This window comes from Vigna unguiculata, chromosome 3, assembly GCF_004118075.2.
Source record: "Vigna unguiculata cultivar IT97K-499-35 chromosome 3, ASM411807v1, whole genome shotgun sequence".
Lineage (NCBI taxonomy): Eukaryota > Viridiplantae > Streptophyta > Magnoliopsida > Fabales > Fabaceae > Vigna > Vigna unguiculata.
In genome coordinates this window covers 15,118,097-15,190,185 of record NC_040281.1, presented here as the reverse complement: position 1 = coordinate 15,190,185, position 72,089 = coordinate 15,118,097, and the positions used below count along the sequence as shown (strand labels likewise).

The following is a 72,089-nucleotide window of genomic DNA, read 5'->3' as shown; positions in this document are numbered from 1 at the left end:
AGGAGTCATTATCTTAACATTGATTTCAATAAGAGAGGGAAAACTCATAACTACCTCTTATTTTGATAGTCTCATTATTTGCATTGGGTAGAAATAAGTTATTTCCATGGGATTGATTTGAACATGAAGAAAATATATGAGTACTTCCAATACTTCCACTTGCATCAATAGGGTTAAGTCCTTGCACTTGTTTTGTAGGAAAAGAAGATGAAATAGATTTACCACTACCATCAACAAAAAAACTATATCCATGACAAAGATATTTGTGAGGGTAAACAATATCAAACAAATCTTCCCTACGTTCACCATATGGAAAAAAATTGAAGTTTTTCCCTTCGTCTATGGGACTAAAAGAAATATCAGGAAGAATACTTTCAGTTGCAACACTTCCATAAGCTTCATTATTGGCACCAAAGACAACATCAGATATGTTATTTCCTCTTGTGTAATTAGGGTAGAAATTGAATCCATTCACTTGATTTGGGGGAGCTAAAACAACAACAACACCAAAATGTTATCACATTCCACTTAAGATTAGTTTGAAAAACATGATGAAATCATTAATCAAAGCAAACAATAAGTAAGATTCATAATAATAATAATAGTAAAATCACTTACCATGAGAAGACTTATCTTTCTCCCCACGCTCGATAGAAAGTTCATTTTCCAATTTTTGTTTGAGTTCGATCAAAGAAGCCCTCATTTCTTTGGCTTGTTCATGAGTAAGATCTTTAGCCTCCCACCAACCATGGGCATTTCTTGTCTTCAAAATCTCTGTAAGTTCTTTCTCACGTTCTTCCTCATAGTGCATTTGATCTATAAGTCTCTTATTTTTTGCACAAAGTTCATCTATCTCTAATTTTGTTTGATCCTCCACAAGAAGATTAATAACATCTTTAGAAGGGTTTTGTTTATCACAAGAAGTTGTCATCACTAGGTGAGAAGGTTCTCCGTAGCTAAACCAGTTTCCAAATGAAGTATGCATAACTATATCAACTTTTGCTCCACAAAGAGTTGATAACTCACTAGCTTTCTTGTGAATGTCACGTTTTCTTTTGGTGAAAGTAATGAGAAGATCCCTATTATTCTTAATTTTCTTAATCTCTAGTTTTTGTTTTTGTTTGATAAGTTTTCCTTCCATTATGATTGATAGAACAAAGGAAGGAAGATATGTAGTGATGAACCTTTTTGTATCTGGCTTGGAGTTGTGATGTTAATAGAGAGAAACAAAATGTATGTAATTAATGCAATATTTATAATATAATTAAATATTACGTATTTCATACATTTCATTTGTTTTCCCAATTTTGGTATGCTTGTAAAGTTTTCTAATAATAGAGATTCATAATTTATTTATACTTATATATACATAAAATGTCACTTTAATAAAATTCTTAATGTTTCAAGAAAAGTTATGTGTATGCATGCATGGCAATGATTTTATTTATGAATTTAAAAAAATGTAAGGATTTGATCGGCCAATAATTAATGATAATAAAATGTATATTGACATACAAGGTAAATAAAACATATAGTTTATGTCTTTTAAGGATTTTAAATGTATAAATAAATAAAACACTAATATATTACCTTTATTGTTTGTATTTGTTAATTAAAAGTTATTTTTATTATTTCTTTATCTAATAATAGAATATATTTGTTACGTATAATTAAGGTAAAACAATAAATATATAGTGTAATTCTTCATTTTCAATAAATTTCCTGCATCATTATGCTCGATATTATATCGATTACACGAAAAAATATTTTTTAAATTAAATCATTAATCTCTTAAGTGATAAAATAAAATTCATTAATTTAATCAGATACTAATTTAAATTTAATTTTTACTATGTAACTAAAATATTAGTGGCTAATGTTAAAGACTAATTTAAATATTGATTTACAAGGTACCATAATATAAAAATAATATAAGAATAATCTATTGATAAATTATATACAAATCAATTTAATGATCATGTTATGTAAAAAACAATCACTAATCATATTATATAGAAATCAATTCAATGATCAAAGTATATAGAACCTAGCTAGTATAAATTTGAATAGATCCATAAATTTTGATTTCTGCAAACACACATTTCTTTATCATCGTGAGGAGAAATAGAATATAATGCATCATGTGTACTTGCATTATCTTGTATCGCGATACTCGCTACATTACATTTATAATGAGCAAATTTAATGTATCAAAAAGTGCAAACTAATACACTAGATCTATCCATTTATTATTTTGTGCAAAGAATATTTTCTAAAGATGTTTTAAGTTTTTAAGTCAATAGTTGTTCTTGCTACAACTACATTGTTTTAAGTTTTAAGTTTTAAGGCTCTATCAAAAGGTTCATCTTTAGCATAAAGGAGATTTGTTGTACTTGCTACAACTACATTGTTGTACAACAACTTGATAATGTCTAGCCTTCGTGTAAAATCACTCTATCTAAGACACTCTATGTAAGTTGAGTAAATAACATGGGCTATAATATAAAGTCTTCAAAAGGTGAAAATCCTTTAATGCCTTTATTATTGCATGTGGAGCATTAAATGTCACAATAATGATCTAATCATATGATGGAAGAAAGAAGAAGTATAAAAGCTTGTCCAAGAAGTCTTTAAAAACTATCGTAAACACAACAAGTGGCTTTTAAAAAAACTTGTATATAAGGAATAAATATCATAATCTATAAAGAATGTACATGAGGACAAATACATCAATGCGATTCTCAAGCTATTTAATTTCAGGCAAATTTTATTTTATATACAATTTGTGCATAAGCTTTGAGAAACCTATGTAAATCTTATCATTCTTTCATATCCTTGAGAGATTATACAAACCTAGAGTGAGTACATTATTAGATTTTTCTTTGAGATATAAGACTACTCTAGTTTGTTTAGTACAAGACATGCGTGTTTAGAATTCTATAATCTCTTTTGTTGTGTAAGCCAAGGATGACCATTTATGAAAGAATGTTTACTCCATACAAGTTTAAGAAAACTATAAAAAAAAAAATACAAGAATTGATATGAACTTGGAAAAGTTGTGAAAGAATATATGTAATTAGAAACAATAAAACTTTTATTGTTTAGTCGATGGTTACCAATATTTGTCAAGGATTGGGAGTATCATGTTAAGACAAACCAACATAAACATTTGTGTTTGTTTCTCTATATTCCTCATATATGCACAATCTTCTATAAATCTCTTTGAGATATAAGACTACTTTAGTTTGTTTAGTATAAGACATGCGTGTTTAAAATTTTATTATCTCTTTTGTTGTGTAAGCCAAGGATGGTCATTTATGAAATAATGTTTACTCCATACAAGTTTAAGAAAACTATAAAAGAAAAAAAAAATACAAGAATTGATATGAGCTTGGGAAAGTTGTGAAAGAATATATGTAATTAGAAATGTTAGAAGTGAACTTTAAGCCTAACTCAACCCCACAAAACCGGCTTGTAAGGTGAGGATTGTTCCCACTTATATATTGTGAATTAGCCTTATCTCTAGTCGATGTGGAACTTCCAACACACTCCCTCACGCCGAGGTATATTCATCTCGTGCGTGGGAAAAGAAATTAGTGGGTGGTCCGTTAGCGGCCCGATATCGGGTGGAACAGAATGTCCAAGAAAGCTCGCTAGGATAGGCTCTAACTTGGCTTTGATACCATGTTAGAAGTGAACTTTAAGCCTAACTCAACCCCACAAAACTGACTTATAAGGTGAGGATTACTCCCACTTATATATTGTGAATTAGCCTTATCTCTAGTCGATGTGGGACTTCCAACAAGAAACAATAAAACTTTTGTTGTTTAGTCAATGGTTAACAATATTTGTCAAGGATTGGTTGTATCATGTTGAGATGAACCAACATAAACATTTGTGTTTGTTTCTCTATATTCCTCCTATATGCATACTTTATATATTTATGTTTGATGTTCAATAAGTGTCTTAATCTTTTAAAAATTGTTGATAAAACATAATTCTATGTATGGTTTTTATGAAATTAATATATCATTTGTTAAATGATAAGTTTTAATACATTTTTCATCTCTTTCAAACAATATAGATGGTAAATTGGTCATTCTTTTTTTTTCTGGGTTATAGTTTGTTATTAGAGCTAAGTTTTAAGGGGTTAAGCACCTAGCATGTGTAGAGAGAAGGTGGATGGGATAGAAGAACAACTCATTGTTGAAGGAGCATTTCTAACAACTAACATTTCTTGAAAGAAGATTATTTCTATTTATGGTATATAATGAAAATGTTTATCAAACCACTCAATATCTATTTCACGACTAAATGTGATATTATCATCCTAATACTTGAAGAATAATGTACTTAAGAAGATTTTAACATCATGAAAATAAGGTACACCTTCATGTGCATTATATCTAAAAATAAATATAAAAATATATGCAAGTTAAAACAATTGAGATTCCTTAATTATCAACTTTGTCAGCAATAAGAATATTCAACTACAAAAACTTGTTATTGTCACCATACATTATGATATCTTTACGATGAAAGGGAAATAGGGTAGTTGAAAGGAAAACTAGGAGTGCATGAGAAATGGTTAAGGTTATGGGTTAAGGTTATGAAGACTTTCTATTATGTGCAAAACAAAATATACATTAGTCCATTATTGAATCAGACTCTTAATAAATCATGGAGAGGAAAAATACTCATCATAGCTTGTTTTCACTTTTTTAGGTATGAATATTTCATCCTTAATACCAAAGATCAACCATGAATATTTAATTTCACAATAGATAAAGGTATATTTTTGGGTTATATTGATAGATTCAATGCCTATAGAGTTTATTATCTTAAAACATTGGACGTTGAAGAAACAATAAATGTAATTTTGATTATGTTTTACAGATTAATAAGAAGTTCTTATAAAAAATCCTTTATGCCCTAAGCTAGACCATTTAATGTAAGAAAATCTAAACTATTGTCTTGATATCTATTTATAGACCTATAAATAAGTAATTCTCACTCCTTTTTAAGGTAATGACTGTTAGAATTATGGTGCTTGATTTAGTCCCACATCGCTTAGAATAGTGAGATGTGGTTCTCTATTTTACTATATAAGAGACTCTGTGTAAAGCTTTAAGATACACCAAAAATACAAATACTTCCTAGTGTAGTCGTGGACGTAGGCATACACATTGTAGCCGAACCACGTTAAATTCTCTGTGTCTATTTTTCTCTCCTTTATTCTTTCCTTTATTGCCTTGTTCCTAACAATTGGTATCAAGAGCCATTTTTCTTAGTATGCTCTGTGGTTGCAGCATTGTCTGATCTTCCACATCAGAAAAGATTTGGTTTCTATTTTTCTTCTTGGGGATCTCAGTTTAGAGAAGTAGTGGGAGCTTTGGTCAAAGGCAGCAGGAGCCTTGGTCAAAGGCAGCAGGAGCCTTGGTCAAAGGCAGCAGGAGCTTTGGTCAAAAGCCGCAGCAAAAGCTTTCGTCAAAGCAGCAAGAGCAATGGCATTGGAAGAAGGGAAGGTGAGGATTGAGAAGTTTGATGGCAGTGACTTCGGGTTCTGGAAGATGCAGATAGAGGACTACCTGTATCAGAAGAAGTTGTATCTACCCTTAACAGGTCAGAAGCCAACTGACATGGAGCAGGCGGAATGGGATTTGTTAGATCGGCAGACACTCGGTGTGATCCGATTGACATTAGCCAAGAATGTTGCGTTCAACATCATGAACGAGAACACAACCGTAGATTTGATGAAGGCATTGTCAAATATGTATGAGAAGCCATCTGCAGCCAATAAAGTGTATTTGATTCGCAGACTAGTCAACCTAAAAATGGGTGAAGGTAACTCGATTACTAATCATATTAGTGAATTCAATACAATTATTGCGCAGTTGACATTAGTGCAGATAACATTTGATGATGAGGTGAAAGCATTAATTTTATTATCATCTCTTCCGGAAAGTTGGAGTGCAACTGTTACTGCAGTTAGTAATTCTGCAAGTAATAGTAAGTTGAAGCTTGATAACATCCGTGACCTGATCTTAAGCGAAGATGTTCGCAGGAAAAGTTCAGGGGAATCTTCCAGTTCTAGTTCCGGTTCAGCATTGAGTACTGAAACTAGAGGAAGAAGTAGCCAGAAAGGTCGTAATCAAGGCCGAGGCAGATCAAAGTCTAGAGAGAAATCAAAACCAAAATACCGGAATGATATCACTTGTTGGAATTGTCAGAAAAGGGGTCACTTTACAAATCAATGTAGGGCTCCAAGGAAGAACAACAACAAGAGGCAAGATAGTGATCAATCAACAAATGCAGCAACTGATGAAATTGAAGATGCACTATTATGTAGTCTAGATAGTTCTATTGATTCATGGATTATGGACTCAGGTGCGTCATTTCATACTACACCTTCTTTAGAACTATTATCTAACTATGTTCCAGGAAAGTTTGGGAAGGTCTACCTTGCAGATGGAAAATCTCTTGATATTATAGGAAGAGGTGATATCAATATCAGAACCTCTAATGGAAGTGTGTGGACTTTGAAGAATGTCAGACATATTCCAGCCTTAAAGAGAAACTTAATATCTATAGGGCAGTTGGATGATGAGGGGCATTACACCACCTTTGGAGATGGACACTGGAAAGTAATGAAAGGTAATCTTGTTGCTCGTGGAAAGAAGCGAGGATCTCTTTACATGATTGCAGATGAGGATATGATATCAGTTGCAGAAGTTGGCAACAGTTCCTCTTTGTGGCATCAGAGACTTGGGCATATGAGTGAGAAAGGAATGAAGCTCATGGTCTCAAAAGGTAAAATACCTAACTTGAAGCATGTTGACGTTGGACCTTGCGAACATTGTATCTTTGGAAAGCAGAAAAAGGTTAGCTTCTCCAAAACAAGTAAGTCGTCTAAAGTTGAAAGACTAGCACTAGTGCATACAGATGTTTGGAGGCCAGCTCCAGTGAAATCTCTTGGAGGTTCACAGTATTACGTAACCTTCATTGATGACTCTACAAGAAAGGTATGGGTTTATTTTCTTAAAAATAAATCTGATGTGTTTTCTGTGTTTAAAAGGTGGAAACAGGAGGTTGAGACTCAAACAGGTTTAAAGATTAAATGTTTGAAGTCTGATAATGGTGGAGAATATGACAGTAATCAATTCAAGGAGTTTTGTTCAGAGAATGGGATCAGAATGATCAAGACGGTTCCAGGAACACCAAAACAAAACGGTGTGGCAGAAAGAATGAATAGAACCTTGAATGAGAGAGCAAGATGTATGAGAATCCAGTCAGGATTACCCAAGGTATTTTGGGCAGATGCAATAAGCACAGCAGCCTATCTCATAAACAAAGGACCATCAGTTCCTTTAGGCTATCAGTTACCTGAAGAAGTATGGTCTGGAAATGAGGTAAACCTTTCACATCTGAAAGTTTTTGGTTGTGCTTCATATATTTTGTTGAACTCTAATAGTAGAGATAAATTGGACCCTAAGGCAAAGCGATGCTATTTCATTGGCTATGGATCTGACATGTATGGCTACAGGTTTTGGGATGACCAAAACAAGAAAATTATCAGAAGTAGAAATGTTACTTTTAATGAAAACATGTTCTATAAGGACAGGACTGCAGAATTTGCAAATGCAAATAAAAGGCCAGAGCAGGTATCATTAGAAGAAGTTTCAGAAAGTGATGTAGCCAACAGAAGGCAGAATACAGAAGTAGAGCCTGAGTCAGAGCCCGAGTCAGAGTTTGGGTCAGAACCTGAACAGATAGTAGAGTCAGTAACTCCTGAATTACCGACTAGAAGGTCTAGCAGAACCATTGTAGCACCACAAAGGTACTCCCCTTCATTGCATTACTTGTTGTTGACTGATGCTGGTGAGCCAGAGCATTTTGCTGAGGCTATGTAGGGAGGTGAATCTATTAAGTGGGAGCTAGCAATGAAAGATGAGATAAAGTCTCTTCAGAAGAATAAGACATGGTCTTTAACCAAGCTTCCAGAAGGAAAGAAGGTTTTGCAAAACAGGTGGGTCTATCGGTTAAAAGAAGAACCAGATGGCAGCAAACGATATAAGGCCAGACTCGTAGTGAAAGGGTTCCAACAGAGACGAGGAATTGACTTCACAGAAATTTTCTCTCCTGTTGTCAAGATGACTACCATCAGAGTTATCTTGAGTATAGTAGCTGCAGAAAATCTTCATCTGGAGCAGTTAGATGTGAAAACTGCATTCCTACATGGAGATCTTGAGGAAGAAATCTTTATGGCACAACCAAAAGGTTTTGAAGTACAAGGCAAAGAGAATCTTGTATGCAAGCTTCATAAAAGTTTGTATGGGTTGAAACAAGCACCGCGACAATGGTATAAGAAGTTTAATGAGTTTATGAGAAACTCAGGATTTCACAGATGTGAAGAAGATCATTGTTGTTATGTGAAGAAATATGTTGATAGTTATATCATTCTTGCCTTGTATGTTGATGACATGTTGATTGCTGGTGCTAATATGACAAAAATTGACAGGTTGAAGAAACAATTGTCAGAAAATTTTGAAATGAAGGATCTTGGTCCAACCAAGCAAATTCTTGGTATGAGAATTTCCAGGGATAGATCTAAAGGTATTCTAAATTTATCTCAGGAAAAATATATTGAAAAATTGCTTAGCAGGTTCAATGTTGGAAAGGCTAAAACCAGGAATACACCTTTGGGAACTCACTTAAAGTTCTCAAAAAGGCAATCTTCTCAGACAGAGGAAGAAGAAAATCACATGTCTAAAGTGCCATATGCATCTGCAGTAGGGAGCTTGATGTATGTTATGGTTTGCACCAGACCTGATATAGCACATGCAGTGGGAGTTGTGAGCAGGTTTCTATCCAATCCCGGAAAGGAGCATTGGGAAGGCGTGAAGTGGATATTGAGATATTTGAAGGGCACTTCAAAAATGCATTTGTCCTTTAAAAGAAGTAATCTCACTTTACAGAGGTTTTCTGATGCAGATTTGGGAGGTGATTTGGATGGTAGAAAGAGCACAACAGGTTATATTTTTACGTTGGGTGGCACAGCTATCAGTTGGAAGTCCAAACTTCAAGGAAGAGTCTCCCTTTCAACCACTGAAGCTGAATATATAGCTATCTCAGAAACAGCAAAAGAGATGATATGGTTGAAGAATCTTCTAAAAGAATTAGGAAAAGGGCAAGATGAACCTTCATTGTTCAGTGACAGTCAAAGTGCCATTTGTCTTGCTAAAAATCCCATTCTTCACTCCAGATGCAAACACATTGAATTGAAGTATCATTTTATCAGAAACTTGATAAATGATGGAGATTTGATTTTGTTGAAGATTCCAGGTGTAGAGAATCCAGCTGATATGTTGACCAAGACTGTCACAACAACTAAGTTGAGGCTTTGCATTGCCTCAACTGGCCTTCGAGAAAATTGATGATGAAGGCACTACACTAGGTGGTAATGTAAATCAAACCCCAAGTGGGAGAATTGTTAGAATTATGGTGCTTGATTTAGTCCCACATCGCTTAGAATAGTGAGATGTGGTTCTCTATTTTACTATATAAGAGACTCTGTGTAAAGCTTTAAGATACACCAAAAATACAAATACTTCCTAGTGTAGTCGTGGACGTAGGCATACACATTGTAGCCGAACCACGTTAAATTCTCTGTGTCTATTTTTCTCTCCTTTATTCTTTCCTTTATTGCATTGTTCCTAACAATGACATTGTGTATCAAGGCATTGTATGTTCATGGGGTTTGGCCCCAAAGTTACATTTGTGACAAACACTACTATCAAGGGTGTTTTGAGGGTTAGTTACCATTTTGTGCATCCATGAATATCATACCTAAGTGAAGAATTTACTTAGGGCTCATGATATTTGGGTCATGTTTTTGTTGAAATAGATTGAGTCCAAAAGGGGATGAATTGAGCCTTTAAAATATTTCCTCAGTTTTTTCAAAATCTTGAACATTTATCGAATTTTCTTTGAATCAAATCAATCGAAGAAGTAATTCTTGATCAAGGTTTTTCTAAGACATTATATAAATTTCATTATATTCATAACAAAAAGACAATATGTTTTCAAGATTAAGATATGTAAATTGTAAAGAGTAAGAAAAAACACAAGAAATTCATATTAGTTTCCCTTTCCAAACTAGTTGCTTGATCATACTAATCCCGTTAATTCACTAAATTCAAGTTTGTACATGCACTCTACAAGAAAACAAATACTAACACTTGATCTTGAACCCTTGCGAAACCCCTTCCCAAGCAAACCTTGATCACCTTGATTAAGAGAACAACAAAAACAACAACTCACATTATTATCAAAGACATGGTGATTTTCACTAAACAATAATGTTTAACAATGCTTCAATGTTGATCTTGAAAAGGGTTTTTCATAAATAACTTTCAAAAAAGTATATTTAGTTATGAGAATATCGCAAGTTTGTAATTTCGAACGTCTAATTTGTTTTAATGAAACTCATGTATTTAAACACAAGATTTTAAGTTTCAAAAAACAAATATGGTATAATAAACCAATTGAAAAACATTCTAATCAATTGATCCAAAGTGTATTATGACTCAAATAGCAATTCCAACTCATTGAATTGCATTTTAATAAATTTAAATAAATTGAATTAACTTTTTATTAATTTCAATCAATTCATTAGCATTTCAACTAATTGAAACATAGTAAATATGCTTTCTGGTGAAAGTTTCATAAATTTAAAATGTTGAAATCACATTTCAATTAGTTTAAATGTTCAAACATGATATTTTGCACATTATGAACATTTCAAGTGCTTAAAAGTGATTTTAATTGATTAAAATTTCCTGTCTGACATTAAAAGTAAACTAAAACCATTTAAAAACCAATATTCAAAAGCGTGTTTTTATCAAATCAAGCATTATAAGTTTACTCACAACTACATGACATTAAGAATAACATCAATGACCAAATCTTCATCAAGACACTTATTCAAAGGGGTTAGAAACATCAAATCAAATTTTCAAGTCTAACAGATTTATCACATTGGATAAATATCAATTAAGACACCAAATGTGTTATCTAACATCCAAGTTGAAGGGAGATTAATGGCACAAAAATTATATCTTGAAAATGATTTGTATATGTACATACTACAAAAGTAAGCAATATAAAAGCAAATAAATCTAAATTATCATATGATGCACCCTCCATTTCAATATTTGCCTTTAATTTTCCACCATAGATGAAAGATTGAAAATATATTTTATCTCATCCAAAATAAATATCCTTGCAGATCAAATTGGAGGAATTAGAACTAGATAATTTTTCATAGAACAACCATCATATAACTTTTGTGTATAAAATTTTACCAAAGTATGAGGAATAAGAAGCTCCAATAAATGATTATTGGATTGTTTCAAAGTAGAAGAACTAAATCTTTTTGTTATAAAAATGTATGGACATTATTATATCTTTAAAAATGTACAAAGAACCATTGGAACATGATGGGTGTTCAAAAACAAGTTGTGTTGATAACAAAAATAGTAAGAATTAAAGTTAGATTAATAGTTCAAGGTTATAACCAACAAGAATTATTGATTTCAAGAAAACCACACGTATAAGTTATATACTATTTATTTAAAATGGTCAAACACTATTGATTCATGCTTAAAGTTATACACTAATTTAAAACATTTCCATGCAGTTTTCCTGTAAAATAATTTCTAAACTATTATACTTTGATTGATCGAAGCATGGGTTAACTAAGCTGGTTAATCAATAGTTTATTTCAATTATACTCAAACTTGTTAAAATCATTTTAACTTAGACAATGTTTTATCTATATCTAGCATAAGTTAAAGAAAACTTGTTCTTTCTTTATATATATATATATATATATATAAACATATATATCACCTTCATCTCTTCCTTTTCCCCTACGTCTATCATTTCTATCACATGCAGACTCGTTTGCTCATGCCATAAAAGTAACCATTGTAAAAGAAGCAAAAAAAAAAAAAAAACCACCAAACAAAGAAAGGTAAGCTAGAGTTATTAAAATTGTACTAACAATTTGATATCATTACCATAATAAAGGATCACACTTATATACATATAATTGAACATATTAAAACACTTTGGACACAATAACAGACCCATCATATAATGTATTCATAAATTATTTCATTTAACAAACAATGCCTCAATACATCATATAATCTCATATGGCACATTCACATTCTTTCAAAGACATCATACCATAAACAAGATCTCTAGATGACTCAATGTATTGATTAGGCTCTGAGACCATGCACCTGTTATACTCACCCCTACATTTCTAAGGCCCTTCCTCGCCATCCCATGGCCATACCTTAATCCAACAAGTATAACAAGGTAAATCATTCATATGTAGTTTTAGTCATGAAGCCAAAACTACACTTGATGACCTCTTTCAACTCTTAGTCTAAGTAGTTTTCTCTTTGTGAGTCCAATATTTAGTAGAGTCAAGATAGTCTAATATTTAGTAGAGTCCACACATAATTCAGACCTTAGCATCTCCACCTTGGAAATTACTTGTTCTTATTCCAATCCACACAATTCATATCAAACCAAAATAAAAACAACTTCTTAAAAACACATACAACATTCACACTTCGTTCATTCATTACATTCTCACATAAATATTAAATTATCACAACATGTCATTCATATGTTTCCTACTTTCATCCAAACTCATCAATATAATTCAATTCAATTGAATAATTAATAATTAGAGATGACAACAGGTCGGATCAAACACGAATAGTACCTACCCGCTACCCGACCCACAAAAAAAGAAATCTACACACTACCCTGCCCGTTTACTCCCTAAGTACCTGCTTAAAAAATATCCGCAGGTACCCGTGAATACCCGCATACCCACGAATATTTAAAAAAGATATATTTTATAAATTTTTAAATAAAATTGAAATAAAATTATAAAAATAATATAAATTATAATATAAATTTAATTTTAATTTTAATTTTAATTAAATTTAACCTAATAAAATATAAATTAATGTCTAAATTTAATTTAATATAACTTAATAAAATATAAATTAAATTTTAATTTTTTGCAGATAATGGATACCTGCAGGTACGAGTAGTATGATACCCGCATCCGATCCGTTTATAAACGATATTAAGATACTCGCCACCCATGGGTACAAACTATATGTCTCATGAATTTTATCAGCGGATACCCATGTGCACATGTATTTTTGCCATCCTTATTAATAATACACCATTCATTGTATATTACGTTAGGTTAAAATTTAATTACCATGTTTCCATTAAATACATCAAAACAGTGAAAATCATTTATGTAACCATAGACTTCAAATTCATTTTTTTTTAATTTTAGACAAAAATATATCAAAATTTCGGATGAATTTTTTTATTTTTATTTCATCTCAAAGTTTAGGAACTAAAAACATACTTTACTATTATAATAAAACATATTATTATAAAGAAAATAAACACATGCTCGTAGCACGTGTATTCTCACTAATATTTAATAAAAATAATTATTGTTTATGTCACTTGACCTAACGTTAAAATTAAACTATAAGGAGTTAATAAAAAAAATTGAAGATTTTAGATATTTAATAAATATAAATTTCTAAGAAAGATTCAATTAAAAATATTTAAATGAAAAACTAAAAATTTAATTATAATTTATTTATTCTTCATATAAATACATATAATCATGACAATATAAAATAACAGTTACATCATTCCATTATAAAACTCAAATAAGATAAAATGCTTGAACACTTAATACAACAAAATATTTAATAAAAAATCAATTAAAAATAGTGAACTTTAGTAGAACTTCAAACTTAACTAAGTTTTATTTTTATTTTAAGAAAATGTCAAGTAACAAAACAAATTGATCAGTTTAATCTTACAATTTTCTTTGCGTGTACTTAATTTAAATTTTGCGTGGTACAAAGGAAACCTACCAGTATGTTGGTGTCTTGAACCTTTGACCATCTTTGATTGATTTTTCTAATGCAGAAAAGTATTTATTCAAGTTGTTACTTTTCTTTGTTTCCTCGTCACTCTGTAATACAATGTCTTTGTTGTTGGAAATGTACCTTTTCTTTGACCAGTTTTCTCGATATATTCCTCACTTTTGAGGTCCTTTTTCATTGACTAAGTCTTCAGCTAAAATCCATGAAAATTGGAAAAACTATCTAAATTAAATATACAAATATTATTCTTCTTTCGCGAATGGACTTGCAAAATATATATATTTTTATTTTTCTATTTTAATTTTCTGATAGAAAAAATATTCAAGTAAACTTCTAATTGTCATTGATGTGTAGTGAAAAGTCTAGATCTCGTGATAATGTGAAATGAAACATTTTCTTTGAACCATTATCTAAGAAAATTATATGGTTTAAATATATTTTTCGTCATCATTGCGCAATATTTGTTGCAGATGGTCCTCATTTTGACAGAATGTTTAAAATGGTCGTCATTTGTATCGAATGTTTAAAATAGTCCTCATTCTCGCAATTTGTGTTTTATTTGGTCATTTCCTGTGACGCCGTTTAAATCAGTAACGGAGCACTGTACAGGTACACGTAACACACTCAATGCAACGTAATACAAACAGTACCACTTGTACAATGCTTCGTTACTGATTTAAACGACATCACATAAAATGACCAAATAAAACACGAATTGCGAAAATGATGACCATTTTAAACCTTCGGTAAAAATGAGGATCATTTTAAACATTATGTCAAAATGAGGATCATCTGCAACAAACACTACGAAAATGAGGACGAAAAAGGTATTTAAGCCAAATTATATTTATCTTTTCAGTATTATGATAAATAATTTTCATGTTCTTTAGTTATTTTCGTTATCTTGTTAATAAGATAGACATTCATCAATTATATTTCTAAGAAATTTATTGTCATCTCCCATATTCTGTTTATGACTTTTCTTTTAACTTTTACTCATAAAAATTTTTTAATTTTTATACATTAAAATTTTCATTTTCAACTTTTTATTTGGCTTTATTTAAAATAAAGTAAGAAAAATAAAATGAGTGACACTTCTTAAATATTAAAAAGATGAATTTGTATTTAAAAAATATAAAAACAATATGTTGTAATTTTGTTAGAAAATACAATATATATATATATATATATATATATATATATATATATATATATATATATATATATATATATATATTCTTGAATTAAGAATATTTGCTAATATCATTTATCATATTAGGGATGAGCAACGGTTTGGTTAGGCCGAATTCAGGCCCAACACGACTAATGAGAACAATCTAAAATTTAACGTTTCAAACTCATATTTGACCGTTGAATCATTTAGGTTAGTCGGATAGATTTAGAGAGTAAAATTGGTGGATTTGGAGATAAGTTATGTGAAAGTGAAAAATTTAATTGATGTGATAGATAAAATTAATTGTTAAAATAAATATATTTATTAAATTACCATAATACCCTTGTGTAAAAAGAGATGAATTTTTTGAATTGATGTTGTTAAAATAATTTATAAATTAATTAATTTTAATCATAAAAATAATTAAAATTAATTCAAAAATAAAAAATAAAATATTTGAACTTTTATTAATGTCAAAAAAGTACTACAATAAAGTACTACAAAATTGTGTTTTCACTGTTAAAAAAAGGAAGAAGAAGACAAAAGTTCTTGTGCTGCTTCAGGTCATGAAGACTCAGGGTCAAACCGGAGCAAGAATGGTGAACCGGTGGTGGTGAATCCTGCGCCAAAAGAAGGTGGAAAAGGAAGAAAATCTTCATCGGGTCAGTTGCAGAATAGTAGTAATAGTAATAATCCTCACGGGAAGAGAAAAGTGAAGGTAGCTAGATAGCTTGTTTGTACTTTGAACTTATCTGCTAATTTATTTTTCTTTCTCTTCTACGATTGGTTTCAGTGAAGGTAGCTAGTGTCATGAGACACGAGTCATGTGCAACTGTATCAGCTATGGAGGTTCACAACTCTGGCATCCGGCAACTCGCGACCTGTAACTCCCCGCAACGCCTTCACCTGCAAAAAAACCAAACAGCGTAAAAAATAACTCATTCCGGCGAACAAACCACCAGGTCTGGCCGTCCAACTTCCCCAGTAGTGCAGACACAGCTCCTAGGGCAACTCTGACAACTTCAACCAACTCCTCCACCTGCAAAAACACAAAACTAAACGTAAAAAATAAAATAAAATAAAAACCATCGACACCGATATCGTAACCGGTGTCATTCTTTTATCAATCAAGGCACCGATTACCTAACCGGTGCCATCCACCTCTCAAAAAATTCCAGCACCGAAGCACCAGTTCATATAACCACCCAACCACGTCCATGTCCAACCACACCACCTCAACAAAGCACGATCACCACACCCCGAACCACCTCATCTTCTTCCCCTCCATGCACTCAACAATCACACACACACATCATAACTCACCTCTCAAAACACCAGCGGATCACATTCACAAGCACACTACTACAGGCCACAAGCACACTACATTCACATTTACAACTTCCATTTTAAAATGAGCTTCGAAAAAAAAAAAGCAAGGACGAAGGAATCTTGATCAGGAATATGGTTCAGGAATCTTGGCAGAGGAAGGCATAGGAAGAATTTGTGCATATGCTTTTGGAAACGGGAAACCACAACGAGAGTAGTTTGTAGTCTGTACAAAATATATGCAATATCTTCGCACTTTTGAGGGGATGGATTAATCCATCCATCCCCAAATCATTTCTCGCACATCCCTTCAAATAATCACAAACGAATGCGTTGGATTACAAAATCGACTCTCTCAAATTTGTTTCAACAGTACAATTGCCTCAAACGAACACTGCGTAAATCCACGTGTTTATTGACATTATAAAGGCTATCATCACATCAACATCCATGAAAATTGTGAAACTTCCTAATTTAAATATATGAAGATTTTTCAAAATTCGTTCGTGGACATGCAAAATATTGGCGATGTTTGTTTTTTAGTATTCTAGATTCAATTCAAAGAATAAATTAGCTTTGCAATATATTTATTTATTTTTCAAAACAAAGTGATTTTTTTTTTCAAAATATTTATTTTTGAAAAATTTCTTAAATAAAAAACATTAGAACATTATTTCTCTTGCTTATCGTATAACTGGAATAAAATTATGAAAAAGTAATTCTAAATAATTATTAAAGATATTAGGTCTAAATTTTAATTACTTTAATTGAAGGAATAAAATAAAAGATAGTTTATTTTTTTTAATCTAATTCAAAATTAAATATATTATTATTGACTTGTCAAAAAATAAAAATATTATAATAGAAAATATTTATGATAAAATAATAATAATAACAATAATAATAATATTGTAAAATTTTAAACTTTTCTAGTTTTCCTCACATGTTCTATAAATATTTTAGGTATATTTTTGTGTTCTACACAAGAAATTCTATATCCTTAATGGCTCTCGTGAATTTCTTGAATTTATATGGATCAACGTCTAGAGATGAATTATGCTAAGAGTCATTTCTACATAACAAACTATTTTTTGGCTCTTAATAGAAGAGTGCATAATAGAGGAACAAATCTTTTTAATTACCTTAGTGTTCCTATATTTGTTGATGCACCTAAATCTTTTTTTTTTCTTTCAATATTTGATAGATAGGGTGAGAAACAAATGGTGGCCTTTCTAATAACTTTCAGGTGTATAAATGGTCACTCAGGTTGATGCATAAATTGAGAAATGGATTACGAATTTCACTTGGCCTGGGGACATTCAAAGGCAAGGTTGGTGAGTGTGAACTGGTCTAGGGTTTGTGCACAAAAATCGTATGTTGGTTTGTAGGTGACAAATGTTTTGGTGGAAAATAATGCATTCTTTCTCCTATTGGCAGACAATGGTTATTAGGATTGTTTAGATGATTTGTTGTATGAAAAACCATGCTAGATTTTAGAAGAGCATTGATTATTCAATGATTTTTCAAACCATTATTAATGTTGTGAGAAGATCAGGTCAGAACTTAAAGCTATTTATGCACAACATGGTGGCTGGATTTGTAGGTTTTGAAAGTTTTTGGTATTAGCACTAGGCAAGGAAAAGTTCTTGAGTACAAAAAGGTTATATGGTATTTTCCTTATGTTTCTTGAGTTAAAAGATGGAGGTACTAGAGGAAGTTCATGTTTATCAGCTTGTAGAGGTGTTTTCAAGAGAAGGGGAGGGAGGGAAATACATTTGGATTTTCTTTGTGTTTTTGGAAGTTTAGAATGCACTTTTTATTGAGCTTGTGGGAGCTATTTGTGCCGTTAAGTATGTTAAAAGTGCAAAATTTGAAAGATTGTGGTTGGAATTTGATTAACTTAGGTTTGTCAAGTTTTCTCTCATCAAAATGGTTTACAATCATACTATCTTTTATGAATTTAAACTTTTATCATAATATGTTTTTTTTATGTGTATATGACTAATTAGATTGTGAATAACTTTATAGTTGACTTGTATTTTTGTTCACGGGTTTTGATTTGATCCCCGATGAGTTTTACTTATCTTTATTTACTTTTAGTATTTTTGTGTGGTGTTAAATGATAGGTGTATTTTAAGGTATTAACATGTTGAGGTGTTAACAAGCATAATGATGCCTAGTATAAGTTTTGCAAACAAAAAAAGTTATTCCAAATTATATTACAAAATTAATATCATCAAAATTTTCCTTAAATTTTCCAATTACATGGGAGTCAAATTCTCCATTGATTATTTTATGTCCGATATTAGAAACTCTCTTGAAATTTGATTCATAAACCAAATTTTGAAGATATTCTTTTATTATTTTTTTTTCCAAAAAAGAAGAAGAAGAAATATATATATATATATATATATATATATATATATATATTAAAATGAGAAAAAAGTTATTTAAAATAATTAATTAAAAATGGTGATATTAAATTTTAATTAATTTTTGAGTAAAAAACTAAAAAATAATTTAAAGATGAACACAAATTAGTTTTATAGTATTGATTTTGTAATATATTTTGGAATAAAATTTATTATTATTATTATTATAATAGTGTTATGTTGTAAAACATGTATAAGAAATAAAAGATAAATTTAAAATTTTACAATTTCATTATTTTTGTTATTATTATTGATTATAAATATTTTTTGTTATAAGATTTTTATTTTCCAAAAAATCAATAATAATACATTTGATTTCAAAGTACAAAAGATCATATATTATTTTTCTTTTGAAAATATTATTTTGGAAAAAATCAAAGCAAGTTTGTATAATAAAAATTCACTTGAAAACTCAGCTTTATATAGAAATAAGATTTGAGTCCATTCTAACTCAAATTTAAATTCACAAACTTTATTCTTATGTTAATTTATGTTAAATAAAGCCTATATCATTAGAGATAAATTTCAAAACTTAATTTCATGTTAAAATGTCGCAGGGTGTTTTCTTTTTGGAACTTGTTTGGAATGATTTTCACTTTTAAATGATTAAATATTGAACTAGTTTTGCTTACTTCACTTAATCTCAAACATTTCTTATCTTCTGTTTGATCGCATGCACTTATTTTCTTTCTTTTTTCCAAATTGCAATACATTATTAGTCTAAGAACTAGCCACATGTCAACAAAGTAGTGATTCTAACTTTATTGTTATGGTTTTCGATGATTCCTGTGATAAAACCATTTCTCAAAGCGCCAACCGTTACTAATAATCAAATACACTTACGCTTAAAGTGATTACTTTAACCTAACTTTAAATTGATTTGATAATTTCTAACTACCAAACTAATTATTCTCTTAATTACTTTAGTCTCTACTACCATTTTAAAATACAAGATTTGATAATTTCATAATTTTATAATACAAGATTTTGTATTATATAATATATATTCATTTTCTAAAATATAACATAGTTTTAGGTTAAAATTTGTTAGATGAAAAATTAGAAGTTGGAGAGTATTAATAGGTTTGATTCGGTTGAACATTCCAGCTGGCAAGAGCAGCCACGTTGGACTTGACGTGGGTCCCACCACGATGGTTCGAAACGCGGAGCACTTCTAGTTCCACTCTTCCCATTTCAAACTTCTTTTATGAAATTCAAACCACCAAACGCGACCAACCCCTATAAAATAAAAACGCATGCTTCCACTCTCTTCTCACCACCAAGCTTACCCATTGAAGGAAAAACCGTGTTCGTGAAGAAAACTAACTTCAAACCAAAGTTAAGAACACAAACCTCACCCACCCAGAAACCAAAATCGAAGCTCCAAAATCTTCGTCGCAGGGATTATTCAGCAGAGGACATGGTTGGAAAGAAGAAAAGCTTCTTGAAGCGGCTGAAGGGAGAGTCGCTGAGGTGGAAGTATCTGGCGGCCGCCGCATTCAAGTGGAAGAGGCTTGCTTTTCCGACGTCCTTCTTCAACGACGTCGCTTTCAAGATTCTCTCTCTCTTCGAGGCCGTTTTCCTCGTTCTCACCGCTTGTTTTTTCTACCTCATGTGTGGTTGCCGCTTCTGAATGTATATAACCGATGCTTTGTTCAAATGTTAAGATCGTCTCAGATTCATGATCCTTAACTCTTTTTCAAGTTTTAAGGTTTTCGTTTTTTCTTGAGCATTTGTTGTGTACGTAAGAAAAATGTATTTTTTTTTTTTTGGTGGGTTAGTGTGGCATTCCGACGCAGTAATCCTGTGCTGTCTGAATTCGAAACTTCAGAGAAAGTATTTTCGTTTTGCAGTTTCACACTTGCGAGAAGATGCTATACTATAACGCGGTTTTAGAGTCCGTTTCTACACGCTTCTAGAATACTTGTTGAAGTGTTCAAGTATATGATGCACCATCTCCATCAACTTTCAATAATTTAAGACCTTACTCTGATAAGAAGTTACTCTAATAAGAGATTTCTATTGGAGAATGTAGCGAGAAAATGTTTTAAAAATAAGAAGACAATAAGATGTATGAAAGTAAAATAAAATATTACGTGGGTGTTGTCTTTTTCTTGTCTTTGGGTGAAATTTTCTTCCAATTAAGAAGAGGAGGAGATAGCTTGTTTAACGACCGGCTTGACGATTCATGATTAGAAGGATTCAGAAGAACGATTAAAATAAAATATTTATAGTTAACTAGTCATTTTTGTTACGTAATTAGTTTTCGTAAATCCATTATAATTGGTTTTTGTTTTACTTATTTATTCCAAATAAAGGATCGCTTGTGACTGCAAAACATCAAAATAAGTTTCTTTCTTCTTTTCGACAAATGAAAGGAAGTTCGTAAAATATGAACCTAGTGAGTGTGACGCAAATCGAGTAGTGAGGTATTATTGTGAGTAAAGAGATATGTATGAAGAACTAACTAAAGTCAAAATAAAGTTAATAAGACGATATTAAATTCAAGATTAGCATTGATTAGCAAAGGTCTTTCTTTGTAACTTCTTGTAATTACATTTAGCAACACTGAGAACTTTCCTTTATAATGTAGATGGTAATAGGCCGGTTATAGCCTGTTTTAAGTCTTGGTCATTTGACAAAAAATATTAATTTTTAAATTATATATTAACAATCTAGGGTCAAGTTTATTAAACATGAATTAGGCCAAGAAACTAATCTATTTATATGTAATTAATTTTACCTTCATTGTTTTTAACAGAAATATTTTCATTTTATTGTATGTTTTAAAATCCATCCCCTAAGTTCTTTGGTTGTTTAAGTTGCCTAATTAAAATTATTTTTCATAGAAACATTATTTTACTTAAAACCATATTATATATTGATTTACCAAAAAATTTAACAGATAACAAATTCCTAAATTAATTATTATATGAAGGTTAGTAATTTTAAATTGTTAGGCTATTAGAAAATGCTAAATTAGCTTATAAATATGAGTGTTGATTTTGTCTAATTTTATTTTTGGAAAATCTGTTATATGAATTTATATTATTTCAATTAGTAAAACTCACTATTTTACTTTCAATATAAGTGTAATGAAATCCACCATCATTAATTATACCTTAAACAATATCATTTTTTTGAATTTTTGAAGTTAATTGTTATAGATAACATAAATGTACTAAAATCAAGGATTAATTATACATTAAAGAGTGTCGTAGCATTCTCCCATTTTTTTAATCCAATAAACTAGATTTAGAGATCACAAATTTTCTCACTCACAATTTTTCCTTACTCACTTTTCTATATAAATCTCGTTACACTCATTTCATTCCCCCACACTTGTCTCATTCATCCAAACCCATCTTTTCATCCACACTCATCTTCTCCACTCACATTTATCTCATTCATTCACACTCATCTTTTTCATCCATGTGCATCTTCTTCATCCACACCTATTTCACCCTCACACATCACATTAATTCACACCTTGCAACTCACCTCTTGCATACACACCCATCTCCTTCATCTTCATTCATCTTTTTTCTTCATGTTCATCTCCTTCCTCCACTACATTTTCTTTCTATCTTTTTGTTTGTATTTTATTTGTCGAAGATCAAGGTCTTGTATGATAAACTTTTTTAAGTATTGTTATTAGTGTCAACTAAACTCACATAAATTAAATTAATATTAAAAACAAATTTATTAAATAAATTTTAAAATATAAAATCATACCCAGTGATTTCACTCTCATTCATGAAATCAATGATACCATGGTTTTCTATATTACAATATAGATCACAACCTATATCAATGGAAAAATTGTACCAAAAAAAGAAAGAAAAGAAGATCAACCACAATATTCAAGAACCAAAAAAAATCTCTTATCATATTTCTCTAGCGATTAGAGCCAAATTTGAACATTAATCAATTCAACTAATAAATTAAATCATTTATATTAACTAAATCTGAACAATATTCAATTCAATTATTATTCTGTTATTAAATCAATATTCAATTGATTTCTAATTTGAATTCTAAGATCAGAAATGCAAATTGATATTACAAACGACAAAACCAAAATTGAAGAAAGCAAAACAAACTCAGAGAGAGAACAATAGTTGATGAAAACACAATTTATACCTGTTTGATTTTGATTTCATGAATTAGTCCTTATATATTAGTTCTCCATCATTGAAGAACAAAAACACGGCAAAAAAAAGGAAGTGAAAAGACAAAAATAAAAGAAGAGAGAAACGAGAGAAAAGAGACAAAAGGAGACAAACTAAATCTCTGAGCATGGGAAATTATTTTTGTCTCCCGTTCTCATCACAATTAGATCTTCTATATGCTCTAAAAATTGAAGTAAATGTGGGCCTAATCATGGACTTTAATCAAGTCTATAAAATTCTAACAAATTTCAGTATTAAAATTTTCCATATTATATTACATGAGATCTTTCTTATAAATTTGTCAAAAATTTTCGTAAAAAAAACTATTTTTTCCATTTTTTCAAAGAATTTTAATTTGCAAGTAATTCCTTCATGGATAATTATTTCTTACAAAATTATAAAATTCGCAAATATTTCCTACATTTTTTTTTGTGAAAAGTGTTTTATACAAAATATTCTGCAAAAAAAAGGTTAAATTACCCTTTTGGTCTCTCTATTTGTCATGAAATTTCATTTTGGTTCTCACGTTTTTCGTTGTCTCAATTTGGTCCTCATTTTCTTAAAAATGACTCAATTTGGTCCTCACCGTTAACTTTGACCAGACGGTGTTAAAGTCAACGCCACGTGTCAATTTCTGGTTTTTTTGAATTTTTTTAATATTTTTTGAATATTTTTTGAATATTTTTTTTTGATTTTTTTGGTAACAATTTCTTGAAAAAAATTTTGATAACAAAATTTATAAGTATTTCCTAAAAAAAATTCAAAAAGAAAAGCAAGAAATATGAGTTTTCTTAATATTGTTTATCTCAACTTATAAATATTATAAAAAATAGCAAGGAACTCAAAATCCAGCAAATCATATGTCCATTTTGAATTCTTGTAAATATAGAATCCAATGCAAATGGAATCAGTATAAAATAACATGGACTCTGTATGTGAGGTATGGTTATTGTGTTCATGTTTGTCAATGCATATGTGACTTTTTATGTGAGGTATGGTTATGTGAATAATGTGTTGTGTGTGTGGACTCTTGTGAAGAGTCGTGAGTATGATACTCTTTAACTCTTTATGAACTTTGTTGGCTCTGTTCAGAGCAACTCTCCAAGTGGTTAGCCTTAAGTGGATCCGTCTTGGTAGGCAGCTCGACTGAGTGGAAGGTTATTAGATTGACAAAGCTAGAGGATGGTTGAATCCCTCTAGGTAGATAACTCTTTAAACTATGTCTAGGTGTACTTGAATGTGGATGTTAGGTTCTTAGATTGGTTTTTTCGGAGGATAACTGAATCCCTATAGACAAGTAGCTCTTTGAACTGCTGTAGATGTTTGAAGGCTTAGGATCTAGAGTGATTAGTTCAAAGGACGATGGTTGAATATCTCTAGACAGGTAGCTCTACGATCGAAGGCGTTGTTGTGGTTTGTTATGAAAAGTTTACATATATTATGCCTTAGGTTTTAAAACATGAAGTGAGCTTATTTTAAAAACTGAGATTTTGTTTTGTGTTAGTTTTCACTCTTCTATTTTGTGTTTGTGGTTTCTACTTGAAATGATCATGATTTATCATGAGATTAGATGATCATACAAGTGTTGATGAATATGCACTAGAGTATAGAAAGTGGTCAATGTTAGGAGATATTTGAGATAGTCTTTTGTTTTTTCCTTTTCAATAAAGTTTATTATAAATCAATGATTGTTATTGAGATTTCTAATAAAACATAAATAAAGTTTTATTTTAATTATGTAATTTATAAAAGTGATAAGGTGATTTAGTAGTTAAATGAAAGGTAAGCGAGGAAAATGTTGTGGGTTCGTGATAATTTTATTATTTTTTCAATTTCTTTTAAGATTTTCATTATATGTATTAAATAATGTTTTATAGTTAAGCAAAATCTTTTCTCAACTTTTTTTATTTAAGAAAAAATCATTACAATCATAGAAAAATGTTATTGTTTTTTTTTAATATAAAAATTTGAATGAGACAAAACAAAACAAATAGAATCATTTCAAGTATGATTTGTAATTAAATTAAAATAAAAAAATAAAACCATGCTACACATTAGCATATTAAAAAACATTGTATTTAGACATACGATTTTTTTTTTAAGATTGAAACCATTGAAATCGTATACTTAAATACAACTTCAATATTAAAAAATGAAACTTAAATATTTTATATTATAAAGTTTGATATATTTTTTTTAAACTTTAAAAATGAATAATATAATTATTTTAACTTGACGGTGTAAAATTTATTTTACGTGTTAAATGACATTCTAAGTTGACACTTAAACTAAAAGATGTTAAATGATGTAAACAACCAAATGTTAGCTTGAAACATTGTTTGACACGTAAAAAAAATTAACGAAATTGGATAAAGACGACTATATATGTTTATTTTTAAAGTTTGAAAACAAAATACTATTAAAGTTTGGAAGAAGAACAAATTTAATGTTGTGTAAAAGTTTAAGGAGTAAAACATATTTAATGTAATAAAAATTTGTAATTGTGCTTTTATTTATTTTTTTTAATTTAAGATCGAAAAAAGTTAATGAAAATGAAAGTTATATATTGGAATACAATTTTCTCATTTTAAATTATGTTTGAGTTTAATATTTACTCTTTATTTTTTTTATTTCAAAATTTTATTTATATTTTTTATTATTATTTGAATACAATAGTTGTTTTAAAAACTAATATCTTCAAATGATCTTTCTTGTACTATATTTTTATGTCTAACTTACATATATCCAACTTATATATCATAGTAATTTATAAGAATTTATCATTTATCCATTTTGATAAATTTTGAAAAAATAATCCACCAATTTAGATGGTGGTTTAGAAATCCATATGGATTTAAATAGCCCTAAAAAAAATAAAAAAAGAAGAAGAAGGAGTAACACTATTCAAAATTTTATATCTTAATTAATAACTATCTTTTTCATGATTTTATTTTTACTGAATTATATTTTATTGTGTGAGAGATTGCACTGTGAAGTGGTGCAGACAAAATATCTGATGAACATGACAGATTAAACAATGAAACAAGACCACCAATCTTATCTGTTGTGTTCTGCTCTACACTCCAACCCTCCTTCCCACCGATAACATCTTCGGCATTACACAATACACAATCATGCATTCCTTAACATGCACACCACTTTCTTCTTCTTCCTCCTCTCATCACACCACTCTAAAGCCTAATCTCAACCCTCTGCTAGGTGCAGATGCAACTTCCAGGCCATGTTCTTTACCCTTCAAAAGAAGAACCTGTTTTACTACCAGAGCCATACTCTCTTCCACCAGAGAAGATGTCTTGAAGCACTTCAACGAACGTCGAGCTCTCAAGGTAAGAAATTAAAGCAAAATCAACCCATTTCTTGCTTTCTCTTCCATCTTATTTTGCTGCTTTTCTTCACCCAAATGCAGTTTTTTTGTCTCCATGTGTGTGGAGTCTTTCGTTGGGTTTGCTTGATGTTCTTTGAGAGTAATCTTTGTGCTCAGCATGCATGTTTGGTGGTGATGATAAAGTTTTCATGGGTCAACTCAGAATTTAGAATTCTGAAATAAAAATTTGTGATATTCTTTCTTACTGTTCTAAAATCATGGGGGGCAAAAAGGGAGTATGGTGGTTTTGATGAGTGTTTAAATATATTGGTTCGTTCATTAAAATCTTTTGTATGATATATTTTTTTTTTGGTGTATTTTTGTTAACAAACATTTTTGCTTCTTTTGAAGATTATCTCAGGCTTGCAGAATTTCAATAAAGACAATGTTGCATCGGTGGTCACTGCTGCTGACAAGGTTTTTCTTTTTTACTTCTCTCTTGTTACGTTTTCTCTGTTTCTTCAGCTTTGTAAGTTATGCAAGATTCATCCATGGAAAAATAAGATCAAGAACACTTGCATTGGTTTTGTTTATGAAGCTTAAATATGGATAATTTGTCATGCTTTCTCACCTGTGAAATATTCACATTGAAAGACAAACTAACATACTAAATATGTATGAATTGTAATCCCTTGTGCTTATAGGGTGGAGCAACTCATGTGGATATAGCATGTGACCCTGAGTTGGTAAAGCTAGCTATTGGCTTAACTTCTTGTCCGGTATATTCTCACTTTTCCTTATTTTGATCATGTATACCAGTTATACTTTGCATCTATGTTTTACTGGTTTAAGAATCTATTCCAAATCAGTTACAAATTCATGACCATAATTTTTCCCTTAATTCTTTTGGAAATTCAACTACATTGTAGGTCTCTTTATCAAAACAATTGAAGTAAGCAATGAATACCCAAAAGTTAAATTTGCTTTTGCATGTTTTGATCTTTCTTGCAGGTTTGTGTTTCTTCTGTAGATCCTGCAACATTTCCAGCTGCAGTTGAAGCAGGAGCACTAATGGTTTGACCTTCTTGCCTAGTTTCTTTCAAAATGATCCTTATGAGATTTTTACTTGACATGCTAAAAGGTGTTCACAGGTTGAGATTGGAAACTATGATTCATTCTATGAGCAGGGAATAATTTTCACTCCAGAAAAGGTAAAGAGTGTTTGTCATTATTAAATCTCAAATTTGTGATGTTTGTCAACCCCATATAGAAAGTTTTAGAGAAGCAACTAAGGGTTGTGAAGATCAGATGCCAAAATGATTGTGGAATATACTCTTAATAGGATTTGTTATCTATATAAGAAAGATATAAATTTTTCTCTTTCTTAGTTAGCATTTTATTACTAATTTTAATTTCAAATATAAATAGAAGCCTGCACTTGAATTCTTTAATTTGATGATATACCTTTTGCAGATTCTTGGTCTGACAAAGGAGACAAGGAGAATACTTCCATCCATAGTCTTGTCTGTCACTGTTCCTCACACACTAAGCCTCCCTGATCAGGTTACAATTATGCTGATAATATCAATATTTTCTTGTGCATGTAAATAAAATCTCCAAATCCTTAACAGGTCAAGCTTGCAGAGTCATTGGAACTAGTAGGTGTAGATGTTATTCAAACTGAAGGAGGAAAATGTTCTAATCCTACAAAATCTGGTGTTATGGGTTTGATTGAAAAGGTAACCAGAAAAATACTTCTGATTTACTTTTGTCTTTTCCCTATTGCTTGCATCTTCATTGTTGAAGATTCGAGAATGAAAATTCCAGTTGAAGAATGTTAGTGGCAACAAGAAATAGCTTAAATAATGTATAACAAGAAGATTGAGCACCTCATTGACATTCCACAACATAAATCAAGATTGTTAAGAGTCTAAAAAATATTTAAGCTGCTGCATTTACTGCTCTGGCATTCACAATTGATCGTTAACTCTTCTTTCCCCCTAAATCAATTCTGAAGCAACATTTTCAGCCCAGAAAGCAATTACTAGTTAAAGGATCACGTATTGTTGCAAATATTACATTGACTAGAGATAAGGTGATTTCATAGTATATAAGTGAGGGCAACCTCATCTTATAAGGCGGTTTTGTAGGATTGAGTAAAGTTCAAAATTTACTTTTTAACATGATATCAGAGTCATGGTTTAGACTCTGTCTTAGTGAGATTTGTTATTTGGTGGGTTTATTGCCATCTGCTATCGGGTAGCTATCGGACCATCTATTAATATTTAGTTTCGCGTTCAAGATGTATATGTCTCAGTGTAAAAGGGGTGTGTTGGAGATCATACATGGACTAAAGTTAGGCTTAAATTCCACTTCTTAACATAGATGATTGTTGCATTGTAAATCATAGTTGATTATGATAAGTTCTTCGTGGAGATCAACTTTCTTACCATTGGTAATTGTAGGCAACACCAACTTTAGCAGCAGCATATTCCATATCACGAGCTGTTAAGATCCCTGTCATGTGTTCATCAGGGCTAAGCGCTGTGACAGCACCTATGGCTATAACAGCTGGGGCAGCTGGTGTGGTAAGGATTTTTAATAAATTTCTTCCCAAAATCTAATTTTTGTAGCAATCATAAACTGATAAACATCACTGTACCAATGTAATGTTCTACCTTTTCTGAGGGAAGTTATTGAGCAGTGTTCCTATTCACAGGGTGTAGGGTCTGCAGTTAATAGACTCAATGATGTGGTTGCTATGATTGCCGAGGTGAGAAGCATTGCTAATTCATTGCAGACATCATTTCAGACATCCACCACTTATGAAGTGGAAACTCAGAGACAGTAGTTTGTTTTGCAAGAAACAAATGAAGGGTTTGTAGGCAGTGAATAAAACATGCAAAGAAAATTTGGATCCTTATAAGTTCCTTTTTTCTTTGTCCTTTATATTTCAGACTTGTTCTCCAATGAAAACTTGTTGGTCAGTTGAATGGAACTATGTATTCTTCCTTGTTCTTTCAGAGGTTTTGCTTGCTATAAAAAAAGTTGGTATTTTAAGAGGTAAAAGAATGTTCTTATCAGTAGTTTTTGCACTACAGTAATGGATTTTTAGTACAATGATTATGGATTTATTACTACTACTATTACTCAGTTGTTTTATTTTCTTTGTGTACTTTTCTGTTACATGTAGTAACAAAAATAACTTCTTAAAGTCCTTTCACATTCTGAAGAATGTAATCTGAAATGTATTAAAAAGATTCCAAATTTATCTCTGGGAATATCTTATAATGAGATCTTTAATCATAGATCAACACTTTTAAAATATATTCTGAAGGGGTTTGTAATGAGTCCCACATCGGGGAGGTCACCTCAAAGAGGAGGCCTTATAAGGACTTGGGCTCTCCCACTCTAATAGCTAGCTTTTGGGGTGTGGTTCTCCTAAGGACTTATACTCATTACAAATGGTGCTTTCATTGAGAGCTGACCAACTGGTGGTTGTAGACCCGCCGGGGAAGGGGGTGGTAATGTAATGAGTCCCACATCGGGGAGGTCACCTCAAAGAGGAGTCCTTATAAGGACTTGGGCTCTCCCACTCTAATAGCTAGCTTTTGGGGTGTGGTTCTCTCAAGGACTTATACTCGTTACCCTGAATATTTTTGTCTAAAAGTTTCTTAAAACCTTTCTGAAAGTCATTATGAGAAACCAATCTCCATCTGCTCCAACGGGATTATATTGACATTTTAGAAGAAGCTTTTCGAAGATTTAAAAAAAACTTTAGGTAAATATTTGGAAAGGTGTCAAATTTTTCATTAATATTTCAAAATGTACTTTAAATTATTTTTAAAACATATTATTACGTAATTAAAAAAGAGATGTTCTAGAATGTTCAAAGTCTAGATTCTTAAAAACATTTTTTCATGGTGTTTACGGAGACGTGTAATTCAGAATATTTAAATATATTTATATTATTTTTTCAGAAAATGTAAACATTTTAAAAAATCATTTTCGTATTACATATATATAGCAGATAGGTTTAGAAAGAAAATACAAGGATATAGAAAGCAATTGTCGAGTTGCTATTTACAACGCTTTTACTCCAAAACTTCACTTTCTTTTTGAAATTTTTAAAAGGTTTAATCATGCATTTTTTGTCTCAATTTTAGAGTCAAAATCTCAATTTGGTATCCAAAATTTTAAAAGTCTCAATTTGGTCCCCTTTTTTGTTAAAATGGCTCAAATTTGCCCTTTCTGTTAAGTTTGGCTAAACGCCGTTTGTGGTTGTTGAGGTGGATTTTTGTTACTGAAACGTGTCAATTACACGTGGAATGACGTGCAAAAATATTTTTATTTAAGCCAACAACAATGTTGGATTTGGAATCCCTAAATTTCTTTTCATCTTCTCCTATCTTCCTTTGTGAATCCAGTCAATTGTGGGTCCTGTTCAAGTTCAAATGTTGGAGGAAAGCACAAGCCTAGCGTCAATTTTTGCAGTGGTGATAGGTGTAGAAGCATCAATGTCACGCTCAGTTGCTATTGTGGTGATAAGGCTATGTTGAGAATTGCAAAAACAGCCAAGAATAAAGGAAAAAGATTTTGGGGGTTGTCCAACCTTCAAGGTAATGTTATTTGTAATTTGTGTATTGTTTTTGTGTAATGTTTATGTATTTTTTGATAAAGACTAACGTTAATGGTATATTTGCATCAGAGTGGAGGTGAAGAGTGTGGTGGGTGCAATTACTTCAGCTAGTTTGCTGAGTATAGGATCGGAGAAGGGGGTTTTGCAAGCACGGTTGTGATTGAAGATAAATGTTGTGGGGATGTGAAGAATGAAGAAAAGGTTGGTGGCAATGTGAAGATTGAAGAAAATGTTGTTGGTGGCAGTTTCAATTCCCAAGAAATGAGAAGGAGTTGCGAGATGGCCCAAGAAATAGTTGCTGATATCAAAATATGTATTAATTCATTAGAAAAAAAGATTAAGGTGTTGATTGGTGTGGTCTGTGTTTGCGTTGTAGTGAACATGACCAGTGTGTTTTTGTTATTGAATTAGAATTAGTGTGACCTGCGAGAGGTGTTATTATAGTGCGCAGGGGTAGATTTTATTGTATTCTGTTGCAACACACCTTTAATGCAATAGATTTTGTTATTTATGTAAGGTTTCAAAAGTGAATGAATGGTATCAGTATTTGTTTTACAAAATTTGGCACCACACCTTTAATGTACTGGCTTTAATGCACCTGTATTGAAACTTAAATTCCATATGCAAAAGGTGAAATTAAATTGGACCAGCACATGACAATTGGACATCAGTACAGAATTGGATATATAAATGAAGTGTTTCAGTAGTAAATGTTTAACATGTGTGAAGGAAGTGGACCACTACTACAGAACTGAAATGCACAAAAAAGTGGTCCCCCAATAACCAATTACACATAATGACAAAATATATTAATCCAATAGTACCTAAATTGTCTTTCAAAAAGCTAATTACAAACCAAAGCTACAAAAGTTTATCATAAGGAAAGCACATGCAGTCATAGTTTCCATATGCGTCCCCTTCTTGCATTTAGTTTTGGCCTCATCATTACTCTTCCATGCCCACGTGTTCCTTGTTGAGAATGTTGAGCAAAAGCCCTTGGTGCTACAGCAATTTGCACACTTGATTGAGTAGAAGCACCATAAGCTATGCCTTGGTGTGATGGTTTAGAATGTGGCTGTGATGCTGGAGTAGAAGGTTGTGCAACTTGTGAATGTGGCTATGATGGTGCCTGGGATGACTGAGTACAAGCCTGTGGTGCAGGGGTTGATTGTTATGATGGTGGCTGGGATGACTGAGTAGAAACCTGAGGTCTAGGGGTTGGTTGTTGTAATGGTGGCTGAGATGACTGAGTAGAAGGTTGAGGTGTAGGGGTTGGTTGTTGTGATGGTGCGTGGGGGCAATGTCTCCTGTTATGGCCAAGTTCCCTACATATACGACACCTCTTGCATAACCCTACTTTGCTCATTTGTGTCTCATCTTTTCTTAGCTCCCATTCTTGCAATCTCCTCTTCTTTTTTGGTCTACCTAGCAATGCTCTTTTCGGAGGAGGCAAAATATCTGGATAGGGTGTAACCTCCCACACCTTTTGGCCATTGATTGGGTATATGATGGATGCATATGTTTTTTCATACGTGGACTTCTTGTACCAACTGGAGATGAAATCTTCTCCATTTATTGTTTAGAAACCTCATGGCTTCTAGGGCATGATAGCATGGTATCCCAGTGATGCTCCACTTCCTGCATGTGCATGATGTTTCATCAATATTCACCACAAACTTGTCCCCAACATGTGATGCATGCCTCACTTCAAAAATTTTATCTGCTGACCAACTGCAAGGTTTTGGAAGAACATCATATAAGTAGTTATATAGAACTTGTTTGTACAATGAAAAAGGAACTATAGCAAAAGGAAATTTACTTAGGAATCCAATGCCTTGTCAATTGTGTTTCCTAGTGATATCTTGTCAGGATTTTGGGACAGATGTTCCTTTCATATGATGCAACTTTCTTTCTGTTTTTAGCCCATCTGTGCATCATGTATAACCTTATTTCCTCCAACGTTGTGATTATTGGCCTGCCCCTAGATTCCACTAGGACACTGTTAAATGCTTCAAAAATGTTGTTAACCAATGTATCACATTGGGCAGTGGTTATGAATCTAGAGCGTGGCCAAAACCTGCTCCACAATAATTACATGATTACTCTTCAGGTGTTAACTACAAGTACAGACAATGATAGTATTCAAAACATACCTTGGTGGAATTGCCAGCAAGTATTTGAAGGCATCTTCGTTCACATCTTTGATGTTCCTGATTTCTTGCTCCCAACCTTCTGAATGTGTGCAACCAGCTACCCTCCACATCAATTTCTTTAAATTTTTACTTGGGAATTTTTTTCCTGAAATTGGCATAAAGGTGCCTAACATGGAACTTTGATCTACTCCAAGGAGTAGATCTTGTATAGCTGGTAACAACCCCTAACGTTTGAATGACACAAAATAAATGTTAGTAGGGAAATAATTTATAAGATTGGATATAACAGATTATTGAACATATGATTGTACCTTTTGTTGGTCTAAAATCCAAGTACATCCTGTACATAATTGTATTCCACCGATGTCTTCAATAAGGAGCTCCAAAAACCAGGTCCAAGAATCCTTATTTTTGACCTCCACGACAGCATAAGCAATACGTAACATTTGATCGTTTCCATCTCTTCCAACAACAGTTAATAAGTCTCCTCCATAATTCCCTTTTAAAAAGCATCCATCTAGTCCAATTATAGGTCTGCACGACATGAAACTGTCTTTGCATGCTTTGAAACATGCATAAAACCTTTGGAAGATAGGTTGACCTTCATTCTCATGGACCTTTAGTTTGATTGTTGATATATGATTAGTTCTAAGAAGTTCATGTGCATAATCATACAACCTCTTGTATTGTTCTACAAATGACCCATCAACATTCTTTATGGCCATTGCCTTTGCCCTATAAGCCATACACATAGAAATACCTATGTTATATTTCCTGCTAACCTTTTCTCGAATGTCCACAGTCTTGGTATTTGGATTAGATCTAACTGTCTTCTCCAATCTCTTACTTAGCCATTTAGAATTAATTAAACGAATATTAAATTCTCTACTGCAGGTGTGCTGATCAATGATTTTCCTCAATTGCCACGTGTTCACTGATTTCATATACCCACAGTATGCATACCACACATATTTTCCATTTGCACCAACACATTTTACTCTAATTCTTCTTTTATCACATTTAAAAATTTTCAGACATCTCCCATTTTCCAAAGCATACATTCTAATGGCTTCCACAAATTCTGCCTTCTCAGCGAAATATGTACCAACCTCCCACTTATATTCACTCATGGATTTGGGCATTGAAAATGTCTCATCCCATAACCCTCTTCACCCTTATCTGTTTCATCAAGATCACCTTCATGAATAGGTTGATCACTATCCAATTCCTCTAAATGTCGCTCGTCATCTGACAACCCTCTATCTTCTATCATAACCAGGATGTCACTTTCCTCACTTGTTGTATCAGATGGGCCACCCAATTCCTCACCAATGCTTCCCACCTCAACATATACACTACCCTGCCATTTATAAGGTTCATGCTTTATATCTGAATCAATTGAGACATCTATTAATCCTTCATCATGATGACCATGAACACTCTCATCAGTACTTCCATCAGGTCCAAAATCACTCCAACTCTCCACATGAGCAACTCTATCACCACCCTCAACGAATCCTTCAGCTGTATCCAGATTGTCTAAACCAATTGTATCTTCCCCATCAGGTTCAGGTTGCAAAGGTTCAGCTTCAACAGGTTGAGGTTCAATAGGTTGAGTTTCAACAAGTTTAGGTTCAGCCTCTATCACCTTATCTAACTCACATTCACCCTGAACACAATCATGCAACTGAGTTCCTTTTTGTGACTGACCTTCATCTCCAACCACCTTATCCAAATCAGACTCAGCAACACCATCTTATTTTTCACCACCCAACTCACCACCTTTGCCCACCTCACCACCATCTGTTGTTCCAACATTATATTCCAACATTTCTATTATGTCTGGTTCATCACACATCTTATGCACCACAAAAAGATGAACCTCACCATTTAGCCTAGCAATGTTTACCATGTGCATGGCACCACTATCATCACTTAAAAGCTCTGACATATCCTCCAAAACTGAACCACCTCCCACATAATACCACAAATCATTCCCTCCAACATATCCCATATCCCTCAAGATACTTAACACCTCAAAATAACTCTAGCGATCCGGGTCACAAGACAGGATGGAAGTTTCCCCATTATCATATATAAGTTTCCCCTCATTCACAAACTTCCCTCCATGATGGAACACTATCAAACTTTTCGTCCTCCATTTATAATATTCACAAACTACACCTATATAATTTTCAAATACCGACAAACATTAAAAAAAATTAAAATACAAAATACATTAACACACAATATCACTTTCAAATGGGGGGACCACAACGAAAAAAGAAAGGAGCACATGCCATGACACAGACCCATAATGAAATAAGCACAATATTTATAATACACTACTATTGACCAACAAAACTAACATTTGCTTTCCAAAAAGCACAGTTTGCAACATCATCACCAAACAACACCGAACAAAAACACGGAACCCAAAAAGGGAAAGCGACTAACCTGAGAATGATCCACTGATTGAAATCAATGCGCAATCGAATGACACAATCCAATACGTGATGACGATGGAAACCAAACGGAGGAGCGCACTAAAAAACCTTCCAATCACACAATCCCCAAATTTTCCCAACCTTTCTAATTTTAAAACCCTAAACCTACTTTCAGTACTCTAATATTTAAAAAATGATTCCAACGTAAATTACAAATCCCTAAACCTAATTTAACTTACCTATTAATTTTAAAAAATTAAAATTACCCATGCCATTCCACATCACTGTTTTTCCTGCCTCGTCATTATTCCAACATTGGTCAACCTTTTCATATCACTGTTCACCTAACACCGTCTACCCAAACTTAACAGAAATGATAAATTTGAGACTTTTTAATAAAAAAGAGACCAAATTGAGACTTTTAAAAATTCAAATACCAAATTGAGATTTTAACTCCAAAATAAAAATCAAAGGCACAATTAAACCTTTTTAAAATTATCATTTTACATATAGATTATTTTTTTAAAAATATACAAAAATTTCTTCACCTCCACCTTTTTTCACACATTTTTATCCCCAACAAAGCCATTGAGTCCTACCCTTTATTGATAATTTGTTTATTTTTCACACATATTCATACAAATTATTAACTCAAGGAGTACTCTTTTTGCGTAACATGATTTATATTAATATTATTTATTTTGAAAATACATATTATAAAATATAGCTTAATTGAGTTTATATATATTATAATTCTATAACATCGTTGTGAATTTAAATTCATATAACATTAAATTGATATTTATATCAAACTAATTTAACACGGTTCTGTAAGCACACCACTCCAGCATGTAAACACAAGAAAGTCATTACATAATAACATTCAAGAATCTAATATTTTGAAGGTATCTCTAAATACTAGGTTGACACAAGAACATAGTGTTACACTCAAATGAATCAAGTGCACCAGTTAAGTTTTCTCTCTGATTTTTACTCACTATTTGATCTCTCAATATATATGTCCAAATTGTCATTTTAAACATCTAAATATAACTAATATACTTTACATATGACACAGAAATGATAATTATCAACAAGGAGAGACAATAACTGAATGTACAACTGTTAGTCCAACTAGTTTCAATTAATACAGGTTCAACCTTTAGAAAAAAAAAGTTTGTTTTACTCATCAGACCCTGATTCTTCGTCAGTTTCATCAAACTCTCCACTTTCCTGTCAAGTAGTAGAAAATTAATTCTTTATTCATAACTGGTCAAACAAGAGTCAGCTCATACCCAAGAAAATGACAGATTGCTTACTCTTTTCTTGTTATATTCTGCCATTGCTCTATCAAACTCTGCACGTTTGTCTGTTGCTACATCGTAGTATTGAACCTTCTCCTGCAGATACAAGTGTTGTTAACATCGAGTACAACTAAAATGATTTTTTCTATTAGCTCAGACTTAAACGAATAAACTATATATTAACTCGATGCTCCATTTGGCCAAGTAATCAAACAGGAAACAAACTTCGAAAACAAGTTCTATATTGATTTGGAACAGACACCAGCAAAATGAACATGGAAGTTAATAAGAACTTTGCAGAATGAAACCACAAAAGATAGTAGTAGTTAGAGAGCCAAGGCTTTATAAACCCCACTATTTCATCCTTCCAACAGCAGCTAATAGCCATCTACTACTGTTGGAAGTCCCTCATCGACTAAAGATAAGACAATTTCATATTATGTAAGTGAAGTACAAACCTCACTTTACAAGTCAATTTTGTGGGGTTTAATAAGGCTTAAACTCCACTTCTAACAACTACACAGTTAATAATGGATTGGTGTGTAAGTAATTACTTTTTCATTCTTGCAAGAAAGGGGACCCAAGGCATGTTTTACACGGCAACTCTCATATACCTTGTACATGTGGTCAACCTTTTGAACATAAAATAACATCCTAAACCAAATCTATTACATTAAAAAAGATACTCGTTAGAACAGGCTATTTTTATCAAGTCAAGAAAAAAAATGCAGTGACCACACCTAATATCCAACAGAATGTCACATGATCAAGAAAACAAGAGGCCGTGCTTCTCAAGTTGAAGCTCTCACTCTATACCATTCAAATTTCTACCCAGAACACTAAATCAAGAATAAAAGAAGGAACATAAAACAAATAGTTGAGTTCCGCTTTGTCATGCGCACACAGACTATTATGTAACTAACAATTAAGTTAACACAGCAGAAGTTTCTTCTCAACAGTTATTTTAACTCGCATGCCTAAGTAGTCTGACTCCCCAATGTGTGGTGGCAGCATATAAAACTGGTTCAGCCAGAATCCCTTGCCTTTTCCATTTTAGATTTTCATGGTTTTAGGATGATCGCAGTGATAAACAATGCATGCTGTCAGATTTGACCAAGAACTAATTCAACCTAACAAGATACATTTCCAATGCCACCAACACCCTAACTGGTGTTAATAAAGGGGGACAGCAGAAGGCCAGATTCATCCATATAAAAACGCCATTGTGGCCTATGGCACCACCATAGAGGACCTCCCTTCACAAATTGACCATGATGGTTGGAAAAATACCTAACAAGCCATTCCTCAACTGATGCAATGGCCCCGCTATATAACAACAATGTGAAGATAATTTCACAGGTTCTTTCTTGTGATCAATTCTAAGTATATTACTTTCCTAAAACTGAAGCAGAGAGCTAAATATCAAGTATCCAATACGGCAATTTAAGATTATAATCTATCTTGATTTAAGTTAATGCAGCCTTAAATAGTTCAGAATTATGTGGAGGACACAGTTCTACTTCTGCATTAGAGCAATATGCCAAAAGGAAGAAAGAGGAAAGACACCTGTAGGTGGACTATAGAATAGGAAATATTGATGTTGTTAAATTTATTCATAATTGCATGCTAAGCAGGAACAAAATACTGGGAAGGAAATCAACTGGGACAAATGAGAATATAAAGGGAGATATGGGTAATGATGGGAGGGTACAACCCTGCTCTGTGACCTCTGGCAATGTCTGCCACCACCAGCATCATTGGCAGAATCAGGGTTTTGTGTGCCTCACGCAACCCAACTGTACAAATCACATGACCATGTACCAATACTGATATACATTCTTGTTCGTGAAGCCCACAGTTCGCCATCTGCTTAAAATCGATGATGACTGAATAATGGAAAATGTTGAAAGAGACAACGAAGTGGAGCTAATGATGTGATCAGTTTTGTTTTAATTATTTACATTATTTTCATTGCTGTGCATAATATATATATATATATATATATATATATATATATATATATATCATATTTTGTACAAAGTAAAATCTACAATGTGTTATGGTCCAACGATTTACAGTTCTGTAAGTCCACCATACTAATCATAATCTTGATTTTGCCTGTCTTGATCAACAGATTTGCAAGAATATCATAGACTAAAATCCAACAGTCAAGCCTAATGTTTCAACAGGATTATTTATCAATCTTGGATAGTCAAGGTCTACGATTTGATTCAAATGCTTCTAATCACATGGATTTTTTTCTCTTTGTTCTTGATTTCCCTTTTAACCTAATTTCTCTAAGTCAATTAACTAAATTTTAAATTGTTTTGTAACAATTGACTATCTACAAGGGCTATTAAATGTGTTTTTCTTGGATATTCTCATCTTAGTAAAAGGTATCAGTACTATTTTCCAAGAACTAAACGATACTACATGTGAAGATGTTACTTGTTTGAAGAGACCCTTTTCTTTCATGAAAGTCTTTGATTCCATTGAACAGGTTTTACCTGTTCCACTCCTTAATTTATCATTGCCCCTCCTACAACTATGGATTCGACTTCAGCAAGTCTCTCCACCCAATAGTCCATTTGAGTCCTCTCCACCATTTCTCCTTACATACCAATGCAAGACACCCAGGTCCAATATTGCAAGGAGAGTCATTTGATTCATGTCTTTGACCATCGTGCTGCTATTAGCATAACAACAGATACACCATAGGTTGGCCCAACCCAGTCCTCTCCACCCTTTCTCCTTACGTACCAATGCAAGACACCCAGGTCCAATATTGCAAGGAGAGTCATTTGATTCATGTCTTTCACCATCGACTACGCCTACCATGTTTCCTCATGATGATGATTTTGGTTGACCAATTGTGCTTAGGAAAGGTATTCATTCAGCTTATAATCCTCACCCTATTCATAATTCAAAGTTATCATCAATTGTTTTCTTCATATATCTCCTTTGCTTCCTTGTTATATTCTTTTACTATTCCAAGAAATGTCACACAAGCAATTGCCCATTCTAGATGGGGAGAAGTCATGATTGATGAGATGCATACCTTTGAAAAGAGTAGCACATGAGAGTTGTTCTCTCTCCCATGCAAGATAATGACAATTGGATGTCGACGAATCTACACCTTTAAAGTTGGGTCTACTGGTAAAATTGATCTCCTTAAAGCTATATTGGTAAGGCTACACTCAAATATAAGGTCTAGATTTGTTCCTCTCCTTGTTATGGCTGCTATTCGCCACCTTTCCATTAGTTAGACATTAAAAATGTCTTTCATCATGGAGAATTGAGGAGGTAATTTACTTTACCCAGAAAGTTCTAGAAGATTGGTCAGGAAACTTAGGCCTAACCTCTCTTTTGTAATTAGAGTTGTTAGTCAATACAAGTTGGTACCTCACACTTATCATTGGAATGTTGTGAAAGGCATTCTTAAATACATAAACAAGGTTTGTTGTATGAAGATAAGGGAGGTACCCAAGTCCATGGTTATCAATCATGATTCGTTTTTTCTAAATCATAAGATACATGATAGAGAAAATATGATATTTAAAAATAAGCAATATGAAAAAATATTATATATTAGAATGAAGTCAAAATGTCCAATCCATAAAATCAAAACATAATAAAGTGTGTGATATTATTTCTTATAATTAAATCCTACATGTTAATCTTATGCTTTCATCATCTCCGAGATCAATATCACTTAGATCATCTTCTTCCTGTAATATAATATGCTCTTGCAACTTCATTCTCTTGCAACTCATTGACCATCACTTCAATTTCATTATCATTTGTTGTTATAGAAGATTTTCCCTTTTTGTCAACCTTAGCGGTTAAATTTTTTAGACCTATTAAGAAAACAACTTTATAAGTATTCTAACATTTATGATTAATTTAATTTAACAAGAAGTTTTATAAACAAATACCACTCTTCCTTTGCTTGGAGCTCCCTCTTCATGACTAAAAGATTCATGTATATCCATCCATGAAACAATGTTTGGTAGGCAGGGATCCTCCTTTTAAGTATGTTACTAGTTGTCCATTCAATCATTATTTTATTGTGCTATACATTGTAAGGTGAGAAAAACACTTGCAAATCTTGTGACAGTTGGTCAAGCTAGTCTTCTTTTCAGAATACTTTCTGTACAAGTTTAGGACCCATGTGTGCCTATAAATGAAAGTTGTGACTTTTTTGGCATTTGCAATAATACTATAAGTTGACCAATGTGTTCACGAATTAAATCCAAACAATGAGTTGCAGAAGGAGATGGTGCTTCTAATTTTGTGGCAACGAGAGAAATGGTAGAGAAGATAACAAAATTATTTTGGTCTCCTTGTGTAGCTCATTGCCTTGATTTAATTCTTGAAGACATTGGTCAGCTTTCAGTATTTTATAATACCATTGCAAATGCCAAAAAAGTCAAAACTTTCATTTATTGACACACAAGTCCTAAATTTGTATATAAAGCATTCCAAAGGAAAAGAATTAGCTCGACCTACGATCACAAGATTTGCAATTGTTTTTCTCACCCTACAATGTATAGCACAATAAAAGAATGCTTTGTTATCAATGCTTGTTATATATGAATGGACAACTAGTAATCATGTTAGTAATAATGAATGTAAACAAATGGTGAACATTGTTTAATGATATGATAGATTTATGAAAATTCATCCAATATTGCTTGAAGTGTGTAACTCCACTTAGGAAAGTATTAAGGCTTGTAAATGGAGACTCAAAACATGGCCTGCCATATATTTATGAAGCTATGGGTAGAGCTAAAAAGCAAATAGTTGCAAATTTCAAGAATTAAGACTCTCAATATAAAATGGTGTGGAAGATAATTGATACTTGTTGGAATTGTAATTACATAGGCCTCTCCATTCTACTACTTACTATCTTAAGTAACTATAACACTATATTTTCTTAGATTACAATTTGATGATAATCTTTAATACTTATTTTCTTTTTTTTATCAAATTTATGACAAATACTTCAATGCATGTAGTGAGGTTTTATATTATTTGTATGAGAAAATTGACAAATAATCCCCAGATACAAGGATTATATTTCAACTTGATAGATTTAAAAAAACCCAAGGATTGTTTGGAAGTAGCATGACAAAAGACACTAGGGATAAGAAGCAACCTAGTATAACTTTTAATTATTTTTAAAGACTCAATTAAAAGCATAATTTCACAATTATAAATGATTGGTTTTTGTTTGAAATTGCAACTCTTTGGTGGGAAAGTTGTGGTGGAGTTGGTAAAAAATTACAAAATCTAGCAATGAGGATTTTGAGTCTCACTTGTAGTGCTACTGGATGCGAAAGAAATTGGAGCATATTTGATCAAATGCATACTAAAAGAAGAAATTCCTTAGAGCAACAAAGATTAAATGCTCTTGGCTTTGTTAAGTATAATATTCAACTTGAAAGGAGGCAAAAGGTTAGAGAGGAGAAAGGTGATACTTATGATCCTATATATCTATCTAATATTGAATCGATGATGAGTGGATTACTGAAAAGGAGGATCCTTGCCTACCAAACAATGTTTCATGGATGAATATTCATGAATCTTTTACTCTTGAAGAGGGAGCTCCAAGCAAGAAAAGAAAGAGGATACTTATAAAGTTGTTTGTTTCCTTAATAGGTCTAAGAAATTTAATCACTAAGGTTGACAAAAAGAGAAAATCTACCATAAGAACAAATGATAATGAAATTTAAGAGATGGTCAAAGATAGGTTGAGGGAGAGGATGGAGATGAGCTGCAAGAAAATGTTATCTTAGAGGAGGAAGATGATCTAAGTGACATTGATCTTAAAGATAATGAATGAAAGCATAAGATTAAGATGTAGGATTTAAATATAAGAAATAGTATCATGCATTTTATTATTACATTTTGGTTTTATGGATTGAACATTTTGACTTCATTTTAATATACAGTATTTTTAATGTTTTTTCCATATCACGTTTTACTTAAAAGTATCATATTTTATTTATCATGTATCTTAATATTAATGATAAGATTCGATTCAAAATTCAAAAAAATTGAAAAACAATTCACAATTTGAATCTCGGTTCAATAAACCATGCTTGTAGGCAATAGGTGTACCCATTGTAACTTCTTTATTCGCTTTCCTAACATCATTTATACGTAAACACACAAATCATTGTCAATTGAGTGAATATACACACTCAAGCTTTAACCTAATATATCCTTGACTTTCAACTAGGATCTAGACTCTAATTTTATCAGCAAATATATCAGTCCTGTTACTAGTATCAGCCTAAATATGCAAATGTAGTTACAATTAATTTCAAATTTGAACAAAATTGTTGTCCTTCTTTACATGCTTAGTTTACTCAGTGTTGAGCCATCCGACATCATAATCATAATATTCAAGTCAATAAAAAGGAGAGGCTACAAAAGAAAACTAACCTCATAAGTCATTGTTTTCCACTTCTCTCCACATGCCTTGCCAATCTGAATGAACACAGGATGGAATAAAAAAAATTATACTAATTTGAAAAAGATAATAATAGAACCGCTAAACAAAGTATAAAATCTTCCCAATAATCCTCTAAACAACAGGAAAATTTTAAAAAGAGATGCTCAAATTTTACATAGCATTGGCCTTAAAGAAATTGAAAATTTGTAAATGATCAACTGTGCAACAATCTTGCTTGTGGAGAGTTAAAAATATAAACTAAATCAGAAGAAATACTAATAGAATGAATTCTACACATACATCACGCATTGACTTTACATCTGGATTCTTCTCTTGAAATTCTTTACGAAAATCCTCCCTTAAGAATGAAACAGAACTTCCAATAAACATAATAGTGTTGAAGATAGGAGTTTCCATATAAGAAAGAAGCAGTTGGTTGTTAAATATGGTCACTGTGCAAAGTTCAGTGCAATATATAAAGCAAATAGTAGTATACTGAAGTTGAACATAGAATAATAAACTAAACCATGAGTAAGTGAAAGTATCACAAGAAAACCATATTTAAATGTCACAAAAATCATGTTTAAAGATGAATGCTCTTTTTAACTCTTGAACATGGAGTGGCGATGCATTCAAAATTGATTTTCATATGTGCTAACATCACAGAATGACCCTCCTCAATATTAATCCTCTAAAATTTAATATATCCTACTTGCAAATCCTGCATACACTAAAACATTAAGATGCTTGAAATAGAATTAATCTCTTCTTCTTTAGAGATAACATTACCTGCAAAAAGGATCAACTCAGTGGCAAAAGAAGATAAGCATATAACAACAATCATACTCTTCTCACTCTAATAATGAACCACTAACTTTCAACAGAGCTTAATATTTCAGAAACTCAAAACATATTAACAAAGCTATGGAAATGCCAGATATCTAGAAAATACATACAAGAAACTAGCCAAGTTTTGATAATTAATGTTTTGCACAAAACAATTATAACAAATAAGAAATACAAAGAATAGCTAACAAAAGTAACTGTACAAGAAGTAGAAGAAAGCTGTAGGAGGTTTCTTCGGTTTCATAGCATCAAACTTCCGCCTGTTCTTCTTTAGTTTTGCTTTGGGTTTCTTTCTTGAATTAGTCTGCCGCACTGATCTCTTGATTCCCTCATTTGATTTAATCCTCAAAACTAGTTTACTGAAAAATCCATTGAAACATAACATTTAGCTATGGAACAATTTCAGAACTACATATTTATCAGCAATTATCGATTCCCCCTTCCCAATAAACGATACCTGAAGCCATCATTGTATTCAGATTATGGTCCAAAGTCCGAAGCCATTACATAAAAAGCAACAGCATAAGCTCACACATTGTGACATAAATTATGAAACTATTTCCGACAAACATAATTATCAACCGCCCCCACCCACTTCCTACAAAACCAACACCTGAAGCCAGAGGAGTAACCATATAGAGCCAGTACAACTTCACAACGGCCTCAACATATTCAGATTCTGGTTTAAAGTCTGAAGACACATAAAAATCAACAACACAATCCCACCCAACGTTTACTATCTATTTACCATTTCTTTCCTCAACTTTCGAACAATTAAATGCTGAATTTCAGTCTTAAAAGGGATGAAAAACTTTAACCAAAGAAATAAAGAGCATAATCAAACGACCACCTTCACTTGCAAAATGCAACACATGAAAAATGACGACCGAATCCCACCCAATATTTATAATTTATCGTCTCTTTCTTCACAGAAAGTTCCCCCCTCAACAACTTCATGTTGAATAGCCAAGGGAAAAAAAATGCAAAGTATAGTAACAGAAAAATTCGAGTGACTACAGTAACATGAAATGATAAACACATTGACCCAAATGAGAGAAACCACATGTAGATGAAATTTTATTCAAATAAAATACAAAAGTAAAAACTTTATCCTGATACTTGACTGTTCCTTCTTCTGGGGTTGGCAAAAAAAAGTGAATGGAACCGTAAAACAGTGAGAAGAACAGAGGAAGAAGTGGAGATTGAGATAGGGAAAAGAAAAATGGTTACCCAGAAGCGGAAGAGGCAGAGGCCGAAGAAGTTGAGTGAGACCCTTTTGCCTTTTTCGCCATGCTTGTTTGGAGACGACACAGGCTCTTGCAATTCCACCCAAATTGCAGAAGTAAAATTGCATTTATAAATTTATAAATAAATAAAGGTTTAAGGCAGATTTTGGTATTTATATTTTACAAAATCTCTAAACTTTTGTTTGTATAAATTTACTCTCTTAATTTTAATCATTTTAATTTTAGAATTTTATTTGTTATACAGTTTTATTATTTTTATTTCAAGTATTTATAATTTTGTTTGAATTTTAGTTTCAAAAAAGTTACTATCTTTAATTTTACATTTATTAACATCTTCGATTATATAAAATTGCATGTATAAATAAATAAAGGTTTAATTGAGATTTTGGTATTTATATTTTACAAAACCTATAATATTTTGTTTGTATAAATTTACTCTCCTAATTCTTAATCATTTTAATTTTATATTTTTATTTGTTATACACTATTAGAAATTCTCATATTATTTGGGATTTTTCTTGCAAATTTGTTCAAGAAAAGATTTTTTTTCTGCCATTTTTTCTAAGAATTTTAATTGACAGGTAATTCTTTCGTGGGTAATCATTTCCTACAAATTTATAAAATTTGCAAGTATTTCCTATAAAATTTGTTGCGAAAAGTGTTTAATACAAAATATTTTGCAAGAAAATTGGTAGTAATTTCTTGCAATTTTTTTCACATAAGTATTTCCTACCAAAAAAATTTCAAAACAAAATTGGCATGAAATATGAGTTTTTTTAGTAGTGATAGTTTTATTGTTTTAATTTTAACTATTTTTAGTTTTGTTTGAAATTTAGTTTCAAAAAAGTTACTATCTTTAATTTAACATCTTCAAATATAGAAAAACGTTACAAATATCATACATTTTTTTTTCAATCTCATTCATTGGCACGTTCAAAACCAAAGTAATGAAACTATTTTTCTCTGTAACTAATATTTTAAACTATAATATTTCAAAATAAGCTTTTAAAACATTAAATAAGTCTATAAACTAACCATATCTATCACTTTAATTTTTAACGTAAGTTAATATTATCATTTAAAAATAATATAATTTTGTTTTTGTTTTCTTACTGGAGTGGTTGATAGGTGTCTTTGAGAGACTCTTTATTAATTTACTTAACAATTTTATACTCTTTAAGGAATAAAAAGGATTTGTTATCTTATATTTAAATATTTTAAAGAAGTACTAAATAATCAAAGTAGTAACCTGATTTGTAAATTATTTAAAAATCTTCAATTAGCTTAATGAGAATGAAGAAAAAGTCTTCAATATCCAATTGAAAAGGATTTAAAAATGATCTGGTCTAGGGTTATGCTAGTAAGAAATTTAGAGTGTTCTAGTTCTAACTTAAGGACTTACGTATTCATAATTATTTTATTTATTTATTTTTGTTTATGTATATTTTAGGGTTTATAAACTCTATATCTATTTTATAAGTAAATAGTCTGATTCCCATCCATGAGAGTAATATTAAATAAATATATACTATAATATAATATATTATAATATAATATAATATATATATATATATATTATAAAATATTACACTATAATAATTCATATACATATATAGAAGTAACAAATTAGATAAAGTATAATTCGTCGATGTTTCTAAGACATAATTTGTTAAGTATATTATTGATTAATTGCTTTAACGATTCACACCAACATATAAATATGACATATTCAAATTTAGTAGTCACTTTCAATCTCATATATCCCTTTATACTCAATTTCTTATGTTTTTATTTACTTGAGCGTTGAAGAGAATTTTGTAAGTAGATATTCCTCCGATTTTATTCACATATTGTTAGAAATCTAAGTGTGAGTGTAAATCTCACATTGGCTAGAAATGAGAAAGTATAACATTATATAAGGATAAAGATCCATAAACCCATTGTCTTAAGGTTTTGGGTTGAGAGTGATGTCAATGCCTTATATAGTTGGGCTCAGGTCTCATTGGTGTTTGTTCTCCCTCGTGAAACCCCCTCTATAAACCTAACACATATCAACAATGCAATCTTTCCATGTCAGCTCGAAGGATTCATGCTCTTTTTATTTTTATTTTTGTATGCTTCCACATTCTATTTCATCATGAATTGGAGTATAAATCAATGTAGATTTTGGATTCATTTGATAACGTTGATTAGAAACTAGCTTGTAGGCATGTTTCATGGAGAGTATGTCATCAAAAAAAACTTTTCAACATCTTATATCACCAATATGTCAAGACTGATTATCTGAAATGATTATATTTACTTTTTAATATTTGACCATGAATTAATAATAGAATTGTATCATCACTTTTCTTTGTGTCCTAAGATTTGAGGATATGCTTGCTATCTTTATTTTTATCTTTGTTAGCTAGAGACCGTTAATGTTACAAACAAAGGTACATTAAGTTAAATAGAATCATTATTTATATGTGGGATTATTATTGCTAGAACAATCTAGTGTTTGTTTGCTTTTAGCTTATCAAGATACATTCATTATTTAAAATTATATATTTTAGCCACATAATTCTTAAGGTTTAGAACAACACCAAATATAAATGTTGAGACTAAGAACTAAGGCAATGCAGTATCATCCTGATCAAAACAAGGATAATAAAGAGACTTTTGAGGCCAAGTCTAAAGACATAGTTTGTTCATATGAAGCTATATATAAGGAAAGAAGAAATCAAAATTTGTGATTACCCAACTCTATACAATAACCTAAATGAGGTATTCAAGTTAATTATCAAAACATTTAAAGCTTTAATATAATTGCAATTGTATCACATTATTAGGTACTCCTTCTTACCTCTCTTTCTTTCCTAAAGAGGTTTTGGCTAAGAATATTTTAACAAGGCTTCAATCAAATATATTGTCATATTATTTCAGTCATTACTTGTTATTATAATTTAAGCTAAGATAAAGGAAGACTCTTAAGTCATGATCCTTACTTAGCACATCCTCAAGCTAGAAAGTTTTATCTAATGTGATGATCCCTCCCAAGAAGCACTCGAGCAAGGAAGCTTCATCTAACGTGATGATCCCTCTCGAGAAGTATCTAGGCAAGGAAGCATTGTCTAACGCGATTATCCTTCCCGAGAAATACCCCGACAAGGAAGCTTTGTCTAACTCAATGATCCCTCCTGAGAAGTACACGAGCAAGGAAGCTTCATCTAACGCATTGATCACTCATAAGAAGTGTTAGATATGAAGTGGTAATTTAAGCCAAGAAGGGGGGTTGAATTGGTTGTTTATAACTTTTTTGAAAGCTTAAAACCCCTTTTGATTGAATCAAATAGACCACAAAATTCAAATGCAAAAGCTGCAGGACAATACATTTTCAATCGGTCGAAAATAAAAAATAGTAGACTAATTTGTTCATAATCCTATGAATCAGTTGATTAAAATTTCAGAACAATTGGCTAAAATTATGGGAAATTATACAAAATGCAAATTTCTCAAATTTCACTCAAACAACAAACTTTTACACATAAGACTTATTCCAAACAATATTTTTAACATGTGTGCACTATTAGATTATACAGAAACGCATTCAAACACATAAAAGAGTGATTTACTTAGTTTTCTTGAAATTTTAAAGTGGGTGAGATGAAGGGAAGAGATTGGCACAAATGTTTAAATATTTATTCACTCAATCACAAAGCTACATCCAGTTTACTAGGAAAACTTGAGCTTGGTTTCCACTATATTCAAAAGTTTTACAAATCACACACCAAGATTACACTTTTGAACAAAGAAAAACACCAAGATTTTTTACTTATACAAAAATCTAAACTACAACCCTGCAAGAATCACACTCACAAACCTAGAACCACACTAGGTAAACAACCAGAGGCACAAGAACTACAAAATCGGATGGTGGCTCTCCCTAGCCAACCATACACGATTTCTTCAAGCTTCCACCAAGCTAAAATGCCTCCAATATCAACCAAGATCTTCAATCTTCACCTTGCATCTATGTAATTAAGAGAGAGTGAGTGAGAGAGAGAGAAAGAGTTTTCTAGTGATGAATAACAAGTTTTCGCACTCAAAAACTTATAATCGTGCCTCTGCTCTCGAAAACATAACTTATATAGTCTGGTCTTAAGTGAAATCAATCGATTGAATTTTTCGTACAATCTGTTGATATCACTTGACTTAAGTGAAATCAGTCGATTAAAAAACAATTTAACTGATTGAATGCATTATACCAGAAATTATATACAACAAGCATTTTAACTTGTTAAAACCTATTTTAACATATTAAAAAGGACACATTAAGACTAACAAGACATCTAACCTATGTCCTATAGCCTACCAACATGATATAACATGTAACCATTACATTTAACACATTATTTCCATATTTAATACAATAGAAACATAATCTTCATCAATCTTCATCAGTCACATGTGATCTTCATTCACTTAGCTTTTATCAAATCTTTGCACCAAGCTTGCTTGTGCCAACAAGAAGTACCTGGTTAAGGAAGACTTTTACCTCATGATCCCTACTTAACACATCCTCAAGCAAGGAAGCTTCATCTAACGTGATGATTCATCTCGAGAAGTACCCGAGCAAGGAAGCTTCATTTAACGTGATGATCCTCCCGAGAAGTACCTAGTCAAGTAAGACTTTTACCTTATGATCCCTACTTAGCACATCCGTAGGCAAGGAAGTTTCATCTAACGCGGTGATCCTTCCTGAGAAGTACTCGATCAAGGAAGACTTTTACCTCATGATCCCTACTTAGTATATCCTCGATCAGGGAAGCTTCATCTAACGATACGATCCCTCCCAAGAAGTAGCACGTGCATACCAATGAAACTCATGATGATGTGAGTGAAATAAAACAAAAAGGGAAAAACATATTATATATCAAGAAGAAAAAACATTTTATCCGTTGTAGGTTTATACACATAAGTAGTTGTCTTAGTATTTTCAGGAATGTCATCATCGTCCCCTAATAAACATTTTTATCAATGTTAAAGCATGGATCATCAACGAGAATCTTGAATAGATAAGATGCTCAACAGAGAGCCTTGTCGAAACCTACCAATTGAGGTAGTAAATCAATCTGAGCTCTACTAAACAAATGATCGATTTTGCTCAAATGATCCAACAATGTCAAGGACAACTCAACCTTAAAAAGATATAATTGAATACCAAGGTTGGAGAATGCAATTCGAGGTTGTTTAAAAAATAGCAAACCATAAATGAATGATCAAAAGCGTGTTTGAAAATGAATTATCACATCAGTTAAAAATGAACAAAGTTAAACACCATGACCAAGGATAATTAAAAAACGTGCATACACACTCCAACTAGACTGAACCAGAATTACAAGCTCATTCACTCATCTTATAGAGCTCCGAGCTCGGGGGCTTATGTATTTTCCCTCCATCCGAGCTGGAGAATAATATTAAATAAATATAATATTATCATAATATCATGCAATATGTATATATTGTTCTCGTAATATATACAATTATACTATATCATTAAATATTACACTATAGTTAATACAATTATGAACATAATATGTCACGAATGTCATCAAATATAATAATTGATATACATATATAGAAATAATAAATTAAATGGAGTATTATCATTCATATTACTAAGGCATAATTTGCTAATTAATGATATCATCAATTAATTACTTTAACGATTCACACCTGCATATAAATATGTCCCATATTCACAAGGAGTACTCACTTTAAATCTCACATATTCTTCTATACTAGTATTTTCCTATGCTCTTACTGACTTGAGCGTTAGAGAATCTTCTGCAGGTGGATCTTTCTTTAGTTTTATTCCCATATCAACAATCTAGTCTCTTCACGTCACCTCAAAGGACCCATGCTCTTTTCTAGTAGATCTTCCTTCGATTTAATTCACATATCAACGATCGAGTGTCTCCACATCACCTCGAAGACCACCCACACTCTGGTAAGAACAAGTAGTTTACATAGAAAAAATTTCTAACTGGTCCTCAAGTAATTAAATGTTTCAAAAATCATCTATAAGAATGAAGTAATTACTAAAAAGATATATAAAATTTCCCCCTACGTTAATTAAAATGATTTAACACCCAGTGGCGGATGTTTGTGGTAGCAGGGAGGGGCCATGCCCCCCCCCCAAATTTGATTTTTTTTTTTAAATTTTAGGTATTTTAAATTTTTTTATATTATAGATATTAGATAATATATTATAAATATTAGATAATATATTATAAATTAATGATAATTAAATTAAATATTTTATTTCTTTTATAAATATAATAATTAATGTTAATAAATAATAAAATATAAAATCAAACATAATAAAGAATAAAGAATAAAGAATACAAAGATTTATCAAGATGTTTTTATTATTATTTTTCATTATGGTTTGAGCTTCTTATAAATCGTTTTCATTTCTTGTTCTTAAATTTTTTCTTTTGTTTTTGAAGAGAAAAATATCCTTTTTTTTGCTCTTATTTCTCTTTGTTCTCTTTCATTCACGAGAAGGAAAAGAATTAGGTAATTCTTTCATCTTACTTGATAGTGAGATATTAGTTTAATAAATTATTTAATAATTCTCTTTTATATTAATTTTTATTTTATGAACATAGAAGTAAAAGTATCATATTGTGTGTTTTTTTATAACCGGATACTGTGGTTCATTATATGACTTGAGTTTCTCACAAATTGTTCTCATCTCCCATTCTCACCTATTTTCTTTTATTTCTTAAGAGAAAAAGATCTACTATTTTTGCTCTCATATATAAGTTGTTGTCTTCCATTCTCAAAAAAAATAAAGAAGAAGGTAATTCTCTCTCGTATCACATGATAGTGAAATATTAGTTTAATAGTTGTATATTAATTTATTTAATGAGCTTGTATATTAATTTTTATTTTATGAACATAAAAGAAAAAATATTGTACTGTGTGTTTTCTATAACTGGATCTTAAGTGTGGTTTGATTATCATCGAATTTTCTTTTGGTATTTACATCTCTCAGTTTTTTATTAGATTATGAAAAAATATTTTTTAGTCTTTTTTTTTAAATAGGTATACAAATTCAAGTCTTCCATATATTTATTTGTAATCTTATTTTTTTTTAGTTATCGTTATACTAAATTATGTATTCATTTTTATTATATTAGTGACAATAATTAAATGTATAAATTTTGAACGTATTATTTTGGCTCCCCCAACAATGTTGGTCAAGATCCGCCACTGTTAACACCGTTAAATTTTCTTAATTTAAAATTATTTTTTTTGTATTTTCTTTTTTCATCTAACGGTCATACATATAGATGTCAATATGGCGGATATGATACGAGTAATAAATCCTTCGTACCCTATCCGCTGGATAATTATTTATCGTGTAACCGTACCCATAAAATAACTTTTGTTACTTTTGATTTCATGCTACTCACATTCTTTATTGATTTCAAGATCAAATGATATCTTGGAAAGCTGTGCTAATGTTGTTGGAATAATATATTTTCTTATTTATAAAATAACACATTAAACATTAATGGTTATATTTTAAGTTTAATTTGAGTAACTTCTATCTTATCAAATAATGTTGTTTTTAAATGCATATCAAAATGGGCTATAACTTGGACTAGACTCCAGTTAACATTTAATGATTTAAATAGTTAATTGATTGATTAGTGAAAGACTAAAACACAAATAAGGTTTTCTTAATATTTTGAGTTTTCGTTCGTTTTGCTCTCAATATTTTAAGTTTTGATTTGTTTTTGTCTCAATATTTGTCTTTGATTCAGTTAAGTTCCATCATGTATTAAGTTGATTCAATTTGATCGTTTCCGTTAGATTTGTATAAACAATGTCGATGTTGAGAAAGTGTTGAGTTAGCTATATATAATGAACACATGTCCATATATTAACTTTTTTATACTTTTTGTTTTGTTTTTTAGATTTTTTCCCTCTCTTTTCTCTCTATTCTTCTCCAAATCCTGGAGCAACATCACATGTGGGTCATGGGAGCAATACTAGGACCATATGTGGCACCATGTTAACACTCCAATTTTCACTATTTTTCCTTTCTAAAGGTTTTCTTTTCCTTTAAATTAATATGTTTTCATCTTTAATTAACTAATTTTTGTTGAGTGTTGAGAAAAATAGAGTTTTTAGAAAAATGTGACAAAAAGGTTGATTTTAAGAGTATTTTGTTGCATATAATCTTTTTCTTTTTAAACTTCCTTTTTTAATAAAATCAGTTTGCCAAGAAACCCTTGTTTTTGCTATTTTAAGTTTTGGACCCCTTGACTCTAATCTTTCTTATTTGCAAAGCAACCCTTACTTTATTCAATTGAAGTGTTGACCAAGTCCTTCTCCTAAAACGCACCGTTTAATGAAAAAGTGGTTGATCCATCCTTTGCTTTGATGAAAGGAGGCACGAGGAGCTCCAATGCAAGCTAGAACCTAATTTCACTGTTGCCATGGTCTAAAATCACTATTGTCATATAATTTCTGGATTTTTATTTTGTTTGGTTTTGTAGTAGCATTTTATCATGACAAATCTGATCATGTAAGCCTCATTCATTATGCATTGCACTCATGCATATCATGTTTAGTTGTCATCATATATTTAGTTTTGTTTTAAATTGAGTTAATTATGCTTTTTTCGTAAGTTATTTCATTTTCCCCCATTTGCATGTTTTGTTGTTGTTGTTGTTGTTGTTGTTAGCAATATTAAATTACGCAAGTTATACTTAACACACACCATTTACTTGGATTCGATAACCAAGATTTTCCTATACTTCATTGGGGAACTTTTGGGTTGTTTACTAAATTCTAAGCACAACGAAAAGGGTTTAACATGCCCCCTCCACCAGCCAGAGCCGCCAAGGGCGACGCTACTCCCTATCGAAGGCCTCGCTAACATTGTGCTGCACCTAAATTCTCTTTATCTTCTTCTCTAAATCCCGCGAGCGATAGAAGCAAGGGTAACACTAGTGGTGAGCAAGTGGCATTGCGACTAAGGTCGGAGACTAACATGGTCTTGACACTATTCATGCAGTTGTGTGATGAATCCGCCCCAAGGCCCAATCCATGGCCCACATGCACCTTAAGGTCCAAGCCCAATCAAAGGCCCAATAACAAGAGGATGTGTGTTGGAGCATTATAATAGATTTTATTTTGGGCCAAATGTTAGGCCATGCTTTGTAGAATAAAATGCTAAAGTACTTTTGTTGTTTAGCCTTCAAATTGGGCTAATTCAAGCCCAATTAAATAACTTGCGTGAGACTAGTATGGGAGGACAAGCTTGGAGCGCACACTTCATGATTGTGTTAATTTTGGAGTGCATTGTTTAGCCTAGTGCAAGGCTTGGTGTGCATGGTTCACATGGAGCAAAGCATGGGAACTGTGAGTGGACACATGACTCTTGATCCCTCCATCCTTTGCATCTCACAACTACAATTCAAGCTTCTCCTCCAAGCTACATTTTCATTACATTTCATGCTACATTTCTCATTTCATTTGGCCGACCATGATTCCTATAAATGGGGCCATTCTACTCTTGTATTTAGTTACTTTTGAATGGTAATATGCTAAGTGTTGAGATCACTCCACCCTTATTACCTCAAGAGTCACTTGCTAGACTAGTTTTTACTCTAAACTCCTATAGCCTTCTTCCCTAGAATGAATCTCTATTCTAGACTTATCACCACTTCATCTCCATTGCTTCAAGGGCCTTCAAAGCTTGACTCAATTCCTCCATCCAGCTCCATTTTCGCTACAACCATGGACCTTCTCCTCTTCATTTTCGTGCTTCAAGGTCCATCATTATGTTTTCAATGGGGTATAATGGTTTTAGATTTGGGTTTTGAAGGAGAAGGATGAAAAAGAAGGTAGGTATGCGATAACTCTGGTGAGGTCTTCAAGGTCCATCATTGTGTTTTCAATGGGGTATAATGGTTTCAAATTTGGGTTTTGAAAGAGAAGGATGAAAGAGAAGGATGAAAGAGAAGGTAGGTACGTGATAACTCTGGTAAGGTCTTAGGTAGTGACAGACGTTCTGGTCAGTGGCTCTAGCTAGTAGAGGTGGTACCAAAGCTAGTATTGGTGTTGCTTCCATGACCCACACATGGTGTTGCTTTGGAGAAGGAGAGGGAGAAGAGAGAGAAAAAAAAACTAAAAATACCTAAGAAAATGAAAAAAAAAATTATATTGACACATGTTCGTTACATTTAACCAAGTCAACACTTTTAACGGTATCTAATAGACAAAACAAAATTGAATCAATTTAATACACAATATAATTTCAATAAAACAAAAATAAATATTTAAACAAAAACACTTCGAAACCCATAATATAATAAGTAAAAATAGGGATTGAAACTAAATAAGAATGAGAATGCTTTAATTACTCATTCATATTTATTAACATCAAAACTTTCTAACCTTAACAATAAATAATTCAATATTTGTATACATATATTAGATGAAGTGGGTCTCAACACTTTTCAAAAATTAACTTTGTTTGCAATTGAACAGTACTTATTATATTTTAAGTTTAACTCGAATAACTTCTATGGTATCAAATAACGTTGTTTTTAAATATATGAAAATCCGCTACATACTAGAGTAGGCTCTAGTCAACATTTAACGATTTAATTAGCTAATTAACCGATTAATGAAAGGCAAGAACACATACAAGATTTTCATATATTCAACTATAATTCTACTCAACAAAACATATGTTAAATGAGTGGTTCAATTACTTATTCATATTTCTTACTTGTTAACATAAAAACATAACAATAACAATAAATAATTCAATGTTTCAATACATATATTACACAACGTGAGTCTTAACACTTTTCAAGAATTAACTTTGGCTGCAATCAAGTACCAGAAGTTCCACACTGTCAAGTTAATAAGAATTTAAAACTAACAATAATATAAGTAGCCGCGGAGGTTAAGTACGGCCATGTTAAGTACTATGGAGAACTGGGGAAACAGTAGCAGCCGCGCATTCTTTTGTCTGTGAACAGTGCTAATTGGAGTGAAATTGATGTATTTAAACCTACATTTTTATTCTCTATGAGGTAGGTTTTTCCTAGTGTTTATTTTGCAGCCATGGCAAAGAAAGACCACCGCTGTGACAAATTCTTTGTAACCGAAAAGTCCTTCAATAACTGCAAAGACGGATCACAGAATTTCTGCAAGACCTCGATTAGCGCCCCAAGAGTCGTAAATTCCTTCAATAATAAGGGATCAGGTTACCAAAACTTAAGGGGATTGAAGATTCATTGCGATGACAAATCTGTTTTGCACTATTTCCGAGCCCTTGTCGGCAGTGGGATATCTAGACTTTTCAACTACAACGGAAACGAATCTCAGGAGTTCCCTGGCTTCACCTTCTTACAGTATCTGCGTGACTTAACCCGTGTGGGATGAGAGGTACCTTAGATATTCAGTTTTCTCCAGCAATATTTATTTGGTTAATTTACTTCAGTTATGGCGAGAGTTAAGACGAGACTGTATGTTTTGAGAGCAATGTTTTTCTTTTTTTCTTTTATTACTTCAGTTTTACTCTAGTTAAATTGTGTATGAAGGATTCGTCTAAAAGTAATTAGTCAAGTTTAATTGAGGTCAAATCCTGTTTCAAAAAATCCGTTAAAAGTCTTCCTCCTGTGTACGGAAGAGATTTTGTATGCAGAGGACACTAGGATTTCATTGTAGAAACTGAGACACAGGGTGTGGTTTTGATTTAAGAGCCATTTAACAGTAACTTTGATTCATCTTGAATCTATTCTCATTATCCTTTAGGTTTAAGACTCTGTTAAAGACAAAGTCAACGTTTCCTACACAAACACTCGCTCTCAATACTAGGTTGAAGACGAGCACATGAAATCACAATCATGTATATATTGTTTAACAACATAAACTAGGGTCTTATATCCCTTCGAAACCACAACAACAGTTTTTTTTTTTTTTTTTTTTTCTCTCTCTCTTTTCTCTACATATCAGACCTCCTATTTTTAGGCAATATTTCCAATTCTCTCTAATATTTCCAATTCTCTCTAACACTTTATAGGTTGAAGACGAGCACATGAAGTCACAATCATGTATATATTATTTAACAACATAAACTAGGGTCTTATATCCCTTCGAAATCACAACAAAGAGTTTTTTTTTTCTCTCTCTTTTCTCTACATATCAGACCTCCTATTTTTAGGCAATATTTCCAATTCTCTCTAACACTTTATATGGACCATGATACCATGCTGCTAATTTGTGAAAAGAGGTATCGGCCAACTAGTGCTGCTTGTAAGGTTTTTAAATACACTAGGTCTCCACATTGTTACCCTTTATCCACTTTCTTTTTATCAGCATACCAAAGACAAATAATTAGTCCATTTCTTAGGCATTTCCTCAGAAACACATCTTAGATATGCTTCAATAGACTTGTTCAAGGCCTTAGTTTGGCCATCAATGGAGGATTAAAAGCTGTAGACCTCAATAGCTTTACTCCATGTTTTTCCATAAATTCTAACCAGAATTCACTCATGAAGTCCCTATCTAAAAGGATCTCTGTTTGCCATCCTTGCAATTTAACCACATTGTCCATGAAGATTTGTGCCACTTTTGCAGCTCCAAATGGATGAGCAAGAGACAGAAATGAGCATACTTAGTCAATCTATCAATTACCACAAAAATAACTGTCATAGAGTTTGCTTTAGGAAAACCAACTATGAAATCCATAGATATAAATTTCCACTCTTAATTAGGAATTGATAAGGTTGTACAAAACCAGCAGGGAGCTGACGTAAGGGCTTATTCTGTTGGCAAGTGTTACTTTCCTGTACCCATTGGTTTACCTCCTGCATTCTTTTCCAATGAAATTATTCTTTGATTCTCCTGTAAGCTCATAACTTGAATGACCACCAATGGCTGAATTGTGAAAGGTTGAAGGATTTTTGTCTTCAAACCTGAATCATTTCCAACCACAAGTTTACCTTTCCTCCTGATAACTTATCCACCATACGTCTAGTGCTTGCAAGGCTGTTGTATCATTCGGGTTTTGTCAATTACCTCCTGTAATTTATTATGATCTTCCTTCTAGGAGTCTTTTTCCTCTTCTATTAACTGAGATGTCAAAATTAAGAGTGTTGCTAAAGTACCTTTACCTTCATTTCCTGATAAGGCATCTGCTACAATATTTTCTTTTCCCTTCTTGTACTCAATAATGAAGTCCAATCCCACTAATTTCTGCAATCCCCAATTTTGCATAAGTGTAGTAGGAGGTTGTTAAAGGATATGCTTCACAGCTTTTTGGTCTGTCTTTATCATAAATTGTTGATCTAAGAAGAATTGTTGCCACTTTTTCACTGCAAGTAGAATCGCAAAAAACTCCTTTTCATAAGCTGATAGAAACTGCTACTTTGGCCCCATAGCCTTGCTTATATTAGCAATTTGATGGTTTGATTGCATCAAAAGTGCTCCTAAGCTAATGCCTGAAGCATCTGTCTCTATTGTCATAGGCTTTGTGAAGTCAGGTAAGATTACTCAAGTTAATCCCAGTTTTAACTTATTGAGCTTTATTTTCTGCTTCAGTCCATTTGTATTTTGCACCCTTCTGTAAAAGACTAGTTAAAGATGCTGCAATTTTGCCATATCCATAACCTTCTATAATACCCTGATAATCCTAAAAAGCTTATGAGTTCTTTAAAATTTTTTGGCCGTGGCCATTGTTGTACAACTACAATTTTATCAGGATCTGGTTGCACCCTTGTTTCTGATGTCCAAAATAATCCACTTGTGACGTGCCAAAGTTGCATTTCTTCAGGTTTAAGACTGATGGAATGTAGTAGGCATAGAACTAGTATAGAATGTTTACAAAGTATTTCTCCTATTGAGGTTGTTCAAGAGAACCTCACTCTACACAATTCTTTTAAAACTTTTCCTTTCCAAAAACCTTGCCCCCTTCCAATACTACCCTGAACTATATAAAATAGTCCATTACAGCTGGCACACCGCGCTAATTTATTTCTTCTCTTATATATCATTCATTAAGTTTTGGAAAGTTGCCGTGTTGTTGAGACCAAACCACTCACTCATAGAGATCATTGTGTGTTCTGAAGGCTGTTTTGTAGATCTCCTCCTCATTCATCTTCACTTATTGCCACTCCTTGGATCCAACTTAGAAAAATAAGTGGCACCATGTAATTCATCTAAGTGGTCTTCAATTAAGGGTATTGAGAACTTATTTTTGACAGTGAAAGCATAAAGTTTTCTGACGTCTGGTAGACAGCTTTTGTCGCTTAAACTGTTCCAAACAAACTGAATTAATCACCCTTTACTAATGCAGTATAAGAATCAACTCAGGTTAGTCTAAGGACGGAACCAATGCAATGAGTGGATTGAATGCTAAATACATGTTTTTGGGGGATTTTTTTAAAGCATAGAAGATAGACAATGAAACTGAAATAAAAGCAATTACAAAGTACTAAACTAAGAAAACTAAACTCATTTAAAATACTAGACTGTTACACATTCAATTCAAACAAAAAGAAATAACTCAAGGCTAAAGATTAACTCCACAAACTAAACTAAACTACATGCAAGAATGTAAACTAAATTAAGAGTATGCCATGACAAGAATGAATGCAATGCAGAATGCATGATGTGATATGGAATCTGAATGGGAATGGTGGATGGTGCATTAGATCTAAAAAGAGAGTGAAAGTGAACCTAGAAATAAAGAATGCGTGAATGCGTAGCTGCAATTCAGTCAAATGCAGCCACACTCAAACTATTGAAAATGCAAACCCTACACATACACACTAATGCTGCTGCTGTTTGGAAAAAAAAAAAAAAACTGGAAGAATATGGTAGCAGAGAAATTAGAGCTTGCAGCAAGAAAAATGCATGAATACAGAATCAGAATTGAGCAATAACAGTAGACTGTAAATGATGCTAAAAATGAGTGCAAGATAAGCTTCACACAAGTACAAGTTGATATGCATAAATGAGTGGATCCTAGGCTGTTACAAGTGCAAACTAATCACTGAAAGTGGTAAATGATAGCAAAATTGGGACAGCAAAAACGTGTTAGTTTGAACAAGTTGAATAAGTTGAGCATTGTTGAATGATGAAACACAAGCCACTAACGAAGAAATATTCCTAATGCATGATACCCTCAAAGCAATAAAACAGTGCCATGATCTTCATATTTCAGTCCAGTAAAACTAATCCCAAAATATCATTCATATAGAATTGTGCAAAAATTAGCATTGTATTGAAAATTCCATACCCCTAAGAAAAACTCGAGAGCTCCCCTGTTCTCTCTATTCCCCTTTTTCCCAAATTCCAACCCCCTGCCTCTGCCCCAATTGCCTCTCCAAATTTCCAACAAAATCCTGCCAAAAGCTGCAAAACCTGATTCTCCTTTTCTGAGTGTGTGTGTTGCCAGTCCTCACAGAATTTTCTTCTGTTTTGTCTGTTGATGTGGCAATGATGGCCAACCCTAGATCAGCTCCCTTTTTGGGCTATTCCATGTGCAGAGAAGAAGCCCATTAGGTGAAGAAAGGGTCTGCTTCAAGGCTTTGCTAAATGTACATCTTCCAGAGTACACTGCATCTTGCACAGAATTCCAAAAATTGTGTTCTACCACTTCAATTAAATATCTTTGAGTGTAGAATCCAACGCAACAGGAACCAACTCATTTGGATACCTACAGAGAAAGTTATGATCAAAACAATCAGCAAATGTCAGTGCTGAAAAATCAGCGTTTTTCTGCCAGCGCCTGGCGGTAGCAAGGTAGCGCCAGGCGGGAACGTGACAGTGGAAAATTCTCCTTTAAGATGCGCCGGACGGTAATAAATACCGCCAGGCAATACTGCAGCTTCTGAAAACAACTTAAAATATTACATTTTTAAGCTAAGATTGAAAGATAAAAGAAACTAAAATGCCAAGTGAGTGCAATAAGCTTAAATATGAAGGTATAGAAATTGAGTTATCAACGTCTGTGCAGCATCTCCATGAACCATCATTCTTCTTAACCAAAACTAGAGGTGATGCATTGCAGCTTAAACTTTCTTTGATAAAGGCACTAAAGAACACAACTTTGACTTGACTCTCAATTTCTGCTTTTTGATTATGTGGGTACCTGTATGCTTTAAACAAACAGGTATATTACATGTTAGTGTGATTTTATGATCATACCTTCTTGGATGCAATTGATTAGGTTCTTGGAATAAATTCTTAAATTGTTGGAATAAAGTATCCAATTGAGATTGCCGTGTTGTTAGTTCTGGTGTATCCTGATTAAATGTAGCCTATAAGCGAAGAACACCCTCTATAGCAAGTAACATGGGTTGGCCTGTGCTGTCATTAAATTTCCTATATATTGTCGTTCTGATGTTGTTCACCCTGTGATGTGACTGTTTCTCTTTGATGCTGAAACGTCAAGTCAATTGGGCACAATTCCAAGAGATTTCAGTAAGTTTCTTGAACCATAGCATTTCAAGAATTGCTCCGAAATGGCTACCAGAAAAAAACTAGGAAATCAGCCTCAAATGATTGTTGAATTTCCAGTTCACTCGAGGACATTTCTGGTAATCCTAAGTTGTTTATCTGATGCTCTACTATGATAGGAAAGTCTCTGATGAAAGTGGTTTTAATCCTAACAGCTTCATCCATTTTTCACTGATGAAATTGTGTGTACTTTTTGTATCCATCAAGAAGGGAACCTCTTGTTTTTGATTAATGCTTTCAATTATAACGTGTTCCCACCTGTTACACCTTGTAAAGCATGTAAAGAAAGGTGAACATTGGAGTCATTGGCTAATTCAAGACTGCTTCCCACCAATTCATTGTTTTTATTTTTATTTCCTTTTTTCTGAATCTGAATTGACACATTCATCAACCTCCTGTGGTGCAAAGAAAATGGCATTTAATTTCCCCCAACCTTACACTTATATTTACGATTCTTATCCCACTACTCACCACGGAGTGGACATAATCCTTTTAAAATACGGTCACTCACCTCTTTCCTGGAAATTGAATTTGCCATAGTATATTTTGAATCTGCAATAGAAGCTGACTTTTTCCGTAGTGCTGTGTGATTTTGCTACGGTGTAGTTATTGAGGAAGTTCTGTTGTTTTGACTAGCACTAGACTAGAATAGTGAATATCTGAATTGTGTCTCAAATCAAAGTTGATCAATTTGTTTCCATTGAGTTTCTTTGTATTTCTTGAAGCACCTCATCTTGTAAACGTGCCAACCTCGTGACTTGGATTGTAGATTGTCGATGGACATGAATGAATTTCTCCTACTCCAAACTTAGTCCCGAGAGGAAAAGCTTAAATCTTTCTCCTTAGAGATTGTCCACACAGGCCAAAAGATTAGCAACATTTTGCAAATATTTGATTAAAGAACCTTCTTATTTCAATCTTGTGAGTTCTGCAACTAGGTCTTCAAATGGTCCATCGTCAAACCTATTTCCAACATCTTGCAAGATCTGAAATGTTTTACACTGAAAATCTGGTGTTTGAATATAATGGAATTGCCATGAGAATGCCTTGCCATCCATGGATAGAAGAAGTAGACACCCTCTTTGATTTCCTGTGTTCTTTCCTGCTCAAAGAATTGTTCTGCTTTTGTGTGCCATTGACGAAATTGGTACTATCAATAACGTAATTTGCTGGCCAACATTCGGGACTGCTATTGAGGAAACTAATCCCTCAATCGATTTTTGCAATACCTCCAAAGTCTATTGTGTTAATTCTTGAGAGACCGCCATAGTCTTCTCCATGCTGTCCATGCAAGTCTTGAGTTCCTTTTTGCGGTCACCATCTTCTCCGACTAAGCTGATACCAAATGGTTAGACAAAATCAATGCTGCCTACACAAACACTCACTCTCGAGGAACAATGAAATCACAATTCTGTATATTGTTTAATAACATAAACTAGGGTCTTATATAACCACCTTCAAAACAACAATTGGAGTTCTTTTTTATCTTCTACGTATCAGATCTGCTATTTTTATCTATAACAAATTCATTGATGAGGGTGTAAATACATTTCCAGAAATGTTTAGAATAGCAAAATTTAATAAAGCATGCGAGAATTGGTTTTGTTAGGAATATGACAATGTGTATATATGTGTCAAGTTTGAAAGCTACAATGCCATGAATTATGTGGTTGCTAAATGTAGTTATATATATAACATGCATGATATATCTCCTGCATAACTGTGTATGCCATCACAGACTCACTCCCTTTTCTTTTTGTGTTGCTTGGTTCATTGCAGCTGAAATACGGAACTAGGGAAATGTAGTCATGGAGGCATAATACTACCCTAAGGATTTTCCCCATTCTCAGTTTATTTGTTCAAGACTGTCTTTGTTTTATATCCTCGTTCAACTTTCAGTTTAAGGATATATTTTCGAGGGTGTGACTTTGTTTTATACACACATTGAACTTTCACTCTTGATTATTACAACAAATGTTAACTATACTTTATACTTTATTATGTTCATGCAGAACATATATATATATATATATATATATATATATATATATATATATATATATATATATATATTGACTTAGCCACATTAATTACTCTGAAGATTATTTTGTTCAATTATTTGATTTTGTTTTATTACCATGATATTACATTCTTTCACACAAATTTTCCATATTACTTTTCCAATTTATTTTTTCGAGCTGTTCAAACTAAATTTAGGTAATGAAAATTTTTGGAAGCAAACCATTGCTTCCACGTGATGGGAATATATATATATATATATATATATATATATATATATATATATATATATATATATATAACAAGAAAATGTTTTATTAGTAACCAATTTTAGTGACTAAAAGTTGTTAGTCACTATAGTGATCAGTTTAAATACCAATTTACAAAATTAAAATTTATTGGTTACTAAAATAGTCACTAATATAAATAAAAAATTATAATTTGTCACTAAATTTGTCACTAATTAATTAGAGACCAATTTAGTAACTAAGTTATTTTGGTAGCCAAAACTTAGGTAGCTAATTTTTAGTGACCAATTTTTTTTGATAGTTAAAACTATGGTAACTAATTTTAAAAACCAATTTAGTGACCAATTATAATTTTTTATTCATAATAGTAACTATTTTAGTAATCAATAATTTTTTTACTTTGTAAACTTGCATCTAAATTAGTAATTATAGTAATATGAATTAAATTAAGTAGACTAAGATAAGAATGACTCATCTTAAGTGTTCAAGGTATCCGTCAATGTTAATTCATATTTACAGAAATGAAATTTAAATAAATAATTTACACAAAAATATTTATAAATCAATTTAACAACTATTTTCCCAAAGACTTTGGCCATATTCATCAATGGGACTATGTTTTGTATTTTCAAACGATAAAAGCAGTAGGTGTGTCATTTAGTGGTGCACTTTACTTTGTTACCTTTATTTATGATTGTTCCAGGAAGCTGTGGGTCTATGCACTTCAACGAAAGGATCAAATATTTGATAAGTTCAAGGAATTTCATGCCTTGGTTGAGAGGCAATCAGGGAAGAAGCTGAAATGTATCCGTTCTGACAATGGTGGTAAGTATCGTGGACCCTTCGTTATTGCAAGCAACATGGTATTGTAATGAGAAGACTCCTCCTAAAACTCCTCAGTTGTATGGTTTAGCTGAGAGGATGAATAAGACATTACTTGAGAAGGTGAGATGTATGATCTCAGATGCTAAATTACCCAAGCATTTTTGGGGTGAGGCATCATTATACACGGTGATGCATGTTATCAATCTCACTCCTACTGTGATTCTGGACAGTGAAGTGCCAAATAAAATTTGGTTTGGCAAGAATGTAAGTTATGATCATTTGCATGTCTTCGATTGCAAGGCATTTTTTCATATTCCGAGGGATGAAAGATCCAAGTTGGATGCGAAGACAAGGCAATGCATCTTTATTGGCTATGGTGAGGATGGATTTGGCTACAGGTTTTATGATCCTATTGAGAAGAAACTTGTTAGAAGCCGTGATGTACAATTCATGAAAGACCAGACCATTGAAGACATTGATAAGGTGGAGAAGACAAGATGGATCTTCAAGATGAAACAAGATGCTAATTCTACATTTCTAAAGTACAAGGCTAGATTAGTGGTGAAAGGTTTCAGACAGAAAAAGGGTGTTGATTTCAATGAGATTTTCTCACTTGTGGTGAAAATGTCATCCATCAGGACTGTGCTAAGTTTAGTTGCTACTCTTGATTTAAAGGTTGAGTAGATGGATGTGAAGACAACTTTCCTTCATGGTAATTTGGAGGAAGAGATATACATGAAGCAACCAGATGGTTTTCTTGTTGAAGGCAAGGACAGTTATGTGCGTAGGCTAAGGAAAAGTCTATACGATTTGAAGCAGGCTCCAAGGCAGTGGTATAAGAAGTTTGAGTCTTTTATGTGTGAGCAGGGCTACAAGAAGACTACTTTTAATCATAGTGTCTTTGTTAAAAGTTTTTCTAATGATGATTTTATTATCCTGTCATTATATGTTGAAGACATGCTTATTGTTGGGAAATATGTTTCCAAAATTAACAAGTTGAAGAAGCAATTGGCGAGTCATTTTCTACGAAGGACTTAGGAGCTGCTAAACAAACTCTTGGAATAAGAATCATTTGAGAAAGAAAAGAAAGGAAGCTTTGGCTGTCACAGGAACACTATATTAAAAGGGTCTTGTAGAGATTCCAGATGGAAAATGCGAAAGCCGTAAGCACTCATCTTGTTACTCATTTTAAACTGAGTGTTAAACAAAGTCCTTCAAATGAAGCTGAGAAGGCATATATGAGCATAGTTCCTTATGCATCTACGGTGGGCAGTTTGATGTATGCAATGATGTGCACGAGATTAGATATTACACATGATATTGGTACAGTCAGTCAATTTTTGTCAAACCTAGGTAGAGAGCATTGGAATGTTATGAAATGGATTTTGAGATATCTTCATGGTACTATTGCTATGAAGCATTGTTTTGGAGGTGATAAGCCTAATTTGGTGGGATACTCATATTCATATATGGCTGGAGACATTGATTCCAAGAAGTCCACCTCGGGCTATTTGATTAATTTTGCAGGGGGAGCTGGGGCTTGGCAATCAAGACTACAAAGGTGTGTAGTGTTGTCTACTACAGAGGTAAAGTTCATTGCCATTACTGAAGCATGCAAGGAGTTGCTATGATTGAAGAAATTCTTGCAGGAGCTTGGTTTTAGGCAAGATAACTATTCATTGTTCGTTGATAGCTAGAGTACTATCCATCTTGGTAAGAATCCAACTTTCCATTCTAGATCCAAACATATTGATGTGAGGTATCATTAGATACGTGATGCTTTGGATGCTAAGTTGTTGGTGTTGGAAAAAGTTCATATAGATGATAATGGTGCTAATATGATGACTGAAGCATTGCCAAGAGGGAAGTTTGAAATCGTTGGTTTGGCGGTTATCTCCACATAGTTGTGAGGGGGAGATTTGTTGGGTATAGAACTCCCTTCCTATGTAGAGAAAAGGTCCAAAACTTTAGAAGCCCATGTCTCACTTAACCTAGTGGAGAGGGGGCTGCAAAATAAAAAGAGAGGCGAAATAATAGAGTCAAAACACACTAAAAACCCTAGCATATAGAGGGAGAGGTAGAGCGAAAATTCTATTCACGTTTTTCACAGAGTTGCCATCGTAAAATCGGCACTGCGGATTCGCTTACCATTGGATCATATTGAAATTTTTACAGCAGGTTTGGAATACATTGTTCTTCATTCTAACTGGTCAAATTGTTGATACGAAGTTTGAGTTGGGAGATATTAATTTCGCACTGCAACAATGATTTCATAAGTTTTCTTCTCTTGTTCTTCTCTATTTGAAAGCTTTGTTGCTTTGCTATTTGGTTGGGTGTTGGCACTAATTTGTGTTATTTATTGAGACTCTTTTGTACTCTTGTTGATCATAGTGAAGCTATTTCTTTGGTCTGGATGACTCGTGGTTTTTACCCTTAATTTGAAGGGTTTCCACGTTAAAAATCTTGGTGCCTTTATTTGTGATTGTGGTAATTTATTATTGCTGCTCTTTGATTATTGCTCCTCATAGATTCTTGCAAGTTAGGGAAATTATATCCGCTGCATTCTTTGGTATATTGTTTGTGTTTTTGTTTTCCCCATCATCAACAAATATCTTTTTTACTATATTTAGCCAAAATACTTCTACCTCGGTTGGTAGAGATTTATACTTCTACCTTGGTTGGTAGTGATTTATAGATGGAGAAAATATACATACTGTATAATTTGTACCTAATATATGACTTTGTATGGAAATAATAATAGTATTAAAATCTCGGAGGGACATGGGAAGAGTTTCACCAGACCCCACGGTGGGTGTCAGATGTTTTTACCGGGATCTGGCGCATAGTCTGCAAGACAGGTGGCATGATCCAAGCGATGCCTCTGATGATCTTGATGGCTTTGGCGGAGGAAGATCCACCTGCATAAGACTCTCTAATGCTCAAGTTAGTAAGAAAGTATTAGGATCTATGAGAATTAAGTAGTGAGTATGAATTGGAGTGTACTTCCTATTGAAAATACCATTTTATTTATATGGTTTCTAGGTCCATGAAATCTGTTATAAAATAGAGAATATAAAAGAATTTCAATAAATAATAAAAACTTACTGCATGTGTGATAAAATAACAATAATATACCAGTTAATTAGGTTAAGCATATATTATGCTCACATATGGTATAAAAGGATACTTATGATATTAATATATCATATAATCAAATTACCGATAAATTTGACCATATATTATGTTAATATATATGGTAGCAAAATCTACAAATATTTATGCTAATATTATTTAGCTAATTTAGATCAATACTACCAAATGAGGCTTGTTAGATCGTGTTCTTTAGCATATTTATTTGTTGGGTCATATAGTTGCACATATCATATGCTATTTAGATAGTTTAGGAATCCAAATTTGCATAAGAGTGTTTGACATAGCATTTCTCATCGAGCAATATCTGATATATTATTCCATTATGAGAGAGATTTGAGAGAACTTTGCTAATGTTGAAAGGTTTTGTTTGATAAATGATCACGCTTAAAAGTCATAACATTCACACCATCTTTCATATGAAGAAAGTTATTATCTCTCAAACATTCATAAAACCCATTCATATGCACAAAATTGATTATTAGCAAACAAGTATTTGATTATATGGATACATTTATCAGTAATTGCAATATGTTTCATATATTGACAAAAAGCTTATTTTGAGACAGATATTTTCTTAAATTTCTTGTAGTAAGGAGAATAATTTTGATGATTACAATGACAATAGATGCACATTGTCTTTGTCTTTGTTATGAGACGTTTAATCTTACAAAAGAAATAATTAGTGTAAGACGTGACACGATTACAGGCACAAGTCATGGGTTTGGATTGGGGTCATTTTAATTTAAGTGGGTGGGTTTTGAGTTGGCCATGAAAGGTATTGTGTCCACATGCTCACACATTTTTTTATTAACCGAATGCCTTAAAGGTCAAAAGAAACGGCTTTGACTAATATGTTGGGATTTTGGAGGAAGCAAATACAATGATCTAAAATGTGGATAAGTTGCTTTGGGTGGGACTTTGACTAATGTTTATAATCTTATTTTCAGATTAAGAGAATTCAAAAATAAAAAGGAATCAACTCTAAAGATAACTGCATAAAAAAAGAAGCTAAATTCCCATAGTTAAATCCCTACATCACTATAATTTGTTAATCTATATTTTTTGTTTTATGATCGCAATGCGATTTTAATTTTCAAGTTTCATTAAGTAAACCTTACTTTCCCTTTAATTTATAATAAAATCTTTTTGCTAGTTGGTTATGAGTTTAATGAATTTCACTGATCCGAGATTTAAAATCTACTATATACCAACACTAGAATGATTAGACCAATGACTTTAGGAGGTCTGTTTTTTTAGTCACCGAAAGAATATCAGGTATTAGGAATTTTATTGAACATAGCATTTTTACGGGGGTTTATAAGTTTACCATTGCTCAGGGCAACAAGAAATAAATCGAACAAAAAATAATAATTAACGCAGAGAGGTTGAAGGGAGTGAAATGGTGAAATATATCAAAGGAAATAGGATAGAGGAAGGGAATTAAAGAATTGTTATCAAGACATTAAGAGAAACATGATCAAGAAAGAAAGACATAAAAAAAAATGTGATCAATACAAGGTGTAACATACCTTTCCGGATGTTACGTGTAAAATTTTATTTTATTATTTAACTTCCAAACACAACCTATTAAACAGGAACTTTCTAATTATTTTATCTTAAAAATCACTTGCCAAAAATTTATTTGAAATAATCTTTATTCTTCAAAATAAAACATCGTTCAACCAAACAAACGTTTTAACTTAATACAAAACCTTCAAGTTCAAAACTCAAAACAACTAAACTACTACATTTTATTCAAAGGAAACATTTTAAAATGTCTAAAAAAACTCACAAAATTTTGATGGTCCTTGTTGTGTTTGTGATATGTTTTGTATAGCATGTTGTGTTGGTTCTAGTCTTGGATATGCTTGATATTGTCATGAGCGGGTAGGTTCATGATTGGTGATGAACACGTGATGATATGAGCGGGGAGGTTCATATCTTGATGCTCTTGTGTGAGGATACGAGCGGGGAGGTTCGTATGTTTCGTGCTCACACTTGAGAGCTATTGCGAGCGGGGAGGTTCGTAGCTGGTGGATCATGTGTGTTGGACTACGGGCGAAGAGGTCCATAGAGTTGCACTACGAGCGGGGAGGTTCGTAGAGTTGGACCACGAGCGGATAAGTTCATGGAAGCATTGGAATCCTAAGACCAGCTTGAGTATGTATTTTGTATAGTGCAATGTGATTTTCTTAATTTCATTTTGATGCTATGATGTAAGACTTGGATCAAGAGATGATGTGCCATGAGCGGGTAGGTTCTGTAACGTCCCTACTGGAAATTACTTAATTAAATAAATAAATAATAATTGAAATCAATGCGACTTAATTTTATTATTCCCAAAACGTGCCAAAAGCTATTTAATAATAGTAGTAAAGTTATTACAATTTTCCAAAAATCTAATGAAAATAACAATAAACACAAATAAGTTCTTAGCTAAAATCTCAAGCTAGCCCCTCTCTCCATCTGAAGCGTCAGCAACATCACCTGTAATATCGTATGCTCACATGTAAATAATTACACGATCATCGCCAATCACAAACAAAAAGGGTGAGCTTATAAATAAAAATAACATATAGTATAACAGAATAAAAACTGTTCTTATGGAACCGAGGTCTGTAGTCCACAAATCGGCCAAGGGTCTTGTGCGTCTTCTCCGGGTCAGTCTTCTCTTGTCTCGAAAGGGGGGCTTGAGGGCGGCGCAGGGGACCTGCAAAAGACACTCCGATGCCTAAGTCAGCACTAGTGATGTCAGGGTTTCAGAGAATAATTAATGTGTAATCAATGCATGGAACAGTGTGCTATTTATACCTTTTTTACCTGTGGGTCCTACCTGGGATGGGCTTTCTGGCCCAATATTCCCTTTTTGGCTATTCTTGGATCCAGTGTTAAGGGCGGAATTTACCAAGGGGTCCTTCGAATGTTGGCGGTGCCCGGTACTCGGCCATGAGATGCGTCGAGGGTGGCTTTCCTTTAGAAATGTGCCTTTCGCAGGGTAGGCGGCCACGGGGTTTTGGTTGTAGGCCGCGTTGTTTAGAAGGAGTGTCTTCGTGAAGGGGTGTGTGAGGCTAGGTGGGGTCCGTGTTCTCCATGTGGGGGTGTTCCCGCGTGGTAGGCGGCGATCGTGCTCTTTGGGGGCCGTGTGGTTCTGTGCGAAGGCGTCTTTGCATGGTATGCAGCGGTAGGCGGCCATTGTGCTTTATGGGGGCCGTGTACTCGGGTACGATTGGGACATCAGCCTCCCAGTCTAGAGGCAAGAAGTGACGTATAGACTATTTTGCAAATTTCATTTGTGGTCTTTGGCCGTGTACCATGTGAGTATACCAGCCTCCCAGTCTAGAGGCAAGAAGTGGCGTATAGACTTATATGAATATGGTGGTGTGCCGTTGTCTGTAGTTGCTAGCGGCCAAGTTGTTGTGATAGCTGGGCCGGTATCTTTACAAGGCGTGAGGTGAGTGGTATTGTTTGGTCTGACACTTGGTCAGGGGTTAGGTAAGGTGAAAAGACGTTACTGTTGGTTAGCCTGGTTGGTGTTAGAGTTGGTTTTTCGAGGTGATTTTTGGTGGCTGGGCCTTAGGCTTTGAGGAGGTTTGGTGGCAGGTGAAGAGTTTTGGCTAAGTGCTTTAAATAGAACTGGATTCATTTGGCATTTTTCATCGCTCTTAGTTGTTGCTTTCGCTGTGCTCGCTATGTTGCTGATTGGGCGTCTGTTGGTGTTCGTGTGCCGTCTTCTGTTTGACCGGTTTGTGAGGTATGTCGACTACG

The 72,089-nt window shown here is 32.5% G+C and overlaps 3 protein-coding genes and 2 long non-coding RNA genes across 5 annotated transcripts; 2 read left to right on the top strand and 3 right to left on the bottom strand.

The window, feature by feature from the left end:
• Positions 1–26,134: 26,134 nt before the first annotated feature.
• On the top strand, positions 26,135–29,558 carry LOC114175930 (uncharacterized protein ycf23-like). Its single transcript, XM_028060782.1, has 9 exons — positions 26,135–26,460; positions 26,850–26,915; positions 27,143–27,217; positions 27,450–27,512; positions 27,590–27,649; positions 27,912–28,001; positions 28,070–28,177; positions 28,904–29,026; positions 29,158–29,558. The coding sequence occupies exons 1-9, from the start codon at positions 26,248–26,250 to the stop codon at positions 29,287–29,289; spliced, it is 930 nt and encodes a 309-aa protein (XP_027916583.1). The 5' UTR covers positions 26,135–26,247; the 3' UTR covers positions 29,290–29,558.
• Positions 29,559–31,791: 2,233 nt separating this feature from the next.
• LOC114179743 lies at positions 31,792–33,429 on the bottom strand. Its single transcript, XR_003603524.1, has 3 exons — positions 33,231–33,429; positions 32,897–33,154; positions 31,792–32,808 (listed from the first exon to the last, which is right to left on the bottom strand). It is a non-coding gene; the product is annotated as an uncharacterized LOC114179743 (long non-coding RNA).
• Positions 33,430–33,520: 91 nt separating this feature from the next.
• LOC114175076 lies at positions 33,521–34,360 on the bottom strand. The gene has a single exon (XM_028059835.1). The coding sequence runs from the start codon at positions 34,358–34,360 to the stop codon at positions 33,521–33,523; it is 840 nt and encodes a 279-aa protein (XP_027915636.1).
• Positions 34,361–36,508: 2,148 nt separating this feature from the next.
• LOC114176998 (high mobility group B protein 14) lies at positions 36,509–45,635 on the bottom strand. The gene is made up of 6 exons (XM_028062209.1): positions 45,518–45,635; positions 44,491–44,646; positions 43,742–43,799; positions 43,432–43,476; positions 36,997–37,077; positions 36,509–36,910 (listed from the first exon to the last, which is right to left on the bottom strand). The coding sequence occupies exons 1-6, from the start codon at positions 45,577–45,579 to the stop codon at positions 36,860–36,862; spliced, it is 453 nt and encodes a 150-aa protein (XP_027918010.1). The 5' UTR covers positions 45,580–45,635; the 3' UTR covers positions 36,509–36,859.
• Positions 45,636–56,448: 10,813 nt separating this feature from the next.
• Positions 56,449–64,077, top strand: LOC114175932. Its single transcript, XR_003602947.1, has 2 exons — positions 56,449–57,000; positions 63,859–64,077. It is a non-coding gene; the product is annotated as an uncharacterized LOC114175932 (long non-coding RNA).
• Positions 64,078–72,089: the final 8,012 nt, after the last annotated feature.

Coding starts and splice junctions, on each gene's coding strand:
- LOC114175076 (XM_028059835.1), bottom strand. CDS start 34,360: ATGAGTGAATATAAGTGGGAGGTTGGTACATATTTCGCTGAGAAGGCA.
- LOC114175930 (XM_028060782.1), top strand. CDS start 26,248: ATGCATTCCTTAACATGCACACCACTTTCTTCTTCTTCCTCCTCTCAT. Junction 26,916..27,142: donor TGGTCACTGCTGCTGACAAG/GTTTTTCTTTTT, acceptor TTGTGCTTATAG/GGTGGAGCAACTCATGTGGA. Junction 28,002..28,069: donor CACTAAGCCTCCCTGATCAG/GTTACAATTATG, acceptor AATCCTTAACAG/GTCAAGCTTGCAGAGTCATT.
- LOC114176998 (XM_028062209.1), bottom strand. CDS start 45,579: ATGGCGAAAAAGGCAAAAGGGTCTCACTCAACTTCTTCGGCCTCTGCC. Junction 43,800..44,490: donor ACAGCTTTCTTCTACTTCTT/GTACAGTTACTT, acceptor TTCATTCTTAAG/GGAGGATTTTCGTAAAGAAT. Junction 36,911..36,996: donor CAGAATATAACAAGAAAAGA/GTAAGCAATCTG, acceptor ACTACTTGACAG/GAAAGTGGAGAGTTTGATGA.